Source organism: Salvelinus namaycush, chromosome 12 (genome assembly GCF_016432855.1).
Source record: "Salvelinus namaycush isolate Seneca chromosome 12, SaNama_1.0, whole genome shotgun sequence".
Lineage (NCBI taxonomy): Eukaryota > Metazoa > Chordata > Actinopteri > Salmoniformes > Salmonidae > Salvelinus > Salvelinus namaycush.
The window spans coordinates 9,090,911-9,151,858 of NC_052318.1; the positions used below are offsets into that span (position 1 = coordinate 9,090,911).

The window sequence follows — 60,948 nt, forward strand, 5'->3', positions numbered from 1 at the left end:
TGGCTTCCCTGGTGATTTTAACCACGCACCGCTAATACCAGCAGTACAATTATCACAACACATAGGTTGTAATATGGCTTTTTTTCTGGATTGGCTTCCCTGGTGATTTTAACCACGCACCGCTAATACCAGCAGTACAATTATCACAACACATAGGTTGTAATATGGCTTTTTTTCTGGATTGGCTTCCCTGGTGATTTTAACCACGCACCGCTAATACCAGCAGTACAATTATCACAACACATAGGTTGTAATATGGCTTTTTTTCTGGATTGGCTTCCCTGGTGATTTTAACCACGCACCGCTAATACCAGCAGTACAATTATCACAACACATAGGTTGTAATATGGCTTTTTTTCTGGATTGGCTTCCCTGGTGATTTTAACCACGCACCGCTAATACCAGCAGTACAATTATCACAACACATAGGTTGTAATATGGCTTTTTTTCTGGATTGGCTTCCCTGGTGATTTTAACCACGCACCGCTAATACCAGCAGTACAATTATCACAACACATAGGTTGTAATATGGCTTTTTTTTCTGGATTGGCTTCCCTGGTGATTTTAACCACGCACCGCTAATACCAGCAGTACAATTATCACAACACATAGGTTGTAATATGGCTTTTTTTTCTGGATTGGCTTCCCTGGTGATTTTAACCACGCACCGCTAATACCAGCAGTACAATTATCACAACACATAGGTTGTAATATGGCTTTTTTTCTGGCTTCCCAGAATTTTACCCACGCACCGCTACTGAGAGAGAGGGAAAGAGAAACAAACAACATCTCAATCTGACTGACCTTTAAACAACCAAGTCAGATTTCTTCCCACCTGGTGACCCAGGCAACACGTAAAGTGTTGCTTCAGCACGGTTGAGGATTTGTACTGCAGAGGAGCCTCATCACTGAAATATTTAGCGAGCCAGTTTAAAGTTGAGAGTTGGTCTTTATTCAAGGTGTGTTATACTCATTATCGTTGGGCTTCTCTCTCTCTCTCTCTCTCTCTCTCTCTCTCTCTCTCTCTCTCTCTCTGTCTCTCTCTCTCTCTCTCAATTCAAAGGGGCTTTATTTGCATGAGAAACATCTGTTTACATTGCCAAAGGTAGTGAAATAAACAAAAGTGAGAAGAAAAACATCAACAAAAAACGATTTCTCTCTCTCGACTTCTCAAGGATAATTTGGGGTCAGAAGACCTGGCAGCAATGACCAGCTGGCACAATGGAACTGGAAGTATGACAGGGAGTACTGCCTCCGATAAACAGAGGTCTACAGCATGCTGGCGGGTCTTGGTGGGGCCTGGCGGGCCTGGGACGCCAGGTCCTGCCTGAGAACAGCTGTTACGCCACTGTCAACTCCTATCAGGTACGAGTACTGGGTTTCCTGTTGGAAGGGAAAGACAAAGAGAGCGGGGGAAAACAGCGAATCACTCACAGCTGCCGAACTTCAGTGGGCAAGCATGGGCATCCATGGGGAAGTCCTCCAGGTGCATGGGACACTCTGCCCTTACGGTCAGTCTGGAGAGAGGGAGGGAAAGAGAGAGAGCGATAGGCAGAGAGAGACAGAGAAAGAGAGAGAGAGCAAGAGAGAGACACACACAGAGAGAGAAAGAGAGAGAGAGCGAGAGAGAGCGAGAGAGAGCGAGAGAGAGCGAGAGAGCGAGAGAGCGAGAGAGCGAGAGACAGAGAGAGAGAGAGAGAGAGAGAGAGAGAGAGAGAGAGAGAGAGAGAGAGAGAGAGAGAGAGAGAGAGAGAGAGAGAGAGAAAGAGAGAGAGAGACAGAGACAGAGACAGAGACAGAGAGAGAGAGAGAGAGAGAGAGAGAGAGAGAGAGAGATCGAGAGAGATAGAGAGAGAGAGTCAGAGAGAGAGATAGAGATGAGATACAACAAAAGCCTTTTGTAAATCTAATTGAAGGAATGGAGGGACACTGCTGACGCAGCCTGTTCCTGACAGCACAGTGAAAAGGGGAATGTCAAACGAACCATGACATGTCACCCATTCGTCATCTCTACGACATAAATATTAACTCACACTGTGTCCTTATCTGCTAATAAACATGTAAAAGAATGTTTTATGGCCACCCTCTGTGACCCACAGGTTAGCTCCATTTTGTGGGCCATGGAAATTCACATCTGGAACCATAATTTATGATGATTCAGCTCAAATGAAAACTCACAGCGAGCCTCCACTCTACCACTCTAGTCTACACTACTCGCTCCACTCACTATGGTTCTTGGTGCTCTCCACTGCCACTCCTTTTTAAGGATAAATAATTTGCTGGATACCAACAGTATTTTCTAGAGCATAAATTACAAAAACATTATAATGTACTGGAATCACGATCATCGTGGGACTGATATGATGCTTATTATCTGTAGAGACAACCACGTTCTGCTTCCCAGTGAGGATTTCCACTTTCAGTGTTAAAAATACCTCTTCCTAAATCTAATATGAAGAAAGCAGACTATATCCCAGTTGGGAAAATGGTTCCTCTCACCTCATAGTATAGAGCAGAGTTCCCTCCTCTGTGATTCGTAGGAGTTTGTTGGGCATAGTCATGTTGTGTGCCACAGACTTCTTGCCATTGTGAAAGAATGTGTCAGGGGTCCAGATTTTACTGGCCATCAGGTTGTTCAAACGGAGAACCGCCATTGGCCCTTTAAATTTTAGCCGCTCGTCCTTCCAGCTTTGACGGAAGAACACATCAATGGTGTATTCCTGTAAGAGAGAATGCAAGATCAGCACCTGGAAGAGGTAGGTTGTCCTGCCCTAATCGTCCTATATCTGCCAGACATGTTACAGACCACATGCTGCTGAGTAATGCACACGCCCACTTTTCACCACTTTGCTTCTCTCTCACGTCACTCAGGCTTCCATGTAGCAGCAACGGCCTATTTGTCCTGCTGGTGACTGTCTTGTCTTGTCAAGGAGAAGGCTTCAACAAAGGTAGATCTATCTAACTGGTGGAGTGGCTTCCGTCTCAGTCTTCCAGCTTGTCCTCATGAATGTGTCCTCCATAAACATGAGGAAGAAGCACAGTGCTCTAGATTTTAGCGCACCAAAAAATACAAACACTGGCATGATATATCACTCTAACATGCACTAATCACTATGGCTAAGCATGTCATTGTTTCAGAATGCCTGACAGAGTTAGCTAGCCAGTGAAATTAAAAGGTGCTTCTCAGTTTTCTCCCGACCGTGAGGTAATTAGTTTGAACGGTAACAGAGCAGTGAGTTAATTAGTGTGAACGGTAACAGATCAGTGAGGTAATTCGTTTGAACGGTAACAGATCCGTGAGGTAATTAGTGTGAACGGTAACAGATCCGTGAGGTAATTAGTGTGAACGGTAACAGAGCTGCAAGGTAATGGAAGTGGACTGGGAAAGGGAAGTGGTAGCTACTGTAGCTGTTTCTTCTGACCAGACCATTCCGTTACCTACTGTACAGTAGCGCAGGCCCATATGTTAGAGCATGAACAGTAATAAACTCATATTACATCAAATACAAACGGTTCAAGTGCATAAATATTGAACCTTCATCAAGATCAGAGGCAGAAAGAGAGAGTGAGAGAGATATTCACGCAGAGAGAGAAAGAGAGAGAGAGAGATACAGAGAGAGAAAGAGAGAGAGATACAGAGAGATAAAGAGAGAGAGAGAGAGACAGACAGAGAGACATACAGAGAGAGACATACAGAGATAGAGAGAGACAGAGAGAGACAGAGAGAGAGACAGGCAGAGAGAGACAGAGAGAGACAGAGAGATACAGAGAGAGAGAGACAGAGAGAGAGAGACAGAGAGAGAGAGAGAGAGAGAGAGAGAGATAGAGAGAAAGAGACAGACAGAGAGAGACACATACAGAGAGAGAGAGAGACAGAGAGAGAGACAGACAGAGAGAGAGACAGAGAGAGAAAGAGAGAGATACAGAGAGCGAGAGAGAGACAGAGAGAGACAGAGAGAGAGACAGACAGAGAGAGAGACAGAGAGAGAAAGAGAGAGATACAGAGAGCGAGAGAGAGACAGAGAGAGACAGAGAGAGAGAGAGAGAGAGAGAGAGACAGAGAGAGAGAGAGACAGAGAGAGAGAGAGACAGAGAGAGAGACAGACAGAGAGAGAGACAGAGAGAGAAAGAGAGAGATACAGAGAGCGAGAGAGAGACAGAGAGAGACAGAGAGAGAGAGAGAGAGAGAGAGAGAGAGACAGAGAGAGAGAGAGACAGAGAGAGACAGACAGAGAGAGAGACAGAGAGAGAAAGAGAGAGATACAGAGAGCGAGAGAGAGACAGAGAGAGACAGAGAGAGAGAGAGAGCGAGAGAGAGACAGAGAGAGAGACAGACAGAGAGAGAGACAGAGAGAGAAAGAGAGAGATACAGAGAGCGAGAGAGAGACAGAGAGAGACAGAGAGAGAGAGAGAGCGAGAGAGAGACAGAGAGAGAGAGAGAGAGTTTCACATATGTCACAGGACGTGTTATTTCTGTGTACTTTACACGGATTCAGATTGATACTAGTTTTATATTATTGCTACGATTCATCTACAGTGGTTAAAGAAGGCGTCTCAACCTAGAGATCATTAACAAATCAATCTCACATTAGCCATTGCCATTCAATAAAGAGGACCTATTCAATATTCTACATTATTTTTCAATTGGTAGGTACGCTCACTTTTGCTAAATGAAATTACTTTTGTCTAATTTGAGGAAGACTAGCCTAATCATTCCTCTGTCAGTTATCTCAGTGTGATTATGATATCCATCCAATCACATTATCCAGTCATGATAGACATAGGAAGGGTAATGTCTCTAGCCATGACAACAGCATCTGCTCTCTGTGTTAGCATCCCAAATGGAACTCTATTTCCTATATAGTGCACTTCTTCTGACCAGGACCAAGAGGGTGCCATTAAAATTAGTCAAAAGTAGTGCACTAAGTAGGGAATAGGGTTCCATTTGGAACACGGACCGGGGCTTTGCAATCTAGTCCCAAGCACCTGCTAATACACTGTACATCATGGCCATGTCTTAAGACCAAGGCTATACAAGATCCAAAGTCCTTATACCTACATCAATACCAAGCCTCTCCGCTTGGGTCATGCCATGCAATACAAATTGACATACACGTGTACTTTCATTTAAGACTACAAGCGGCATTTATCTAGGAAATGACTGAGCCAATTGGTCTAATAACATTTCCTTGCTTGTGACATTTCATTTATGTCGAAAAACTAATGGGGGGCTGATCAAATCAATAAACACTTTACCTTTGGAACCACATGAAAATGGGTTAAGGGGAGAACAAGGACACAGAACTGGTGACATTTCAGAGAGGGGAATAACAGAGAGGAAAGACAGGCATACCATGTCATGGTCCGAGACGGGCCCAATACTCGTCACGAAAATGTCAGTCTTGACTTCAGTTACACGCTCTGTTGAACCAAGAAATTAGGAGAGTGAGTGGCGATCAGGGCTCCTCATTAGCTCTAACTAGCTCGTAATCCTGGGGAGCATTTCTAGCCCATTGATCGTTTCATTCCCCAATTCTCACAGAGCCCCCTTCCAAAATGACACCTTACAATCCCGATTTTCACGTCAATAACCATTTCTGAGTTCTCCGTTTCAGTGGCAGGACCTTTACTGACTCAATCTCTTCATGAATTTTCAAATCTCTTGGCTGAGATCAAATTCCACCTGGTCTTTATGTGGCTGATGTATTTACAGTAACTTTGTCTGCTGTATAGAGTTATGTTTCTTGAAGTGAATAACGGAAACATGATTTACATCAGGAATGGTGTCAATCATAATGTTTAATTTCTCTCCATTTGCCACTGAAAATGTACTATTCCCCTGCCTGTTTGACCTTCCACTCAGTCAATTCCATCAGAATCCCCTTCACGTTCCAGTAGGCCTACATATCTCTCCAAAACTCTGTCAAGCTGAGTCGAATATAAATCAGTATACGCAATAACTGTCTGGCACACAGTGCACTTCCATGAAAAGTGACAAAACTACCCAAGGTCTCAATGAGAATATCCTACATACACTATTCCTCAAAAGAACAAGGGGAGTTATTTACCGGGGAGCTTTAATTTCAGTTTGCTTTCGTTTTCAAAAGATACTAGTTCTTGATATCATGCTTCTAAGGAAACAAGCTAACAGTAAATCACCCTCCTGTAGATTCCTCTGATACGAGTGCAAAGGCAGAGAAAACAAGATATGAGCATACTTGTGACGATACGCAAACACATTGCAGATGTATTTGTCATGAAGCAGGACAAAGGACTCCAGTCTGTAGTCAATACGCATGACTGTAAGTCACTTTGGATAAAAGCGTCTGCTAAATGGCGTATATATTATATTATATAATAGTATTTTATATTATATTACTTTAAATGATGTTTTGATGTGCTCTGGACTGCTATCCTCCAAGTAATGGTATTGGAAAACCATCAATATTAAACCAACAGAGTGCTGCAACCTGGTGCCAACAATTCCAAATAACACAACAAATGATTCAGGAAATGACTAGCTGGAAAATACTTGACAGCATCATGCAATAAACATGTTATTGACTAAATCCAAGACACTCATCACCACCCATCTATCTCCAATCACCTCTATTTCCCTAAACTTCAGAATGATGAGTTGGTGAGAAACCATTGTACAGTACTGTACCTCCCAACCCTGGTCTGAGACGATTGTCGTAGCCATCTAGAAGACTGTCTAGGATCCGGGTGAACACTGTCGTGTTGTCTTTCTGCTCGTCCGTCTGGCCATTCTGTCCAGAGCTGACGAAAAGGAAGAGCAATTTTGGAAAGTGAATTCGGTGAATCGATGCAGGAGTGTTGGAGCAAAATCCCAGCTGAGCAACTTCTCTTGATCCTTTAAAATCTACTTCCTCTGATGATACAGAATTGTAATAAAGCCATATGAATGTGAGAAATAGGTTTATTTTATCCACAGGGCATGAAATTGTACACACACAGGACTCATAATGAAATATTTATACCTTAATGTGGTCTTTTAACAGCAAAGGACTCATTGAGTGTGCTCTTTGAGCAACATGAAACAAAATAGTTAATTCAATCTCAGAACACCCACAATCAGTAATTGTGTGAGTGGAGTAAACATCGCCACTCATTAATATCTCAACACAATAATCAACAGCAATACAGATTTCAATATGTTGCAAAATGTGTATTTTAACAAATGGAAGTATAGGTGGAGAGGGAAATGGTCCGATTGGGAAGGGGGGGGGGGTATTTTCTCTCTTTCAAAAATAATCACAGGAAAGCCTTTCTCATAAATAATCACAGGAAAGCCTTTCTCATAAATAATCACAGGAAAGCCTTTCTCATAAATAATTACAGGAAAGCCTTTCTCATAAATAATCACAGGAAAGCCTTTCTCATAAATAATCACAGGAAAGCCTTTCACATAAATAATCACAGGAAAGCCTTTCTCATAAATAATCACAGGAAAGCCTTTCTCATAAATAATCACAGGAAAGCCTTTCTCATAAATAATCACAGGAAAGCCTTTCTCATAAATAATCACAGGAAAGCCTTTCTCATAAATAATCACAGGAAAGCCTTTCTCATAAATAATCACAGGAAAGCCTTTCTCATAAATAATCACAGGAAAGCCTTTCTCATAAAATAATCACAGGAAAGCCTTTCTCATAAATAATAGTTTTCCTCTGAGCAATCATATTCCCTTTTTACAACCAATCGCGGACCACACTGGTTTGATTGCATGCTAAATAAACAGTCCCCAGTGTTTGGAAACGATCTCTGCTCAGAACGCAGCTTCAAGGAGAAGGGGAGGTCATCAAGATAAGTTAGCATGGACTTGCAAAGGGAAGGGAAGGGGGGAATGTGAAATGGCAAGTAGCAGGAGGATAGAACAGAACAGCCGAGAGAACATGCATGCAGGCGGCCGCAAATGAGAGAGAGAGAGAAGGTGGGGGCGGGGGGTTTAAATGTGAGCAGGTAAACGATTCTTCTAAATAAGGACATGCTGCTCACATCACTGCAGGAATGATATAGTTAATATGGCATCAACACACCTCTCATTCCCACATAGGCTATTTGTTAAAAAATGCTTCCTGACAAAAATACTTTTAGGAAATATAAATAAGACAAATAATGAGACAAGCAATTGGAACAAGCGTCTGATATCAAACAATTCCACAGTTATGAATCTCTATTTTGTGTGAAACTTTAAGAAATGGCTAAATCTTCCATGCCATAGCTCAAGAGTCTAGGCCACCAAAACAAAGATCTGAGGAACTGCCTGCAGGGTCATGTGAGGCTGAAAAACTCTAATCTGAGTAACACACACACATACACACACACATGTATTTTCTGCTTGCTGATACAATGAGTGAACACAACATGACGAAGGTTTTGGATTGTCCCCAGATACAGTAGATTAGTTCATTATATCCTCCTCACAAAAAACACAACAGGAAACGTGCAAGGATGCCTCTTTTTTTTTATTTCACCTTTATTTATCAATTAAAAACAAATGATTTTTTACAATGACGGCTTGGCCAGTGACGACTAGGAAGTGCGGTGCAATTATTATTTTTAAAAATTAAACATTGAAATCACAGGACAGTACAGACATCATAACGCAGAAGGACAGGGACATTATGACAAACACAAACATCAATACAGAACACTTACAGCAGCAGGAGAGCTGATATCACAACACATCTGAACAGAAACACATGGCAACAACATAACATTTAGTAAAAACAGTAAGCCAAGCCGAGAGGTAAACGAACAAACAGAGCACACGCAGCACATCATGCTATGCTCACTCCGTCACACTAACACAGACTTACACTTACATACACGCCTCGGAGTTCTTTCAAGTGAGGAATAATTCAAATGCACTTGACATAGAATATATTTGGGAATGGGAGGTGGGGACAGAGGATGGGAGAGGCAGAAGGAGAGAGAGAAGGGGGGGGGGGGGTGCAGATAAGCAGAGAGCAATGGACTGGATGTTTATGAGCTGCTGGGGTCACTTCCTCATAAAACATCATACACCACCCCCATCTACAGGTCCTCTGAACAGCAACAGTACTGCTCACTGCTGCATGCCTTTTATTTTATTTCACATTTATTTAAGTAGGAAAGTTAAATAAATGCTGCTGCCTCCAGCCTCCCTCCCTCCCTGCCTCCCTCCCTGCCTCGCTCCCTGCCTCCCTCCTTGCCTGCCTACCTCCCTCGCCTTCCTGCCTACCTCCCCCTGCCTCCCTCCCTCCTTCCCTCCCTCCCTGCCTACCTCCCTACCTCTCTGCTTCCCTCCCTACCTGCCTCCCTGCCTATTCCCTTAAAATATCACAACACCAATATCAACGTGTGCTCCTGATTATTGCGTTTGTTCAAAAACCCTCCATGGTTTGTTTTTGAGTTCTAGAGGTCAATACAGTCAATCACAAGGCAGTAATTACACTGCAGTTTATGGTGACAGTTGTAAGGTGGAGTAATCAGGGAAGGTGTTTATTGGTTAAATGGGCCATCCTTGAAGCAGTGCGGTTAAGATACATTAAACTGTCTGTTGATTAATATGGAAAATGTCACAGCTCACGGAAAATAAATCCGTAAATGGCAATTTCATTAGACTGATTAGATGTGGATGCAGCTCGGACAGCTCTACTGAATTATTTAGGCTAGCAGAATAGAAAAAAACCAAACTTCATTCATTTAATAGTCAAGCATCTTCATGCTATGTGATTCCACATGATCATATGCACACAAAGTTATCTAAGTATATGCGGCTTCGTTTGCAAATAGTGAATCCTTGATATTTGCATATGTTTGGTTCAATGTCAAACTTCTCAATGTTAATCCTAAAGACTGGATTAGCATTGAGGTGTAAATGCAAATGTCTGTCATTTCAATGGTGGGATTAATAGTGTGGTAATCACATGTCAAAACCTACCATCTCTCATCCCATCTCACTGTGGTACTGAGTGGGTGGTCCGAGCACAGACGCCATCTGTATTCCCAAGTGGGACTTTTTTTTGTTGGACTAACCTCTACTTAAACAATGTGACTTGAAACACACACATCCTTTGAATAAACGACAGAATGTCTGAGACATGCACTTCTCTACTCTGGTTGAACATTCGGTGTTATCCTATGTGGATGCTTAGCATATGGAAACTATAACACAGTATTTGCTATTTTGGGCAAATCTGCCCCAGCTCCTCTTATTATCGCAATTACAGTGTGGAGTCTTGAAGTGATGCCCTAATTACTGCCATCAGAGTCATGCACAACATAAAATATGATCAGTTGGCAAAACATGATCATTACAATCATACCTTCTTCTCCAGGATAATCAGGTGTTTGCTCTCAGACTGCCAGTGAGGGATGGATTCCAACATGACATGATTGCAGATCACAAAATATATTCTAATTCCACACTGTTGGGGACTTAAGAGACTAGCATATTGTCTCCGTAACTAGACCCTAGAACAGAACATAGTGATTCTCTTTTCTGGGCCAAATCTAGCTTGACAGTGAATATTTTGTTTGTGTGGTCGAAGCCCACCTTACCTTTTCCCACAAAGCACGTTGGCCACCAGCAAACAGGCCCACACACATAGCAGTATGGCCGTTCCTGTCCGTCCACCCATGGTTGGAGAGTGGTTTGTCACTGAAGAAGGAAGACAACAACTACACATCAAAAAATAAAACAAAAAATAAAATACCACATCAGAAAAAAAGCAGTACCATTGACAAGACTGGCTCAAGAGACAATCAAACACGACACAAATGAAGAGGTGAGTGATTCTGAAACCAAGAGGTTTCAGAATCATAAGAGACAGGCAAGGTTCTAAGACCAGCCTTTCCCAAGAACAATGTTGTATCTTTCAGTTCATATTAGTATCCAGCTTTAGTACACACAAAAAAACGACTTACATTAAGATGTGGTGATGGGTCGAACCTCAAAACACTAAATATTTCACAAAACAGCCTATACAGGCTATCTTGAACTGAACTTTAACGGAACTGCATCCGTAAACTCATATGTCACAAATCAAACCAAGCGTTCTCGTCACAAGTCAGATGTCTGTTGACACATAAACACACAGCCGTTAAAGCCATCAGATATTATTTAGTGTTTTCAGTTTACTATATATTACACTTTATATAATTACCTGAAAAGAAGGATAGCGAGAGCGCGTCTGAATGAATGTGATACACTGGCGGCGATGTATTGGTTTCTTAAAAAAAGAGCTACATTCCATGAAGAATCGATTTCGGATGATCCGTCGACATACATTACATTACGCATGCATATTGCATAAAGAATCAAACATGTTACCGGTTACATACCGGTATGTCATTTGTTTTCATAGCACTTGTATAGCCTACTTAGTTTATTCATAGCCTGCAATTAAAAGGCGTCTGAAACCGCATATTAAACCAAATCCTCTTAGATTCACGCATTTTCACCTTCGTCCGAAATCATAATGTCATCCCACTTTCAGAGGATGTAAGTGGTAAGATAATGTTATTGCGTTATGAAAATACAATTGTTGGCCAGATGCCCGTTTAACTGAACCATAAAAAAATAAATATATATATATAAAACGATGTTTCCCACGGCAGCAGCAATTAATTACCCACGCAAAGGTATTGTAATCAATAGCTACACCATTATCAAACAAACGACTACAATAACCTGTAAATTAAAGATACATACTGTAGAAGATGCGGCGCCTAATTTCTCCAAATTGAACTGGAATATACCGCAAACGAAGCGTATTAAACGATGTGCAATGTTCTGTTAAAATGTCGTTAGTTGACAAGGATTTGATAAACCAGGGATAATGCAGCTTAATGGGGGAAAAAATCACATACACCACACTTTCTATATTATTCCGTGAAATGTGTCCCCAGTATAAACATCTTGAGTTCAGGGAGGTATTGGCATTTCTCAATGCTCACCTTAAACATTAGTGTGTGGCGAGTAATTAAGCAACTGTATACTGCTACATTCGGAGCGCTGTCCAGGGATGAAACAACTTGGACAAAACCATGTCATACCACAGCAGATGCCAGAAAATCGTCTTCATTTTCAATAGCTAACTCCACATCCTCCACTCCCCGACCGTTGCAACTCATATACCATCTATTTGAACTGGATTCTGCCTCTGTTAGGCTGAACACAACTCACTGCCGTTCGAACTGCAAGTCAAATTCCCCGACTCCCTTCTGCACCGAAAAAGACAAGCAAAATGAAAATTCACTTACAGCGATATGCCAGAGATGTTCGAGGCTGTCGTATTTTCAAACTTTTATGGATATCTTTTCTACACGGATTCGATGAGAACAATCCTCCAAGATCTCAGATCTGACGAAATTTAGCTTGAGTCTCGAGAAGCGGCAGCTGACGATGCTGAGTATGCGCAGGTCTCGCGCACTGTTCAATGGTGTGGGGAGTGAAACTCTTCTCAGTCCCCAACAAATTGACAATCTAACTACAAAATCTACTCTGAATACGGAGACTGCAGCCAAATAAAGCTTTACTTTACCAGGACAATGGTAACATATCACTGTGTAAACCGGATGTGAAATAGGCTGTGACTTCAAGCCAGGGTGATTTTATTTTAGAATGGAAGGTGGTACCAATGTCTCATCTAAAGACCAATCCGCCCATTGTTTATATTCAGCACAATGTAACTTCCACTGCTGTAGACTTAATCTTTTTTTCAGTGGCTGCAAAATCAAATCCTCTTACATTTTCAACCAGCTCCCTTGTCCCCCGCTCCCTTTTTCTTCCTGATTGATGTTTGATGTTTTCCGATAAAAACGGCGTTTTACATTTATAGAATTGGTTATATCAACTAACACGAGATTTCGCTCTGACCAAAACGAAGACCCCCAACCGATTATTAAATTATTATCTCATATCAATGAAGAAACAATGCAAATAAAAATAACACATTCATACACACGAAGACATTCTTCCCAATGTTAAGAAATGCATATTCCCTCACCCGATATATTTGATGAGACAAGCCTCACTGGAAATTAACTTTAGTCACTCACTGTACCCCAAAAGCCCAGGATTCGCATCGAGATAACAAGACCGCCTGTTTACTGTCAAATATTATGCCGCTATCGCCTGCACTCCACGACTGAGCAGACAGAGCTGTGCTGTGCTTCTGCAAAATCTGCCTGATGATACCGAGCGTATATTTTTGTAGTCATCTGCGTATTTCAAGTTAAACTACAAACCAGAAGACATTTTAATCATGATGAGATATGTAATAATGGAACATTTATGTAGCCGGTTTATTGACCTCAAAGCAAAATACACACTGATATTTTGGTTTGTTTGAATACGTTTACAACACGCTATGATGACATCTAGACTACTCGTCCTTCATGTACAAATCATAACTCGTCAATGAGATATTGGCATTGGGTTTTATTTACCAGACTACGGAGACTGTGATTCCTCTCGTTTGAAATGGAACCGGACGTATGTGTTGCTTTATATGTGGTTATGTGCATGTATGAGTTATGGGTATTCAGTAATGTTTCTGTCGCCCCCGTCTCTGTCGCTCTCGCTCTCTGTCTCTCAGTCTCTCTTGTGCTTTACACAGATAGTGAGGTTGCCTAGTCTACATCCATCGACCTTAGTTTGATGCTGCAAGTGCATAACTCGTTATTCAAAACTAAACGCCGAATTCTGACCAGACTTAAAGTTATTGTAACGTAATGTCTAGTTCATTTGTTTGTGTGTGCGTGTGGGAACGCGGGAGGAATATATATATATATGTATCTTACTCTCTCTCTCTCTCCCCCGCGTCCCCACATATATATATATATATATATATATATATATATATATATATATATATATATCTATATAGAGAGAGAGAGAGCGAGAGAGAGAGAGAGAGAGAGAGAGCCTACAGTGCAGTGTATGGCGAACTGTCATTTCAGCACCATGGGCAGTTCAAAACCGGACCGCTTGTCTATTTCCAATGAAAATCACACCCTTCACGGAGTTCGAACAAAAAGACAATGGCCTTTCCTCATTTAGATTTGCTCACCTCCTGCATCCTCTCTCCTCAATCTTCTCTGGCCTGCTTTTGAAAAGTTCAAGGGTAATCGAGGAGAGGCGGCGAGGACAGGGAAAGTAGACGAAAATGTGCTTGCATGAAATGACACTTCTTCTCCAATCGCGCGTCATCAGGCAAATTACGTTTACAGGGTGGAATGCAAAAATAAATGTATAAAGTGATAAAAACAAATGTAGCTAGATGTGCAATACATTTTATAGATAAAAGGATAAATAGCATATCGTTTTTAAATGTTTGCATGCTTTTCACCTTCGAGAAAACAATAGCTGATTCAAAGGGGGTGCGGCAGATTTCAAAACTTTTTAGTGAAGGACTCAGGTAGGATCATAGAGATAGATAGATGACTCATATTTTTATCTGTGCCATTATAGCGTCTGTGACAGCATGGGCAGTCCCACTGACACTATCTCCATTCTGAAGTAGTACATTTTCTTCTTCAGTATTGGCTGATCCCTACAGATATCCGGTTGAACATGACTCCAACAGGTAACAAGGAGGGATCAGCCAATGAAGTTGGAAGTCCCACCCAGTTGACTACATTAAAATGGTACAAGCCCTCAATGGCGCTGGCCAGCCTTTTGGCCACTAGAGGCCTCTATCATTCTCTATGGGTAAAATACGTTTGCGCTTCTTCGTCAAAGGGAGGCTATAGAGGAAGAGACACCCCTCTTTCGTTTGCATACTAAGGAATTGACACAATCCTCCACCACTCGACCACTTATCGGTTTTCGGGCAATGGAGGAGAGGACAGAGGACCGACTTTCGCCCAAACGAGAAAATCCCAATCTCTGAGAGTTGCATGTTGTTTCCTTCAATGAAGGAGGAGCAGTGGTGTAGTGTTGAGATAAAGTAGGACTAAACATCAATGTGATGGATGACTAGCATTTATGTAAGTGCCTTGTTTGATGTGCAGGTTACAGATATATAATCACTGCTTCTGAAGTAAGGTTTTGAATGGAAAGTACATGAGTATAATGATCTACTACACAATAGCCATAGCCAGTTGCCCAGTGAATTATGTCATCTTTCCTTGCTGTTTTATTACATTATCTACATTCCCCACAAGTCTTTTGTACAATATAGGCCACCTAACAGCATTTTCACTATCATTCACTATCCATATATCTTGTGTGTGTGTGTATGTATGTATCTGTGTGTGTTTCTGTGTGTGTGTGTGTGTGTGTGTGTGTGTGTGTGTGTGTGTGTGTGTGTGTGTGTGTGTGTGTGTGTGTGTGTGTCTGTATCGTGTGCGTCTGTATCTATGTGTGTGTGTGTGTGTGTGTGTGTGTGTGTGTGTGTGTGTGTGTGTGTGTGTGTGTGTGTGTGTGTGTGTGTGTGTATATTCATATTAACCGCCTGCTCACATTGTTCCTCTAAAGTGGTCACCATTGTATCGTTGAAAAGCACAAAGACATGCGTATGTCTTCTTTATTAAAGGATGTTGAGGAAAACCTTCATAGCTGTCACGCTGGACGACTATATTTCTATGAAGCTTACACACTGGAAGATTTTGGGACTGTCCCAAATGGCACACTATTCCCTATGGGCCCTGCTTAAAAGTACTGCACTGCATAGGGAATCACTGAGGACAAACTATTTCTCTATGAAGCTACCTGCCAGTACCAACCATGGTGAAACGTGCACTGTCTGCATGAGCATCATTTAAAAAAAAAACTTTATTTAACTAGGCAAGTCAGTTAAGAACAAATTCTTATTTTACAATGACGGCCTACCCCGGCCAAACCTCCCCCTAACCTGGACAATTGTGCACTGCCCTATGAGACTCCCGATCACGGCCGGTTGTGATACAACCCGGGATCGAACCAGGGTCTGTAGTGACGCCTCTAGCACAGAGCCTTAGACCGCTGTGCTACTTGGGAGCCTTAACTGAGTCTGGACTCAATCACTCAGTTTTAGGAAGCAACCAGATTCCCACTGGTGGTGAAGGAAGGGGGTTCTCAGCAATCAGCCACAAGCTGACACTGTCTGTGACTCATCCACAGATCCACAGTGAGGCGGAAAGAAGTTTCAGTGGGGATATTTTCTTTATTAATTAAGTCATTAGGTGTATAACGTTCCATCTTGGTGACTCATGCACTAAATGTATGATCAACAAACTGTGGACACATTCGACTGCAGAGCTATGAAACACATGTGCAAGGTAGGCAAGGGGTCATTCACCAATAGTTACTCAACCATCCACCTTGGGAAACAACAGAGTCCACTTGTCCTCACCTGCCTCAGGAGGATTGTCTGTGGGTCCGTTCTCAAGTGAGTTTACCTGAACGTTTCGTGTCATTCTCATGCCTTCACAACTTATGTTGTTGAACATATTACTCACAGTTACAAATATACAAGTTCTAATGTAGCATCTTGATATCGGTGTGTTCAGCCGAGGGAAAAGAAAACATCTTCACCGCGCAAGCCAGAAATAAATCAGTTTAGCAAAACATATGAATGCATATATAATGCATCATTGATGGATAATGTCTCCTGTCAGCAGTCTTTTTGGAGTGGGTGATTCAGGAAGAGGGCTGCTTGTACTGAATAATAGTATAGGGTTGATTTTATGTTGTGTGCGTAGGGAGTGCAGGCAGACGGCGCAGGGTATCCAGTCTGCAGTTTACATAACACTGATTATAACCCATAGATTTACCAAAGTGCAACAGTTTGGCTCCGGCATTAAAACCTCCACTGGCCATCTGTTCCTTCTCTTGTTTGCTTTCTTTCAAATACTTTCCTTCCATAACAACTTTTATTGGAACAACAATGTGCACCAGTTCAGAACTCAAGGAAAAGTATCACTTATATGCTGTTTTTGTCAAATATACTATGAAAATAAATGAAAACACAGGGAGATTGAATCCAATGCTTTAAGAGTCATGACACTTACTTTGTCTGTTGTGTACCTGGTGTAATTAATTGTGTATGTGCTTTGCATTCTACATATGGTCAATTTGATGTTCCTATAAATATTTACAGCATAGTTATTGACCTTTCTCTCTGTGATGAAGGCCAATCATTTACTGTCATAGATAGATATTTCCGTTACTTAGACATTCCATGAGTCCAATAAAACTCTCTATTTCTCTCTCTCTCTCTCTCTCTCTCTCTCTCTCTCTCTCTCCCTCTCTCCTCCCCCACCCGCTCCCGCTCTCTTCCCGCTCTCAGGTTACATTGTATTCAATAAGAAGGCTTTACAGGTTAGAATATTGACATTAAAGGCACATAAAATCCACTTCCCCTCCTCAGGCTGAAGCAATACAGAAATTGTCAGGGCGACATCATTAACTATGAAAGCTTTATGGAGTAACAGTAACCATAAAATCAATCCCAAAAATAGAGAGGAAAGGGGGAGTAGGAAGAGGAGGAGGAGGAGGAGAGAGAGAGAGGCACATTTCTGTTGTTAGCACTGTAATGAAACACTGAAAAGGTGACATTATCAACGCGAAAGGCTGCGTGATCCAACATTTTAACAGATCAACACTGTGAAAGGAGACTGTCTCTATTTATTGAAGAAGTGCAGGTGTGCTTGTGTGTATATGTGTGTGTGTGTGTGATGAACACAGTGTAACACAGTTATCAGGCCCCTGCTCACATGTCCCAGTCCTACTTAGATCCAATCATATGACTCTCGAGCAGAGAGCTCCTGTTCTGGCTGATCTGCCATCAATACCTGTCTGTCTCAAATTACATCAGTCCCCAGGCACACACCCACACAGGGACTACTTCATGAGGGCCCAGACAGAGAGGTGTGAAAAACATGTCTGTTCATTTATCCAGCCAATTTTACACAACTGTGGGAAGCATTGGAGTCAACATAGTCCAGCATCCCAGTGGAACATTTATAGATTCTAAACATATCTCATACTTTAGCATTCAGAATAATGAACCATAATGTGTGTGAATTCTCTACATTTAAGTGGGTACCTCCAGTGACCACAGGGTGTCTGAAGGACTTGGGTTGCGGTATGTGGAGAGAGCTGTCCTTGGTGCTGAAGTCTGTCAACACTCCTAGGCCACACTGCTTCTCCTCTCCTCCACTCCATCAACCTCTCTATTCTCCTCTCCATCCTCCTCTCCATCAACCTCTCCATCCTCCTCTTCAACAACCCCTTCATCAATCTTTCCATCCTCCTCTCCATCCTCCTCCAGGTGAAAGGGGCCATTGCTTGAGTAAACTGGTGCATTTGAAAGTAACTCTCTCTCTCCATCTCCCATGGCTGCAGAGGAGTTGATGATAGCAGGGTGTCTATCGGCACTTGTTTTTGTTTTCATAAAGTACACTCCCATATAAAGTTCTCAGTAACAGCATGAGAGAGCACAATCAATTCTTAACACTGTTATTTCCTCTGCACAAATAGATTTGAGCAGTAAAAATACTATTATAAATGATCTAAAACAACTAGAGAGCCTGAGTGGAAGACTTTCAGCTCAGTCATTTCAGCTCAGACATTTCAGCTCAGACATTTCAGCTCAGACATTTCAGCTCAGAAAATGGCCTCATAATCAATTAGTGTGGAGGCATAATTTTGGAGAGTGGTCATTTAGGAAATAGTGCACAAAAATATCACTTACCATCCAGACAGACAATCACCGACCACTCCCACCTGGGTGGGTGTCTGGTCAGGTCCACATGCCGCGGGCATCAATCATCATCACCTTACTGACCTTGTGGTGACCGGACTCTACCACCTGGACACGAGCCACAGGGCCTCTCTGCATTTCGTGAAGGCTCTGCCTCACCCTGGGCCCTGCTACGTGGTTCCTACCACAAGCCAACAGAGCTTGTTTAAAATGATGAATGACAGTGAGCCCACATGGTGGAGAGCGAGAGAGAGAGAGAGAGAGGGAGGGTGCGAGTGAGAGAGTTGAGAGGGAGAGAGAGAGAGAGAGAGAGAGAGAGAGAGAGAGAGAGAGAGAGAGAGAGAGAGAGAGAGAGCAACCCTTGTCTCCCTCTCCCTCCTTCCCCCACCTCTACCTCACCCATGTCTCCCTCTCCCGTCCAGTCTGACTGCCTCATAAACAGTGACATGCCCTCTAGTGTGCACTGTACACTGCCTTCACTCAGGGTTGGAGCTGAACACTTGGGACTTCAGCATTGACAGCATGACAAGGCTGCATGCAGTGGCAGATTGGAGACACTGTATGCATCCATATTAGACACAGATGAGCAGACCAGCACCTTCTGGTAATGTGCTGTTTTAATCAGAGCATTGATCTTTTGTTGCCTGGCTACCCAAACTCCTTGCTTCAGCCAGATGCTACACCAAGCCCACAGACGTTAGTTTCTCCTCTGCAATGAGTCTGGATCTGAGTACCTCGCTGACCCTTCACCAAATGCAAACACATTCGAGGCCGTCTAATTGGTCCAGAAACTGATGGGTTGGGCCAGAGCCAGATACACATGGGCTTTGCTACTCTGATTGGTTAGAGACGATCCAATCACTGATGACTTTGTTTTGTACAATGCCCCTCTTACCCCTCATCACCACGAACGACTTCAATGATGGCAGTCTCAGACTATGTAGCGAACAACGAATGTCGCGAACAACTGAGCAGCGGAAGAATCTCTTTGAGTAGCTGATGCTAGAATCTACTAATTTACCGAATTTTCACATTCATAGTTAATCTTTTGTTTTCAGAACATCATGCGTGCCATGATTTCCACCCACTAGCAACAACATCTATACACTGAGTGTACAAAACAATAGCAACACCGTCCTAATATTGAGTTGCTCCCCCTTTTGCCCTCAGAATATTCTCAGTTCGTCGGGGCATGGTCTCTACAAGGTGTTGAAAGCATTCCACAGGAATGCTGGCCTATGTTGACTCAAATACTTCCCACAGTTGTGTCAAGTTAGCTGGATGTCCTTCGGATAGCATGCTATTTTGATACACACGTGAAACTGTTGAGCATAAAAAAAACAGCAGCATTGCAGTTCTTGACACAAACCAGTGCGCCTGGCACCTACTACCATACCCCATTCAAAGGCACTTAGATTTTTTTCTTGCCCATTCACCTTCTGAATGGCACACATACACAATCCATATCTCAGTTGTCTCAAGGATGAAAAATATTGTTTTAACCTGTATCCTCCCCTTCATCTACATTTAACAAGTTACATCAAAAAGGGATCATAGCTTTCACCTGGATTCACCTGGTCAGTCTGTCATGGAAAGAGCAGGTGTTCCTAATGTTTTGTATACACAGTGTACATTTCTGAGACAGGAATGAACAGACATATTTTCACACCTCTCTGTCTGTGCCCCCATGAAGTAGTGGTTGTGTGCCTGGGGACTGATGTAATTTGAGACAGACAGGTATTGATGGCAGATCAGCCAGAACAGGAGCTCTCTGCTCAAGAGTCATATGATTGGATCTAAGTGGGGCGGCAGGTAGCCTAGTGGTTAGAGCTTGGACTAGTAACTGAAAGATTGCTAGATTGAATCCCTGAGCTGACAAGGTAAAAAGCTGTTGTTCTTCCCCTGAACAAGGCAGTTAACACATTGTTCCTAGGCTGTCATTGTAAATAAGAATTTGTTCTTAACTGATTTGCATGGTTAATAAAGGGGGGAGGGGAAAAAGTTGGACTGGGACATGTGAACAGGGGCCTGATAACTGTGTTACACTGTGTTCATCATACACACACACACACTATGTATTGACAAAAACGTCAACCTTGTGACACGCATCTTTTCCTATTGAATGCAATATATCGAGTTTTCCCCTTTTTGGAAAAAACGTGCCTGGATGATGTTTTCCTATGATATCATGTTGCAGTCTTTCTCAAAAGACAGTGGGTGGGCTTGGAGATGTCCTATAATAGCCAAGCAGACTGAAGGGGATTGAATGTATTTTATGTAACAAGGAACAAGGAACAAGGGGTTGCAGGGCTGGATTGACTTTCAGTTTCCTCCCAGTCGGCCCTCTCTGCAACACGGTCATTCCAGTCGGCCCTCTCTGCACCACCGTCATTCCAGGCGGCCCTCTCTGCAACACGGTCATTCCAGTCGGCCCTCTCTGCAACACGGTCATTCCAGTCGGCCCTCTCCGCACCACAGTCATTCCAGTCGGCCCTCTCTGCAACACGGTCATTCCAGTCGGCCCTCTCTGCAACACGGTCATTCCAGTCGGCCCTCTCTGCAACACGGTCATTCCAGTCGGCCCTCTCTGCAACACGGTCATTCCAGTCGGCCCTCTCCGCACCACCGTCATTCCAGTCGGCCCTCTCTGCAACACGGTCATTCCAGTCGGCCCTCTCTGCAACACGGTCATCCCAGTCGGCCCTCTCTGCAACACGGTCATTCCAGTCGGCCCTCTCTGCAACACGGTCATCCCAGTCGGCCCTCTCTGCAACACAGTCATTCCAGTCGGCCCTCTCTGCAACACGGTCATTCCAGTCGGCCCTCTCTGCAACACGGTCATTCCAGTCGGCCCTCTCCGCACCACCGTCATTCCAGTAGGCCCTCTTTGCACCACCGTCATTCCAGTCGGCCCTCTCTGCACCACCGTCATTCCAGTCGGCCCTCTCTGCACCACCGTCATTCCAGTCGGCCCTCTCTGCAACACGGTCATTCCAGTCGGCCCTCTCTGCAACACGGTCATTCCAGTCGGCCCTCTCTGCAACACGGTCATTCCAGTCGGCCCTCTCTGCAACACGGTCATTCCAGTCGGCCCTCTCTGCAACACGGTCATCCCAGTCGGCCCTCTCTGCAACACGGTCATTCCAGTCGGCCCTCTCTGCAACACGGTCATTCCAGTCGGCCCTCTCTGCACCACCGTCATTCCAGTCGGCCCTCTCTGCACCACCGTCATTCCAGTCGGCCCTCTCTGCACCACCGTCATTCCAGGCGGCCCTCTCTGCACCACCGTCATTCCAGGCGGCCCTCTCTGCAACACGGTCATTCCAGTCGGCCCTCTCTGCACCACCATCATTCCAGTCGGCCCTCTCTGCACCACCGTCATTCCAGTCGGCCCTCTCTGCAACACGGTCATTCCAGTCGGCCCTCTCTGCAACACGGTCATTCCAGTCGGCCCTCTCTGCACCACCGTCATTCCAGTCGGCCCTCTCTGCACCACCGTCATTCCAGTCGGCCCTCTCTGCACCACCGTCATTCCAGTCGGCCCTCTCTGCACCACCGTCATTCCAGGCGGCCCTCTCTGCACCACCGTCATTCCAGGCGGCCCTCTCTGCACCACCGTCATTCCAGTCGGCCCTCTCTGCAACACGGTCATTCCAGTCGGCCCTCTCTGCACCACCGTCATTCCAGTCGGCCCTCTCTGCACCACCGTCATTCCAGTCGGCCCTCTCTGCACCACCGTCATTCCAGTCGGCCCTCTCTGCACCACCGTCATTCCAGTCGGCCCTCTCCGCACCACCATCATTCCAGTCGGCCCTCTCTGCACCACCGTCATTCCAGTCGGCCCTCTCTGCACCACCGTCATTCCAGTCGGCCCTCTCTGCACCACCGTCATTCCAGTCGGCCCTCTCTGCACCACCGTCATTCCAGTCGGCCCTCTCTGCACCACCGTCATTCCAGTCGGCCCTCTCTGCAACACGGTCATTCCAGTCGGCCCTCTCTGCAACACGGTCATTCCAGTCGGCCCTCTCTGCAACACGGTCATTCCAGTCGGCCCTCTCTGCACCACCGTCATTCCAGTCGGCCCTCTCTGCAACACGGTCATTCCAGTCGGCCCTCTCTGCACCACCGTCATTCCAGTCGGCCCTCTCTGCACCACCGTCATTCCAGTCGGCCATCTCTGCACCACGGTCATTCCATGCATGCGCTCCACTGAATTTCCTGGGACATCCTGACAGTGAGACAGGGAAGACTTTATGTAAGCACTCCATTATCGTCACTGGACTGCACAGAGCAATCAGTGCCTTTTGCAGCGAGAAATTGCCTATAAAAACATCCATTTGGCATATAGACGCCAAACACTTAGCAGGGATTTTACGCAATGGTGAACCCTGGCACTCTGATGCCGTGGGAGAATGGCGCAGTAGAAAAGGCTAGCGAGGGCATTGCAAGAAGCATCTCTCACACTAATTACACAGCACAGGGTGGGTGTAACAAAAAAAAAAGAAGAAGATTGCTTGAACAAACAGCTGGCATGAGGTGTTGGGATTCCAACTCAAAGTTAGCTGGAACAGATGGAGCAGCTAGTCCACTCGGCTGTGTTTCCATGGTAATGTGGAGTTGACCTGATGTCTAATATCTCTCCTCCCTCTCCCCTCCCTCCCCTTCCAGGTTCTGGCAGGCCTGCTTGGAGGAGTAACTGTGCCCTGCTTCGCATCCAACTTGTACCTTAATAAACCCAAGGGGACGCTCCTGCACTTCACATTAGCATAGGTTCTATCCATGCTGTTCAAGCTGTCATCAATCTTCCACTTAAGATATGCAAACGTGAAGCAACACGAAAAAAACTGAGAGAACATCCAAAATCCAGCAAGACAAACACTCTTCGCTGTGAGGATCTGTGTGCAGCATCATAGTCTTATTTATTGAATGTTTACTGCAATTTACACCTAAAATATACCATCTATCATGTTCCATACTGTTTGGACCTACAGTACATCATTAGCTTGATTCTAGCCTCCTCCGTCAGTTCTTGTTTCATGTTTCACTCGTAGAATGCAGCCATATTAGTCATAATCTGGCCCTTGTGGAGCAGTAAGCTGATTACTTGTAGTTATTGCACAAGTGTTTGCCGTTTCTGTTACCCCCCCACTAACCTCCCAGGCCATCTTTTTTTCTTAGAGAGAGTGAGCTCTCCTTGCTTTTACTTCACTATCAGGTTATTGTGTCAACGGAAAGATGGCGAGAATGAAGCGTAAAGGTTTGAGGCTATACGTGGTGCATCTCAACAAGGTGCAGAACTAGACCATTTTCACTGGGCCATGGATGGCTGAACACTTTAGATGTATGGCAGGAGGTCTTAACATAATGAGTTTCTTCACTAGCTCTCCGTATATATCTACTGTAGGCTATTATGCTAACGGCACTATTTATTTAACTGCAGACTGAAAACATAGCCCTTAAAACAGATGAGGCCTGTTGAATATTTAGCAGCAAATCGGATCTTTATGACGATCAATGAAATGATCAGCTTTTAATGAGCCCTCGCTGCTACAGAAAGCTGGTTGTCTCCAACACTCGTCACGGGCCTCCGGCCAAGATGCCTGGCTTGGCAGTGAGTCAAGTGCGTCAACAATACCCTTTCAGGCATCCTTAATGGTTCCAATCCCTTCAAGCCATACCTCGATTATCTCCGCATGCTAGGGGAGCCTGGGGGGCCAGATGCACTAAGCGCCCCCTCTCTGTCCTTTAACTACAGCATAGGAGAGCGGAGCGTAGCGGCGACGCGCTGCCGTCTGGTTGGATCTCTCTCTGGATCCCAGAAAAGAGAAATGGTTGCCATGGAATCAGAAGTGCTTTTAATCATACGCTGGAAAGCATCTCCTCGCGCCATGTGTTTTACGAGTACCTCACGCATAAAGAGTGCTTCCAAGCGTACTGCTAACGGTCTACACTGGCGTGGCTGTATGGTGCCGGTCCCCACTGGGTATCACTGCGAGCCACGCTTTACCTGGCAGGGCAGGATCCTATGGAGTCCTGGAGCAATGGCGGTCACATGGTAGACCATGGTGACTAATGGGGATTTGATTGGTCCTAAAAATATATAAAAAATCCCGGAAAAAAGTTGGCTAGCTTATATAGTTAGTCACTTGTTGTCCAAGTATTAAGAGCTAGGCAATTAGTCACAACAAGACAATAATAGGGCACGTTAATAACGACATAGTGACGTTAATAGGAGAGCGAATGCCCCATTACCTCACTGAGAGACAACAGACACATCCCAGGGCAGAGTTACCTGACACCTCACCTCTACTCTGATAGGCTAATTCGTCGATTTACAAGCATTTATCTGAGAATACTTCATAGAGCAGGATATACAGTAAAGTACAGTACAGAACAGATACAGTACAGTACACTCTCTATCTGGGCTTTCATGGCTTTCAAATAGGCTAAAACAAACGCATAGACACACAACACAAACACATAGATACACACACACACATACACGCACAAACACACGCACAAACACACGCACACACACACACACACACACACACACACACACACACACACACACACACACACACACACACACACACACACACACACACACACACACACACACACACACGTAGACACACACACTCACACAGACACACATACACAGACACACACACACGCAAACACACCCCAGGTTATTTTTCTCTCACTGGGAGGAATTGTCAATGAGACTAAGGCCAATGTAGGAAATAGGGAAATTCAATGGGTTCACGTGGCTGTGCAGAGGCCATTCATTCTACAGGACCTCTGTCTTTTACATAGGGTATGACTAGAGCTTATCTACTGTAACCTCACTATAAAGTTATCAGGGGTCCATACCTAATCAGACAGAATTGTAACAGAACCCATGGCCTCTTCAATCCCCATCTTAATTCCCCCCTTTCCCCAGCATCGTCACCATGAGGGACTGTGAAGCGATAGAGCCCATGGAAAGAGGTCATTTGTCACTGATTTCAGTGTATTTTTAACCGTGCCTCATGAGAGTTTTAATCAGAGCATGCTGTTCTATAATAAATTAAATCAGGAATTATTTGTCTAATCAAACAGAATGCATGCGCGACTATCATTTTTGATAACTTAGCACGTACAGGAATAATCTTGGTTTGGGGACAAGTTGTTAATATTTATAGAGAGGTTATTACATGTTTGTCTTTAAGGAGACACTGTTATCCAGAGCGACTAACAGGAGCAATTAGGGTTAAGTGCCTTGCTCAATGGCACGTCGGCAGAGTTTTCACCTTTCGACTCTGGGATTTGATCTAGCAACCTTTCGGTTACTGGCCCAATGCTCTTAACCGCTAGGCTACCTGCTGCCCGTTACGCCTGATGATCATAGCAATGCGTAACTCTTAGTGTGTGGACGTTCAGTTTCAACAAAGACACTTCACCAGAAGCTACTGTACCTCCTAAGAAGACATGGAATTGGTGATCCATACATACAGAGGATACAGTGGTAATTCCTTCATATATCGAAATAAACGGAAATATAATTTTTGTCAAAATCTGGAAAATAAAAGGCACCACACATTCTTGTCTTTTTCTTTATTTAGCTCTGTTATTGTGGAAGCACTGCCGGGCTATGTGTAACCGTGTGTGTGACACTTGATGTCCCTGGATGGAGCAGGTTTGCAGTCATGTTTTTCAAGCACCAGCTTGGCATTTCAGGCACGAAAGAGTGCATCTATGCTTAAAATAAAAATATTCATCCTTCTCTTTCTCTCGATTCCTCCGCTGGCTCGTCCTCCCCCTTTCTCTCTGGCTCTGACAGTGTCAGGGAAGTTGATGAATCAGACTGCATGTGACAGTCTGGCATTTGAGTGAATATGATGGGCCTAATATGGTGGCCTCTGACAGGCCTGTGGAAATCCTCAGGAAGCTCAGTGTGACGAAGCCCGAGACACAACAGCATCTCTCCACTGTCTGCCTCCCATCCACACCGCTCATTATGCCTCTGTGCCTGACAGTGTGGGGATTTTTTCTTCTTTCGGGGGTCGGGGGTCAGGGATGATAATGTCTTCTCTCTTGCTCTCTATCCACCTACACCTATCAATCTAGCTCCAGAAAGCACAACAGCACTCGTTACAAGTAGAGTTCACTTACTACAGCAAAGTTCACCTTAAAAAAAACAGAAAGTAGACACAAAAACAACATTACCCCGTCCGCCTGCATATGTAGCGCCTGACAGCAGAGTTGTGTGTGTGTGTGTGTGTACAAGGGATATGGTGAGCCTGTGCGGAGCAAACAAGATGTAGTAGGATACGGGCTGTGCACCAATAGGTGGCACTCTACCCTTTTTGACCAGAGAGGAGGGTAACCCAGGGCTTTGGAGCGCATGGGCGTCCCGTGGTCCAGACCAGAGGACAAGTGAACTTAGCGAATCTCTCTCTCGTACTCACTCACACTCCTCTGCCCGGCAGCTGCTTTCACGATGGTATGACAGAGAGAATAGAAAGAGAGGCGGGATTCTATTGTGGTCCTGTGTGCTTCAGTTGGTAGAGCATCGCCAACTGTCGTGAGTTCCTTTCCCCCTGGCGCCAACCAAACCTAAAATGGATGTACGCATGACTGCAAGTCGCTTTGGATTAAAAAACATCTGCTAAATGGCTTATATTAATACATGTACTGTATATTCTTATAGGGACATCCCCTTCACTACCTACATGAATGGAAAGTGCCTATGCCTGAGATGTACTGTAGCTGGTTTATATTGACCTCCTTTCTCATTCTTCAGTTCTGTTACTTTGTTTCATCCCCTCCAGGATACGGACTTTGAGGTTAGACGTTGGCTCGAAGCCATTGCATCATGTTGTAAGCCCAAGTCTATTGTAAATCTATTCAGAGAACAAATAAAATTGAAGGGAGTTACGTAAAAGGGAATCACAACTCTTTGATGAGTTTCTGTCTTGACCCATCTCTCCTCCTATATGTCATTGTTATTTTGTCAGATAAGAAGGCATGAAGTTGGTGTCATTGTGTGGCGTTGTGTTATTTTTAATTCCTCGAGGAAAAATGTTTCTGGCAGGTCATGGAAAGTCATATATTTTGGAGTAAAGGGCTTACTAAAAAGAGCTGAAGGAACATATTTTGGGTTTGCCATATTACCCATAAACAACTACACAAACATTGCTATCTGATTGCTTGAAAGGGAATACATAATGTTTTGAATTGCGGGTTGTGCATTTTACAAGGAAAGAAACACACATACATCATTTGGATTTATTAAACATGATAATATTTGCACAATCCTGAGGGAAAGTATTTATGTGGAGATTGTTAATAAAACTACAGAACGTCTAAACACCAAAATATTGTTTTCTATGGCAATAAAAAAAACTGAGGCTCCAAGGGAAAAAAACAACAAATGGATTTCAATGTGCAGAATAGAGAATATAATGTGTGTGCACAAAATCATTTGCTAAAATATCATTATATACAAACGCTGCAATACATTTAAGGGCTGGGTTTCCAAAAAGCATCGTATGGCATCTTAATTCCATTGAAACTAAATGAACAAAAGACGATCTTAGTGCTGCGATGTTTATGGGAAACCCAGCCCTGATCAGTACAAATAATTAAGATAATAGCCGTCAAGCAGGGTTCCCAAGAAATAAAAATATAAGTCTATAAATACATTGATCATGAAATATTCACAAATATACACAAATAGCAGTGTTTGCGATAAAACTGTTTCATATTCACACTTTTCTTAGCCTATGAATAAAAAACGAGCAAATAATACTGGTTAGAAATCAATGTAACCCATGTCTTTAGTGAAATATAATGTTGTCATGGTCTTCGACACTCACAACCCCCACAATCCAAACTCCTAAGGAGGACACTAAAGTGTCACAGGTCATGCTAGTGCTGGTCCCCCATAGAGACCAGTGAGTTGAAGATGATCAGGCAGGTTGAGGGAAATCAATAAGGTCATTGATACAGCCCCCCCCTTCTCGTTTCATTCAACTGAATAGCCCTTTCAATAGGGCTATTCAGTCGCTGCTCTACATCAGCCACTTCTTTGCCTCTTTGTTAAGATTCAGCCAGTCTAATGTCAAGGAGTCCCTTCCAGGGCCTTTCAGTGTAGTCACTGCTGAAGTGTCCTGTCTCTCCAGACTCCACATCAAAAGAAGAGGAGGGTTCAATTTAATAATAATATAATATAAGCCAATTAGCAAACGCTTTTATCCAAAGCGACTTACAGTCATGCGTGCATACATTTTATGTATGAGTGGTCTGCCCATTATCCTGGCTTTGCAAGCACCATGCTCTACCAACTGAGCTACAGAGGCAGTCCTTCTACTTTTTCTTAGCAAAAGTTCTCACAATATTGGGAGGGGGACATAAAAAAAACTGGAGGACTATTAATAGACTTTATGAAACAGTGAAAGAGATGCTTGATAGTGTTGTGATGGTGAAGTGTGTTGATAAGCTGCAATATGTTTTGCTGAGGGAGGCAACCAGTGGAACGACACAGTCATGAATAACCAATACACACACACACATATCAATGTTGGATATATTTAGATGGCGCTACCGTGTGGATTTAATGGTTTACTTCTTTATTTTAATTGGAAATGGTGCATAATCATATGTAAATCCAGAAAGTAGCTAATTTATTAATGCATTTTGCATAATTGCTTATGAGGGGATTCAGTTATAAATTAAATGTAAAGCTGCCATTTAATGAATAATTGCCAACCACAAACCACTTTAGCATCCTTCCCAGTCCAATCATGACAGATGCAATTACATAAAAGTAGAAAAAGGGAAAACATGAACACAAACAGCACAGCACTGACAATAAAGAATAAATCCATAGATTGAGAGGCAGGCTGTTGCCAGGGAACTATATTTGTATTATTCGATACGCCAAATATAGCCAAGGAAAGTTAGCAAGGAAAGAAGATTGTGAATGCCTTAAAGTCCAGGGTTTAGTTTGAGGTGGTGGATGCCAACAAATACAGGCCCTGTGATGGCTCTATGACCTGTGTGGAGAGGCCAATGATTTTACTGTCTTCCAAGACAGTGTGTGTGTTTGGTTGTGCAAGTGTGTATGTGTGTGGTTGTGCGAGTGTTTGTGAATGAGTGTGTGTTTTTGTGTGTGTGTGTGTGTGTGTGTCTTGTATTTCTACTGTGTGTGTGTGTCTAACTGTGAATATTAAACTATATGTGAGGAACAATGTTGATTGTAAGCTGCCCGAGGGCAAGCAGTAGCCCAGAGACTGCTAAGCAGCTCCCCAGGACTGCCGCGAAGAAGAAATATCAGCCCATAGAGAGAAGAACGAGATTGAACTTCACTCAACTTTCTAGAGTTTTCTCTGTTAGTTAACACTATTGTTTCCCTTTACTGTGGCAATTGTGATCGAATCAATGCAATATTAGCCACTTTCAATGCAACATACCGAAACCAAATGAACTACACAGACCAGTGCAGCATAACCAAACAGAGCTGCAGTAGGCCTATATGCAAATAAACCATTGCCATAAATGGATCTGTGCCATTTACGTTGAACTGGACTATGTTAACAGCATGAGCAGTCGTGAGTAGATGAGCTTGTTTTGAGATCAAAGCAAGAGCTGCATGTAGCCACGTGCACATTTTGTTCATATCCTTGCTAGTTAGTGAGTTATTATACCAGTTATAGATAATTTGTAGTCAGCAATAGGGGAATGATTGTTTCCTACAAGAGCACAAAGATCATCTTTGAAAAGCGAGTCAGGTAAAGAGCTTTTTTTTGTCTTAAAGGGGCAGTGTTGTATTTTGAGACAGGCTTGAATAAGCTAAGTAGCCAATAGGCAGAGGGTAGCATAATTTATCTGATTCTCTGTAATAATGGTATGAGAATAATAATGCAATTTATTTTGTAAAGTGGATTCTTGCAACAAACAACAGAACAACATTTTCAGTCACCTCCTTGTCTGAAGGTCAAGTGGATAAACAGGTTAATGTCAAGCCTTGCATGTTTTTTCAAAAGTCTCATGGAATGTAGGCCTACATTGAACACCACAAATTGGCTGCTACTGTAGGCTAAACGATAGAACAGCTATTTCCATGTTAAAATGTTATGGGATGTATGTTCTCCATTGTTTTTGATGGTAGGCCACCCTGGTAGGTTTACATTATGATCAAATAGCCACAGTAGCCTATTTGGCCACTCTTAAAATGTTAACTTAAAGTGGGTACAGCCTCAGTGTTCACTTAGTAAACGCGTGCTGGAAATTGCACAGAATTCTCACAATGTTAAATTTTGCGCTCAGCAGACCTGAAATTTGATCAGTGCCTAAACATTTTTGAGGGAATATTGTTGAGGAACCAATAAGAACCCTTTGAAGAAATGTTCCATGAGAGGAGTGAATATAAACCAATGAACCGAAAAATAGAGAAAGATGGCGATGTTGAAATTGGGAGGAGAGAGTCAGTCAGTCAGTCAGCACACATGACTCCCCTCAGGTGTGTTCCAGTACTGTCCAGGGTAGACGGTGCCAAGCCGTGTGTCGTTTTATACAGACAAAGAGCCTCCACTGCCTCCAGACCTGTGGCAGACACTCAGCTACTTCTTGGAAAGACCCACTGATTCAGGCAGCGACAGGGAAAGGGCATTACACATGGAAGAGAAGTACAAATGCACATTGTCTCTTCAGGGGGGAAGACACAGAGGGATGTGCGAGAGAAAAAGAGATTGAATACCTTTCTTAAATAGACTGAGAGACCAAGCTATGAGTGAACATGAGCTCCCAGGTCAAGAGTTGGCAAAGCCCTTCAAATCCTCACACACTGAAATGATGTATGGAGGCAGCATAAAGATAACAATTGTGTGTGTGTGTGTGTGTGTGTGTGTGTGTGTGTGTGTGTGTGTGTGTGTGTGTGTGTGTGTGTGTGTGTGTGTGTGTTTCCATGTGCGTATGTGATCAGTGAGGGGGCTCACTCCTGCAGGTGGCTCACACGCTGTCCCTGTAACAGAAAAACAGGAAAGACAAGAAGAGAATGTGAAAAAAACAGAGAGGTTATAACTACAGTCACATCAAGTGAACAGAGACACTGCTGTGTGTAGAAGAGGGTGTACTGAGGGGGTTGGGAATGTGCGGGGGCAACATGTGACGCATTTTGAAAACAAATAAAGCTCTGCTTTCATCTTGTTAACGCAGGAGGAAGATGGAGTGTGTATTAACATGGCCCAGCAGCCAACCAGCAGTGTGAACTGGCACACAAAAGGGGTTCTAATTTCATTCCCCTCCCAGGGTTGGCATGCAGGGGCCTGCGTATATTTGAATCAATCCCTTGCTCATGGGCTGTCGACAAAGACCTTGCGAAACTAGTCCGCCTCTATAATTTCTTCCCTGGGACACTCTGCCAGCTATTTCACACCTACGCCTCCTCCGTCTATGTGTCAAACCAGGGGATTATTGTGAGCACAGCCTTCCTGAACAGTGTAGTACTGGGTTTATTGTCATCAGGAATATCTGTTCCCTATGGTAGTGTGCATGGACGCTGGTGTGATGTCTTAAATGTAATCATAAACACAACTCTATTGCTCTTTATGGACAACAGTTTTACTGGCCCCCTATATTCTCTGCCTAAAATGCAGTGATTGAATGATCATTACACCAAAGTTATGGCAATGGTCTGTGCTGGAAAATAGGAATTGAGTTAAAAATGACATTTAGTGTTTTGATTTATGAGAGACAAGGAGAGAGCTGTTTTTCAAGTCTGGTACTCCAGTGGGCAATAAAGAGGAGGGGACACATAGCAAGACCCAATCCTATTTATTTATACCAATGTGTCCTGTGGCTCTGCTCCTCTAAAGAGCCTTTCTCCCTGTTCCTCTTCAGAGGGACTTGTCTAACAAACGTGAGGCTACGAGGAGGAATGCACTGATAATGTGATAACTGCATTCAATTAAGTGGCTGGCGTCATCAGAAAAATATATTTATTTCCCATAAATGAAAAAGGGGGCTTTCAAGAGATGCGAATGACATGTGGGTTAGGATGAATGTACAGCTCCCAGAGCCAGAGGTCAGGTTGGTGGGAGGTAGCACATGGAAAACTATACAGTGTAATACGGTTGTATAAACAAGGAAGTTGAAAGCTGACAATGGCTTGCACTTGGAGAATGAACCATACATACTATCCATATATCCTGAGAGCCTCACTTCAATGGCTCCTCCACTGGTTGTTGTTCTATTTTTGATCACAGTGCTTTCGAGCACCTAGGCTTTCACTACGCTGCCCGCTGCGTATGTAGCTAACTGCTTGGTCACTTATAGTCCATATCAATGAATAGCAACAGTCAGCAACAAACCCTACACACTTAGAAAAAAGGTGCTATCTAGAATCTTAAAGGGTTCTTCGGCTGTCCTCATAGGAGAACCCTTTGAAGAACCCTTTTTGGTTGCAGGTAGAACCATTTTGAGTTCCATGTAGAACTCTTTCTACAGGAGATTCTACATGGAACAAAAACGGGTTCTCCTATGGGGACAGCCGAAGAACCCTTTTAGAACCCTTTTTTTCTAAGAGTGTAGTCAGCTCTTATCACTGTCATGTAATCGGCCTGAGGCACCTTATGTTTATATTAAGTGAGAAAACACACACATACAAACCTGGTAGGCTATCAGTAAAGCAAAAGAAGATCCAAGTTAATGGCTGGTGTCGAGCCACTGCTGTTCTAAAGCCCTCTGTGTGTGTGGTGTAACGGTAGCGCTGCACATGCTACGCTACTCCATCTTGTCAAGTGTCAACCTCTCAGAATCCCATGTTTGATGCATTAGGAATAAAACAGATATGCATAACACACCTTTACTCAACACACACTCCACATGTACAATACTGGGGCCATTTCCTCAATCAGAGTGTACAGTAGTCCCACTATTCATAAACGCAAAAGCACATTCATTTCAATCCATTTGCCTTGACATGAGGCAACTGTTGTGTCTTTAAAGCAGCCCTCTACCTTGGCGGCCTGTGGTGTGTAGCATTCAATGATCAATCGGATGCTGTTAGGTGAAAAGAGAGATGAGCGGAAGGTGTCTTAATCCTTCCTACTTAAGTAGAAAAGCAATCTCTGACCCAGGAATCTGTGTTTGACAAAGCACTCTCAGAAGCAATGAGGAAGCTGGATTCTATGCGATGCCAATATCACTCCATACGGAATGTTTACAGTGTTGTGGCTGAAAGCTTCAGGTGTCACATAAGAAGTGGGAGTGCCTGTGTGTATGAGTAACGGCTGTGAGAAACTGCATATATCAATTAGATCTGAACCTGCCACTCTTCCATAATTCATGATCTCCCATTGGCTATTGAACGTCTATGAGGATGAGAACAACCAACTTGATCTCGATCCAACACAAACATACTTTTGTTTTTCTCAGTGCTGGTTCCCCGTGGGAATCGAACCCACAACCCTGGCGTTGCAAGAGCCATGCTTTACCTTGTCATCTCCATGGTGTCCTTAGTGAGATAGACGATCCAGTAGACCAGGTTGAAGGCCCCGAACGACAGAGGGAAGAGGATGCGCGAGTACTTGTCTATGATGCTGGTGCCCGTCAGTAAGTTGTTGGACGGCACGGCTGAGCCTTGCTGGAGGAAGGCCTGGGCATTCACTGGAGGGTTAGGGAACACCTCCGCTGGCCTCTCAAAGTGAGGCGTGGAGTTTAACCTCTTCTTCAGCATACTGCTGGCATCCTGTATAGTACACCAAAACAAAGATCGGTGGAGGGGGTGAGTGAGAGAATCTATAGTAAATCTATGACCAGAACGTCAGTAAGTCATTGGCAATTAAGATGAATAAAATAGGAAATCAGTTGTGTTTAATTTTGATAAAACACAGTTGTAATTGAATCCATTTCCCATAACAACACAGAGTCGTATGTTATATGCACAAAAATCATAAAAGATAGAGTCATTGATTAATTCATCAATAGAACATTATACATTGAGTGTACAAAACATTAGGAACACCTGCTCTTTCCATGACAGACTGACCAGGTTAATCCAGGTGAAAGCTATGATCCCTTATTGATGTTACTTGTTAAATCCACCTCAATCAGTTTAGATGAAGGGGAGGCGACAGGTTAAAGAAGGATTTTTAAGCTTTCAGACAATTGAAACATGGATTGTATATGTGTGCAATTCAGAGAGTGAAAGACAAAATATTTAAGTGCCTTTGAATGAGGTATCGCAGTTGGTGCCAGGCTCACCGGTTTGTGTCAAGAACTGCAACGCTGCTGGGTTTTTCACGTTCAACAGTTTCACGTGTGTATCAAGAATGGTCCACCACCCAAAGGACATCCATCCAACTTGACACAACTGTGGGAAGCATTGGAGTCAAAATGGGCCAGCATCCCGGTGGAATGTTTTTTTATGCCTTGTAGAGTCCATGCCCCGACTAATTGAGGCTGTTCTGAGGGCAATGGGGGGTGCAACTCAATATTAGGAAGGTGTTCTTAATGTTTTGTACACTCAGTGTATATAAGATGCATGGCAAGTTCAGTTCAGCAGAGTGTATGGAGCAGGAATTGAGGCAGGGTTGGAAAGGGTGGAGTGGGAAGCAGGGACTGAGGAAGGATTGGGAGGGATGGTGTGGGTAACAGGGACAAAGGGAGGGTTGGTAGGGGTGGTGTGGGTAGCAGGGACAGAGGGAGGGGTGGTAGGGGTGGTGTGGGTAACAGGGACAGAGTGAGGGGTGGTAGGGGTGGTGTGGGTAGCAGGGACAGAGGGAGGGTTGGTAGGGGTGGTGTGGGTAGCAGGGACAGAGGGAGGGTTGGTAGGGGTGGTGTGGGTAACAGGGACATAGGGAGGGTTGGTAGGGGTGGTGTGGGTAACAGGGACAGAGGGAGGGTTGGTAGGGGTGGTGTGGGTAACAGGGACATAGGGAGGGTTGGTAGGGGTGGTGTGGGTAACAGGGACAGAGGGAGGGTTGGTAGGGGTGGTGTGGGTAACAGGGACATAGGGAGGGTTGGTAGGGGTGGTGTGGGTAACAGGGACAGAGGGAGGGGTGGTAGGGGTGGTGTGGGTAACAGGGACAGAGGGAGGGTTGGTAGGGGTGGTGTGGGTAGCAGGGACAGAGGGAGGGTTGGTAGGGGTGGTGTGGGTAGCAGGGACAGAGGGAGGGTTGGTAGGGGTGGTGTGGGTAGCAGGGACAGAGGGAGGGTTGGTAGGGGTGGTGTGGGTAGCAGGGACAGAGGGAGGGTTGGTAGGGGTGGTTTGGGTAACAGGGACAGAGGGAGGGTTGGTAGGGGTGGTGTGGGTAGCAGGGACAGAGGGAGGGTTGGTAGGGGTGGTGTGGGTAACAGGGACAGAGGGAGGGTTGGTAGGGGTGGTGTGGGTAACAGGGACAGAGGGAGGGTTGGTAGGGGTGGTGTGGGTAGCAAGGACAGAGGGAGGGTTGGTAGGGGTGGTGTGGGTAGCAGGGACAGAGGGAGGGTTGGTAGGGGTGGTGTGGGTAGCAGGGACAGAGGGAGGGTTGGTAGGGGTGGTGTGGGTAGCAGGGACAGAGGGAGGGTTGGTAGGGGTGGTGTGGGTAGCAGGGACAGAGGGAGGGTTGGTAGGGGTGGTGTGGGTAACAGGGACAGAGGGAGGGTTGGTAGGGGTGGTGTGGGTAGCAGGGACAGAGGGAGGGTTGGTAGGGGTGGTGTGGGTAACAGGGACAGAGGGAGGGTTGGTAGGGGTGGTGTGGGTAGCAAGGACAGAGGGAGGGTTGGTAGGGGTGGTGTGGGTAGCAAGGACAGAGGGAGGGTTGGTAGGGGTGGTGTGGGTAGCAGGGACAGAGGGAGGGTTGGTAGGGGTGGTGTGGGTAACAGGGATAGAGGGAGGGTTGGTAGGGGTGGTGTGGGTAGCAGGGACAGAGGGAGGGTTGGTAGGGGTGGTGTGGGTAACAGGGATAGAGGGAGGGTTGGTAGGGGTGGTGTGGGTAGCAGGGACAGAGGGAGGGTTGGTAGGGGTGGTGTGGATAGCAGGGACAGAGTGAGGGGTGGTAGGGGTGGTGTGGGTAACAGGGACAGAGGGAGGGGTGTTAGGGATGGTGTGGGTAACAGGGACAGAGTGAGGGGTGGTAGGGGTGGTGTGGGTAACAGGGACAGAGGGAGGGTTGGTAGGGGTGGTGTGGGTAACAGGGACAGAGTGAGGGGTGGTAGGGGTGGTGTGGGTAGCAGGGACAGAGGGAGGGTTGGTAGGGGTGGTGTGGGTAGCAGGGACAGAGGGAGGGTTGGTAGGGGTGGTGTGTGTAACAGGGACAGAGGGAGGGGTGTTAGGGATGGTGTGGGTAACAGGGACAGAGTGAGGGGTGGTAGGGGTGGTGTGGGTAACAGGGACAGAGGGAGGGTTGGTAGGGGTGGTGTGGGTAACAGGGACAGAGGGAGGGTTGGTAGGGGTGGTGTGGGTAGCAGGGACAGAGGGAGGGTTGGTAGGGGTGGTGTGGATAGCAGGGACAGAGTGAGGGGTGGTAGGGGTGGTGTGGGTAACAGGGACAGAGGGAGGGGTGTTAGGGATGGTGTGGGTAACAGGGACAGAGTGAGGGGTGGTAGGGGTGGTGTGGGTAACAGGGACAGAGGGAGGGTTGGTAGGGGTGGTGTGGGTAACAGGGATAGAGGGAGGGTTGGTAGGGGTGGTGTGGGTAGCAGGGACAGAGGGAGGGTTGGTAGGGGTGGTGTGGATAGCAGGGACAGAGTGAGGGGTGGTAGGGGTGGTGTGGGTAACAGGGACAGAGGGAGGGGTGTTAGGGATGGTGTGGGTAACAGGGACAGAGTGAGGGGTGGTAGGGGTGGTGTGGGTAACAGGGACAGAGGGAGGGTTGGTAGGGGTGGTGTGGGTAACAGGAACAGAGTGAGGGGTGGTAGGGGTGGTGTGAGTAACAGGGACAGAGGGAGGGTTGGTAGGGGTAGTGTGGGTAGCAGGGACAGAGGGAGGGTTGGTAGGGGTGGTGTGGGTAGCAGGGACAAAGGGATGGTTGGTAGGGGTGGTGTGGGTAGCAGGGACAGAGGGAGGGTTGGTAGGGATGGTGTGGGTAGCAGGGACAGAGGGAGGGTTGGTAGGGATGGTGTGGGTAACAGGGACAGAGGGAGGGTTGGTAGGGGTGGTTGGTAGGGGTGGTGTGGGTAGCAGGGACAGAGGGAGGGGTGGTAGGGGTGGTGTGGGTAGCAGGGACAAAAGGAGGGTTGGTAGGGGTGGTTGGTAGGGGTGGTGTGGGTAGCAGGGACAGAGGGAGGGTTGGTAGGGGTGGTGTGGGTAACAGGGACAGAGGGAGGGGTGGTAGGGGTGGTGTGGGTAACAGGGACAGAGGGAGGGTTGGTAGGGGTGGTGTGGGTAGCAGGGACAGAGGGAGGGTTGGTAGGGGTGGTGTGGGTAGCAGGGACAAAGGGATGGTTGGTAGGGGTGGTGTGGGTAGCAGGGACAAAGGGAGGGTTGGTAGGGATGGTGTGGGTAGCAGGGACAGAGGGAGGGTTGGTAGGGATGGTGTGGGTAACAGGGACAGAGGGAGGGTTGGTAGGGGTGGTTGGTAGGGGTGGTGTGGGTAGCAGGGACAGAGGGAGGGGTGGTAGGGGTGGTGTGGGTAGCAGGGACAAAAGGAGGGTTGGTAGGGGTGGTTGGTAGGGGTGGTGTGGGTAGCAGGGACAGAGGGAGGGTTGGGAGGGGTGGTGTGGGTAACAGGGACAGAGGGAGGGGTGGTAGGGGTGGTGTGGGTAACAGGGACAGAGTGATGGTTGGTAGGGGTGGTGTGGGTAGCAGGGACAGAGGGAGGGTTGGTAGGGGTGGTGTGGGTAACAGGGACATAGGGAGGGTTGGTAGGGGTGGTGTGGGTAACAGGGACATAGGGAGGGTTGGTAGGGGTGGTGTGGGTAGCAGGGACAGAGGGAGGGTTGGTAGGGGTGGTGTGGGTAACAGGGACAGAGGGAGGGTTGGTAGGGGTGGTGTGGGTAACAGGGACATAGGGAGGGTTGGTAGGGGTGGTGTGGGTAGCAGGGACAGAGGGAGGGGTGGTAGGGGTGGTGTGGGTAACAGGGACAGAGGGAGGGTTGGTAGGGGTGGTGTGGGTAACAGGGACAGAGTGATGGTTGGTAGGGATGGTGTGGGTAGCAGGGACAGAGGGAGGGTTGGTAGGGGTGGTGTGGGTAACAGGGACATAGGGAGGGTTGGTAGGGGTGGTGTGGGTAGCAGGGACAGAGGGAGGGTTGGTAGGGGTGGTGTGGGTAGCAGGGACAGAGGGAGGGTTGGTAGGGGTGGTGTGGGTAACAGGGAGAGAGGGGTGGTTGGTAGGGGTGGTGTGGGTAGCAGGGACAGAGGGAGGGTTGGTAGGGGTGGTGTGGGAAGCAGGGACAGAGGGAGGGGTGGTAGGGGTGGTGTGGGTAACAGGGACATAGGGAGGGTTGGTAGGGGTGGTGTGGGTAGCAGGGACATAGGGAGGGTTGGTAGGGGTGGTGTGGGTAACAGGGACAGAGGGAGGGTTGGTAGGGGTGGTGTGGGTAGCAGGGACAGAGGGAGGGGTGGTAGGGGTGGTGTGGGTATCAGGGACATAGGGAGGGTTGGTAGGGGTGGTGTGGGTAACAGGGACAGAGTGAGGGGTGGTAGGGGTGGTGTGGGTAACAGGGACAGAGTGAGGGGTGGTAGGGGTGATGTGGGTAGCAGGGACAGAGGGAGGGGTGGTAGGGGTGGTGTGGGTAACAGGGACAGAGGGAGGGGTGGTAGGGGTGGTGTGGGTAACAGGGACAGAGGGAGGGGTGGTAGGGGTGGTGTGGGTAACAGGGACAGAGGGAGGGTTGGTAGGGATGGTGTGGGTAGCAGGGACAAAGGGAGGGTTGGTAGGGGTGGTGTGGGTAGCAGGGACAAAGGGATGGTTGGTAGGGATGGTGTGGGTAGCAGGGACAGAAGGAGGGGTGGTAGGGGTGCTGTGGGTAGCAGGGACAAAGGGATGGTTGGTAGGGATGGTGTGGGTAGCAGGGACAAAGGGATGGTTGGTAGGGGTGGTTGGTAGGGGTGGTGTGGGTAGCAGGGACAAAGGGATGGTTGGTAGGGTGGGTGTGGGTAGCATGGACAAAGGGAGGGTTGGTAGGGGTGGTGTGGGTAGCAGGGACAGAGGGAGGGGTGGTAGGGGTGGTGGGGGTAGCAGGGACAGAGGGAGGGGTGGTAGGGGTGGTGTGGGTAGCAGGGACAGAGGGAGGGTTGGTAGGGGTGGTGTGGGTAGCAGGGACAAAGGGAGGGTTGGTAGGGGTGGTGTGGGTAACAGGGACAGAGGGAGGGTTGGTAGGGGTGGTGTGGGTAACAGGGACAGAAGGAGGGGTGGTAGGGGTGGTGTGGGTAGCAGGGACAAAGGGAGGGTTGGTAGGGATGGTGTGGGTAGCAGGGACAAAGGGAGGGTTGGTAGGGGTGGTGTGGGTAGCAGGGACAGAGGGAGGGGTGGTAGGGGTGGTGTGGGTAACAGGGACAGAGGGAGGGTTGGTAGGGGTGGTGTGGGTAACAGGGACAGAGGGAGGGTTGGTAGGGGTGGTGTGGGTAACAGGGACAGAGGGAGGGGTGGTAGGGGTGGTGTGGGTAGCAGGGACAAAGGGAGGGTTGGTAGGGATGGTGTGGGTAGCAGGGACAGAGGGAGGGTTGGTAGGGGTGGTGTGGGTAACAGGGACAGAGGGAGGGGTGGTAGGGGTGGTGTGGGTAGCAGGGACAAAGGGAGGGGTGGTAGGGGTGGTGTGGGTAGCAGGGACAAAGGGAGGGTTGGTAGGGGTGGTGTGGGTAGCAGGGACAAAGGGAGGGTTGGTAGGGATGGTGTGGGTAACAGGGACAGAGGGAGGGGTGGTAGGGGTGGTGTGGGTAGCAGGGACAGAGTGAGGGGTGGTAGGGGTGGTGTGGGTAACAGGGACAGAGGGAGGGGTGGTAGGGGTGGTGTGGGTAGCAGGGACAGAGTGAGGGGTGGTAGGGGTGGTGTGGGTAACAGGGACAAAGGGATGGTTGGTAGGGGTGGTGTGGGTAACAGGGACAGAGGGAGGGTTGGTAGGGATGGTGTGGGTAGCAGGGACAAAGGGAGGGGTGGTAGGGGTGGTGTGGGTAGCAGGGACAGAGGGAGGGTTGGTAGGGGTGGTGTGGGTAACAGGGACAGAGGGAGGGGTGGTAGGGGTGGTGTGGGTAGCAGGGACAGAGTGAGGGGTGGTAGGGGTGGTGTGGGTAACAGGGACAAAGGGATGGTTGGTAGGGGTGGTGTGGGTAACAGGGACAGAGGGAGGGGTGGTAGGGGTGGTGTGGGTAGCAGGGACAAAGGGAGGGTTGGTAGGGGTGGTGGGGGTAACAGGGACAGAGGGAGGGGTGGTAGGGGTGGTGTGGGTAGCAGGGACAGAGGGAGGGGTGTTAGGGGTGGTGTGGGTAGCAGGGACAGAGGGAGGGGTGGTAGGGGTGGTGTGGGTAGCAGGGACAGAGTGAGGGGTGGTAGGGGTGGTGTGGGTAACAGGGACAAAGGGATGGTTGGTAGGGGTGGTGTGGGTAACAGGGACAGAGGGAGGGGTGGTAGGGGTGGTGTGGGTAGCAGGGACAAAGGGAGGGTTGGTAGGGGTGGTGTGGGTAACAGGGACAGAGGGAGGGGTGGTAGGGGTGGTGTGGGTAGCAGGGACAGAGGGAGGGGTGTTAGGGGTGGTGTGGGTAGCAGGGACAGAGGGAGGGGTGGTAGGGGTGGTGTGGGTAGCAGGGACAGAGGGAGGGTTGGTAGGGGTGGTGTGGGTAGCAGGGACAGAGGGGTGGTTGGTAGGGGTGGTGTGGGTAGCAGGGACAGAGTGAGGGGTGGTAGGGATGGTGTGGGTAGCAGGGACAGAGGGAGGGTTGGTAGGGATGGTGTGGGTAGCAGGGACAAAGGGAGGGGTGGTAGGGGTGGTGTGGGTAGCAGGGACAAAGGGAGGGGTGGTAGGGGTGGTGTGGATAGCAGGGACAGAGGGGTGGTTGGTAGGGGTGGTGTGGGTAGCAGGGACAGAGGGAAGGTTGGTAGGGGTGGTGTGGGTAACAGGGACAGAGGGAGGGGTGGTAGGGGTGGTGTGGGTAACAGGGACAGAGGGAGGGTTGGTAGGGGTGGTGTGGGTAGCAGGGACAGAGGGAAGGTTGGTAGGGGTGGTGTGGGTAACAGGGAGAGAGGGAGGGGTGGTAGGGGTGGTGTGGGTAACAGGGACAGAGGGAGGGTTGGTAGGGGTGGTGTGGGTAGCAGGGACAGAGTGAGGGGTGGTAGGGGTGGTGTGGGTAACAGGGACAGAGGGAGGGTTGGTAGGGGTGGTGTGGGTAACAGGGACAGAGGGAGGGGTGGTAGGGGTGGTGTGGGTAGCAGGGACAGAGGGAGGGTTGGTAGGGGTGGTGTGGGTAGCAGGGACAAAGGGATGGTTGGTAGGGGTGGTGTGGGTAGCAGGGACAGAGGGACGGTTGGTAGGGGTGGTGTGGGTAGCAGGGACAGAGGGAGGGTTGGTAGGGGTGGTGTGGGTAGCAGGGACAAAGGGATGGTTGGTAGGGGTGGTGTGGATAGCAGGGACAGAGGGACGGTTGGTAGGGGTGGTGTGGGTAACAGGGACAGAGGGAGGGTTGGTAGGGGTGGTGTGGGTAACAGGGACAGAGGGAGGGTTGGTAGGGGTGGTGTGGGTAACAGGGACAGAGTGAGGGTTGGTAGGGGTGGTGTGGGTAACAGGGACAGAGGGGTGGTTGGTAGGGGTGGTGTGGGTAACAGGGACAGAGGGAGGGTTGGTAGGGGTGGTGTGGGTAACAGGGACAGAGGGAGGGTTGGTAGGGGTGGTGTGGGTAACAGGGACAGAGGGAGGGGTGGTAGGGGTGGTGTGGGTAGCAGGGACAGAGGGAGGGTTGGTAGGGGTGGTGTGGGTAGCAGGGACAGAGGGAGGGTTGGTAGGGGTGGTGTGGGTAGCAGGGACAGAGGGAGGGGTGGTAGGGGTGGTGTGGGTAGCAGGGACAGAGGGAGGGTTGGTAGGGGTGGTGTGGGTAGCAGGGACAAAAGGAGGGTTGGTAGGGGTGGTGTGGGTAACAGGGACAGAGGGAGGGTTGGTAGGGGTGGTGTGGGTAGCAGGGACAAAGGGAGGGTTGGTAGGGATGGTGTGGGTAGCAGGGACAAAGGGAGGGTTGGTAGGGGTGGTGTGGGTAGCAGGGACAGAGGGAGGGGTGGTAGGGGTGGTGTGGGTAGCAGGGACAGAGGGAGAGGTGGTAGGGGTGGTGTGGGTAGCAGGGACAAAGGGAGGGTTGGTAGGGATGGTGTGGGTAGCAGGGACAAAGGGAGGGTTGGTAGGGATGGTGTGGGTAGCAGGGACAGAGGGAGGGTTGGTAGGGGTGGTGTGGGTAGCAGGGACAGAGGGAGGGGTGGTAGGGGTGGTGTGGGTATCAGGGACATAGGGAGGGTTGGTAGGGGTGGTGTGGGTAACAGGGACAAAGGGAGGGTTGGTAGGGATGGTGTGGGTAGCAGGGACAAAGGGAGGGTTGGTAGGGGTGGTGTGGGTAGCAGGGACAAAGGGAGGGTTGGTAGGGGTGGTGTGGGTAGCAGGGACAAAGGGATGGTTGGTAGGGATGGTGTGGGTAGCAGGGACAGAGGGAGGGGTGGTAGGGGTGGTGTGGGTAGCAGGGACAAAGGGATGGTTGGTAGGGATGGTGTGGGTAGCAGGGACAAAGGGATGGTTGGTAGGGGTGGTTGGTAGGGGTGGTGTGGGTAGCAGGGACAAAGGGATGGTTGGTAGGGTGGGTGTGGGTAGCATGGACAAAGGGAGGGTTGGTAGGGGTGGTTGGTAGGGATGGTGTGGGTAACAGGGACAAAGGGAGGGGTGGTAGGGGTGGTGTGGGTAGCAGGGACAGAGGGAGGGGTGGTAGGGGTGGTGGGGGTAGCAGGGACAGAGGGAGGGGTGGTAGGGGTGGTGTGGGTAGCAGGGACAGAGGGAGGGGTGGTAGGGGTGGTGTGGGTAGCAGGGACAGAGGGAGGGTTGGTAGGGGTGGTGTGGGTAGCAGGGACAAAGGGAGGGTTGGTAGGGGTGGTGTGGGTAACAGGGACAGAGGGAGGGTTGGTAGGGGTGGTGTAGGTAACAGGGACAGAGGGAGGGGTGGTAGGGGTGGTGTGGGTAGCAGGGACAAAGGGAGGGTTGGTAGGGATGGTGTGGGTAGCAGGGACAAAGGGAGGGTTGGTAGGGGTGGTGTGGGTAGCAGGGACAGAGGGAGGGGTGGTAGGGGTGGTGTGGGTAACAGGGACAGAGGGAGGGTTGGTAGGGGTGGTGTGGGTAACAGGGACAGAGGGAGGGTTGGTACTGGTGGTGTGGGTAACAGGGACAGAGGGAGGGGTGGTAGGGGTGGTGTGGGTAGCAGGGACAAAGGGAGGGTTGGTAGGGATGGTGTGGGTAGCAGGGACAGAGGGAGGGTTGGTAGGGGTGGTGTGGGTAACAGGGACAGAGGGAGGGGTGGTAGGGGTGGTGTGGGTAGCAGGGACAAAGGGAGGGGTGGTAGGGGTGGTGTGGGTAGCAGGGACAGAGGGAGGGTTGGTAGGGGTGGTGTGGGTAACAGGGACAGAGGGAGGGGTGGTAGGGGTGGTGTGGGTAGCAGGGACAGAGGGAGGGGTGGTAGGGGTGGTGTGGGTAGCAGGGACAGAGGGAGGGGTGTTAGGGGTGGTGTGGGTAACAGGGACAGAGGGAGGGGTGGTAGGGGTGGTGTGGGTAGCAGGGACAGAGGGAGGGGTGTTAGGGGTGGTGTGGGTAGCAGGGACAGAGGGAGGGGTGTTAGGGGTGGTGTGGGTAACAGGGACAGAGGGAGGGTTGGTAGGGGTGGTGTGGGTAACAGGGACAGAGGGAGGGGTGGTAGGGGTGGTGTGGGTAGCAGGGACAAAGGGAGGGGTGGTAGGGGTGGTGTGGGTAGCAGGGACAGAGGGAGGGGTGGTAGGGGTGGTGTGGGTAGCAGGGACAAAGGGAGGGTTGGTAGGGGTGGTGTGGGTAGCAGGGACAAAGGGAGGGTTGGTAGGGATGGTGTGGGTAACAGGGACAAAGGGAGGGGTGGTAGGGGTGGTGTGGGTAACAGGGACAAAGGGAGGGGTGGTAGGGGTGGTGTGGGTAGCAGGGACAAAGGGAGGGTTGGTAGGGATGGTGTGGGTAACAGGGACAGAGTGAGGGGTGGTAGGGGTGGTGTGGGTAGCAGGGACAGAGGGAGGGGTGGTAGGGGTGGTGTGGGTAGCAGGGACAGAGGGAGGGGTGTTAGGGGTGGTGTGGGTAACAGGGACAGAGGGAGGGTTGGTAGGGGTGGTGTGGGTAACAGGGACAGAGGGAGGGGTGGTAGGGGTGGTGTGGGTAGCAGGGACAAAGGAAGGGGTGGTAGGGGTGGTGTGGGTAGCAGGGACAGAGGGAGGGGTGGTAGGGGTGGTGTGGGTAGCAGGGACAAAGGGAGGGTTGGTAGGGGTGGTGTGGGTAGCAGGGACAAAGGGAGGGTTGGTAGGGATGGTGTGGGTAACAGGGACAAAGAGAGGGTTGGTAGGGGTGGTGTGGGTAGCAGGGACAAAGGGAGGGTTGGTAGGGATGGTGTGGGTAACAGGGACAGAGTGAGGGGTGGTAGGGGTGGTGTGGGTAACAGGGACAGAGGGAGGGTTGGTAGGGGTGGTGTGGGTAACAGGGACAGAGGGAGAGTTGGTAGGGGTGGTGTGGGTAACAGGGACAAAGGGAGGGTTGGTAGGGATGGTTGGTAGGGGTGGTGTGGGTAACAGGGACAGAGGGAGGGTTGGTAGGGGTGGTGTGGGTAGCAGGGACAGAGGGAGGGGTGGTAGGGGTGGTGTGGGTAACAGGGACAGAGGGAGGGGTGGTAGGGGTGGTGTGGGTAGCAGGGACAAAGGGATGGTTGGTAGGGGTGGTTGGTAGGGGTGGTGTGGGTAACAGGGACAGAGGGAGGGTTGGTAGGGGTGGTGTGGGTAGCAGGGACAAAGGGAGGGTTGGTAGGGATGGTGTGGGTAACAGGGACAGAGTGAGGGGTGTTAGGGGTGGTGTGGGTAACAGGGACAGAGGGAGGGTTGGTAGGGGTGGTGTGGGTAACAGGGACAGAGGGAGGGGTGGTAGGGGTGGTGTGGGTAGCAGGGACAAAGGGAGGGGTGGTAGGGGTGGTGTGGGTAGCAGGGACAGAGGGAGGGGTGGTAGGGGTGGTGTGGGTAGCAGGGACAAAGGGAGGGTTGGTAGGGGTGGTGTGGGTAGCAGGGACAAAGGGAGGGTTGGTAGGGATGGTGTGGGTAACAGGGACAAAGGGAGGGGTGGTAGGGGTGGTGTGGGTAACAGGGACAAAGGGAGGGGTGGTAGGGGTGGTGTGGGTAGCAGGGACAAAGGGAGGGTTGGTAGGGATGGTGTGGGTAACAGGGACAGAGTGAGGGGTGGTAGGGGTGGTGTGGGTAGCAGGGACAGAGGGAGGGGTGGTAGGGGTGGTGTGGGTAGCAGGGACAGAGGGAGGGGTGTTAGGGGTGGTGTGGGTAACAGGGACAGAGGGAGGGTTGGTAGGGGTGGTGTGGGTAACAGGGACAGAGGGAGGGGTGGTAGGGGTGGTGTGGGTAGCAGGGACAAAGGGAGGGGTGGTAGGGGTGGTGTGGGTAGCAGGGACAGAGGGAGGGGTGGTAGGGGTGGTGTGGGTAGCAGGGACAAAGGGAGGGTTGGTAGGGGTGGTGTGGGTAGCAGGGACAGAGGGAGGGTTGGTAGGGGTGGTGTGGGTAACAGGGACAGAGGGAGAGTTGGTAGGGGTGGTGTGGGTAACAGGGACAAAGGGAGGGTTGGTAGGGATGGTTGGTAGGGGTGGTGTGGGTAACAGGGACAGAGGGAGGGTTGGTAGGGGTGGTGTGGGTAGCAGGGACAGAGGGAGGGGTGGTAGGGGTGGTGTGGGTAACAGGGACAGAGGGAGGGGTGGTAGGGGTGGTGTGGGTAGCAGGGACAAAGGGATGGTTGGTAGGGGTGGTTGGTAGGGGTGGTGTGGGTAACAGGGACAGAGGGAGGGTTGGTAGGGGTGGTGTGGGTAGCAGGGACAGAGGGAGGGGTGGTAGGGGTGGTGTGGGTAGCAGGGACAGAGGGAGGGTTGGTAGGGGTGGTGTGGGTAGCAGGGACAGAGGGAGGGGTGGTAGGGGTGGTGTGGGTAGCAGGGACAAAGGGATGGTTGGTAGGGGTGGTTGGTAGGGGTGGTGTGGGTAACAGGGACAGAGGGAGGGTTGGTAGGGGTGGTGTGGGTAGCAGCGACAGAGTGAGGGTTGGTAGGGGTGGTGTGGGTAACAGGGACAGAGGGGTGGTTGGTAGGGGTGGAGTGGGGTGGAGCGGGGGCCATAATTTCATTGGCTTCCATCACAGACCAGGTTGGAGCTGAAAATGTCAGCTGCTGAATGCTGTGCGCGTCTGACGGAGGTGAGAAATCACGCAGGGAGCATGTGGCTTTAATACTGCAGCTATTTCTGAAACGACAGCAGGCTCAAATTCTCTGCTGGCTCTCAGAATCAGAGCAGATTCTTATGCAGTGCATATTACATTGTTTTGCATGCTGCCATAATATATCTAGAGATCATAAAATGTCAATACCGGTGCCATTGTTTTGTTTTGGTGAGATTGAACATGCAGGATTAATGGTGTGACATTGTTATAATACACAGGTTATCCTATCAATGTGGCTTGTGTCCTCTCTTTAATCCAATTTGAACAATGGAATTTTAGCATGTTGACATCAGTGTATAATATAAACATTAAGCAAGGAAGAGCTGATAGACTCAATTGACATTTTATCCAGTCAGCAACCAGACAACCACTAAACAATATTTTATACAGTCAACAACCAGTCAACAACCAGTCAACAACATCTTATCCAGTCAACAACCAGTCAACTAGTCATAACCAGTCAACTACTGCTTTTCCAGTCAACAACCAGTCAACAACCAGTCAACAACATCTTATCCAGTCAACAACATCTTATCCAGTCAACAACATCTTATCCAGTCATCAACCAGTCAACTAGTCATAACCAGTCAACTACTGCTTTTCCAGTCAACAACCAGTCAACAACCAGTCAACAACATCTTATCCAGTCATCAACCAGTCAACTAGTCATAACCAGTCAACTACTGCTTTTCCAGTCAACAACCAGTCAACAACATCTTATCCAGTCAACAACCAGTCAACAACATCTTATCCAGTCATCAACCAGTCATAACCAGTCAACTACTGCTTTTCCAGTCAATTACCTGTCATAACCAGTCAACAACATCTTATCCAGTCAACAACCAGTCAACCAGTCATAACGAGTCAACAACATATTATCCAGGTCATTAAGATTTGTCTGCATTTTAAATAGATAGTAATTCAAAATGGTGCAGATGGAGAGATAGAACTCCTCTCAATTGGACTATTTAGTTCATATATTTGGTGCAGCCACCTAATAATAGTATCTTTCCCACAGAAGCACAAAGCATTGGGCTTGCCTGTCCCCTCTAGGCTTCTTGTGAGCCTGTAATGATCTGCCTGGATATTCCCTTAATCTATTCCTTTCACATAATCTGTGCTCACGAAGCCACTGGCTGTCTCTTCTCGCCAAATCTTCTTGTTGTCACAGACTAGGAGTGGGGGGTGAGAGGGACACAGAGATGGGAGGAAAGGGAAGGGGGGAGGAGTGTAAAAAGAGGAAAGAGGGAGGAGGTGGATTACCGAAGAGGACTCTCCGTCGGTCCTCCCGGCCTCTGCTGCCTCCTGGGCTGCCTTAATGGAGGCCGCCTTGCGGAGCTCCCGGTTGGCCTGCAGCGTGGAGAAGTAGTTGACTGCGGCAAACTCAATGAGGGCTGAGAAGACGAAGGCGAAACACACAGCGATGAACCAGTCCATGGCCGTGGCGTAAGAGACTTTGGGCAAAGAGTGGCGGGCGCTGATGCTGAGTGTGGTCATGGTTAGCACTGTGGTAATGCCTGGCATACACAGGGCACATAGAGAAACGTTAGACAGAGATACTGGACATGGCAGCCATTTTGCTGTCTGCATCCCAGAGCCCCAGGGTTGACTGGCTGGGTTTCCAGGGTACCAGCCCATCATCCTGTTGAGTGGTGATTTTCAGGGCATGGAGTGAAGTGAAGTGGAGGGGGTTGGAGGGTCAACCATCCAATGGTTTGCGTTAGAGCTGTTGTGCGAGCAGTGTAATGTGAACACACAAGCTTACATGCAAAGGAATAGTTTAAGGGGAAATAGTTAAGGGTCTATTCAAGCAAGTCATCTGGCCTGAAAATGGTTATTTCTATGAACCCAATAGTTTAAACCTTTTCATACATTTTCAGAGAATTAAATTATTTCTGTTGTAATTCTCATGACTGAGATCTAACATTACTGAACATTGAGCAACATTTATGTCTTTAGTTCATCGGATTAGACTGTCTCGTTAATATGTAACTGAGGATACTGTAACAACTTAATCAATACCAACCTACAAAATGAAGATTAGTATTGCATTACACAAAATCCTCAGAGCCCATTGATCATTTAGATGGTAATTGATGCCATACTTCGCCAGAAGGTGAATTTGTGGGCATGATGTTTAATCTCTAGCCTTCGGCAACAAGTTCACACGTCTAGATATGCACTACTCAACCAATAAACTTGCTCTTCCATTCAGAAATTAATTTGTGTCCAAGTTCAATGCTAAGCACTTTGTATCACTCACTGTCCTTTTAAGATCACTTTATTTGTACACCAGGTCCAACCGAAATGTGACTACTGTGGAACAGTTGTTGAGGACGGTTAAGTACCTTGCTCAAGGGCACGACAGCAGGAAATGGCATCTAGAATTCTATACCAGCAACCCTCCTGTTGCCAGCTCATTTCTTGACAGATGTTTTCTGTCAGACCCGGGATTTGAACTGGCAACCTTCTGGTTACTGGCTTGCCTCTCTAACCGCTAGGATACCTTCTGCCCCCACCTTTGGATGGAGGGTCACCATTGTTTATATACCAAGTTGATGGCCAGTGAAATGGCCAGTGAAATGTTAAAAAGTCCAAATCAATAGTTCACCCATATTTGAAGTGTATTCACTTTATCAACAGTGAATCATACAGTGTAATGGAAGTAGCACAGTGTACACCCAAAATAATCTATTGATCCTGAGAGGCAGCAACCAAAAGGCTTATTTTACTCTCTCACAGTTTAGCCTTAGCATCATTGCGTGCAAACACAAGAGCGGTACAGATGTAGGACCTTAATTTGAGCCAGGTTGCTACAGCAGGAAAATAATCCTGCCACAACAGGAAATGTGAATTATTATGTGGATTATAATTAAATGGACATTTTTATTGGGATTGACACATTTTTCGTGAGAGAAAAATAAGTCAGAGATTTCTAATCCAACTTCAGAAGCCTTTTTAAACCTCAAATACACGACAAATGTTACATTTCCTGCATTGCAGAAAAGTTATCTTTTAACAGCGTGAGCAAATTAAGATCCAACATCTGAAGGGCCTGTGGTAATGAAGTATGTTCCTAACAAGCTTTCCTAAAACAAGTAAAAGTCAGGTCACTTAGGCATGCTATTTGGAAACATCCTAGCATTTGTCTGGATTTGTGCATGCAACTATGCTAATACTAAGCTTTAGTTGAGGAAACTAAGCCATGTTTTTGGTTGCTGACTCTCAAGATCAATAGATTATTTGCTAGTTATCCATCTAAATGAGGTCAACTTTTCTTTTGGGTCAACTTTTACTGTTCCTGTTACATCTTGGACACAAATCCATTTGAATTTCTGACTTCCTTAAAAGCCAAGGAAGGTTAGAGGAGGAGATGAAGTTTGTCATACCATCCACCGTGTTTACTGGTCATGGGATGGCCTGTTTTTAGTGATGATGATGATGATGGTTTCAGAGCAGCACAACTTGCATGGGTTAGAGTTAGACACATGGTGGTCAATGGGATATGGGTTGGAATGAGTTGCCCGGGTAGTGTAGTTTCCTCTCAGGGAGACAATAACGGCTGGGCCGCGAGCAGGCCTGGAATGAGCAGGAGCGGCCAGTAATGATGATGATGAGGAGGGACACAGATGAAATTGACAAAGGCTTACACGGAACAAGTTTACAGGGAAATAGAGCAATAGAAGTCCCAATCCTAGATAATGAAGAGAGTACGTAGAAAAGCTGTCCTGTTCACTGATTATATGAAGCAATTTAGTGTGCTATACAGCTGATATAATGTACATTTCTGAAATACTTTCTACTGGTATAAGGCTCATTGGACTGCCAAGTGACTTCACAGACAGGAATCTCCAGACGTACAAGATTTCACAATTCCACGACCATCTCATCATAACACAGGGAAGAGACTGCAAATATTATTAGACTAGCAAAAGTTTTCATAAACTACTGCACCTGTACAGTATATTTATATAAATCGATAGCGAACCTCAATCTGTACAACCTTTTCCAGAATGGAGATGCTTATTTCAAGTGGATCACTGCAAGTTAAGTTTCGAGGGAGTACAAATGAATTGCCATTGATTGAGAGTGTTAAGGAATGCTATGGTCAGGTTCATCTGAGGCAGGGCTACTACAGAAATTGATTGGCTGCATAACAACAACAATAACAACAATAACAACAACAGGCAATGTAGTTGAGCCTGAATCTGTTACAGTTAGTGTGACAACAGTTATCTAAGCAATGAATAACATTGTGGAGATTCAAAATGCAAACAGACCCATGGATACAAGGTGTGTTACATACAACCACGGTAATACATCTCTCACATGTATTCAAAGTACGTTTTAATCTCTGGGCTCACACTAAAGACCCTTACAAGACATGATTAATTTACAAAAGGGACATGCTCTATTATGGTCCATTAACAAGGTACAGAATTAATTTCACTGAGATCGTTTTCATCAAGCTTAAACAGTTGGAAAGAAAAGGGTCATTGACCACTGGCCTGCTATGCTCTTGTCAATTCGATATTTACACAGTTCATTTGCACAGGGGAACATGTAGATCATTTAAGTGGATGTAATAATGTTTCAATGCATTTAAGTGCTGCTTCAGCTCTGAAAGACAGTTACCAACTCTCCATAAAGCTAGATACAGTCCCAACTCTCCATAAAGCTAGATACAGTCCCAACTCTCCATAAAGCTAGATACAGTTACCAACTCTCCATAAAGCTAGATACAGTCCCAACTCTCCATAAAGCTAGATACAGTCCCAACTCTCCATAAAGCTAGATACAGTTCCAACTCTCCATAAAGCTAGATACAGTCCCAACTCTCCATAAAGCTAGATACAGTCCCAACTGTCCATAAAGCTAGATACAGTCCCAACTCTCCATAAAGCTAGGTACAGTCCCAACTCTCCATAAAGCTAGATACAGTTCCAACTCTCCATAAAGCTAGCTACAGTCCCAACTCTCCATAAAGCTAGATACAGTCCCAACTCTCCATAAAGCTAGATACAGTCCCAACTCCCCATAAAGCTAGATACAGTCCCAACTGTCCATAAAGCTAGATACAGTCCCAACTCTCCATAAAGCTAGATACAGTCCCAACTCTCCATAAAGCTAGATACAGTCCCAACTCTCCATAAAGCTAGATACAGTCCCAACTCTCCATAAAGCTAGATACAGTCCCAACTCTCCATAAAGCTAGATACAGTCCCAACTCTCCATAAAGCTAGATACAGTCCCAACTCCCCATAAAGCTAGATACAGTCCCAACTGTCCATAAAGCTAGCTACAGTACCAACTCTCCATAAAGCTAGATACAGTCCCAACTCTCCATAAAGCTAGATACAGTCCCAACTCTCCATAAAGCTAGATACAGTCCCAACTCTCCATAAAGCTAGATACAGTCCCAACTCTCCATAAAGCTAGCTACAGTCCCAACTCCCCATAAAGCTAGCTACAGTACCAACTCCCCATAAAGCTAGATACAGTCCCAACTCTCCATAAAGCTAGATACAGTCCCAACTCTCCATAAAGCTAGATACAGTCCCAACTCTCCATAAAGCTAGATACAGTCCCAACTCTCCATAAAGCTAGATACAGTCCCAACTCTCCATAAAGCTAGTTACAGTACCAACTCTCCATAAAGCTAGATACAGTCCCAACTCTCCATAAAGCTAGCTACAGTCCCAACTCCCCATAAAGCTAGATACAGTCCCAACTCTCCATAAAGCTAGATACAGTACCAACTCTCCATAAAGCTAGATACAGTCCCAACTCTCCATAAAGCTAGTTACAGTACCAACTCTCCATAAAGCTAGCTACAGTCCCAACTCTCCATAAAGCTAGCTACAGTACCAACGCTCCATAAAGCTAGCTACAGTACCAACGCTCCATAAAGCTAGCTACAGTACCAACTCTCCATAAAGCTAGCTACAATACCAACTCTCCATAAAGTTAGATACAGTACCAACTCTCCATAAAGCTAGCTACAGTACCAACTCTCCATAAAGCTAGCTACAGTCCCAACTCTCCATAAAGCTAGCTACAGTACCAACTCTCCATAAAGCTAGCTACAGTACCAACTCTCCATAAAGCTAGCTACAGTCCCAACTCTCCATAAAGCTAGATACAGTCCCAACTCTCCATAAAGCTAGCTACAGTACCAACTCTCCATAAAGCTAGCTACAGTCCCAACTCTCCATAAAGCTAGCTACAGTCCCAACTCTCCATAAAGCTAGATACAGTCCCAACTCTCCATAAAGCTAGCTACAGTCCCAACTCTCCATAAAACTAGCTACAGTCCCAACTCTCCATAAAGCTAGATACAGTCCCAACTCTCCATAAAGCTAGCTACAGTACCAACTCTCCATAAAGCTAGATACAGTACCAACTCTCCATAAAGCTAGATACAGTACCAACTCTCCATAAAGCTAGCTACAGTCCCAACTCTCTATAAAGCTAGCTACAGTACCAACGCTCCATAAAGCTAGCTACAGTACCAACTCTCCATAAAGCTAGATACAGTCCCAACTCTCCATAAAGCTAGCTACAGTACCAACTCTCCATAAAGCTAGCTACAGTACAAACTCTCCATAAAGCTAGCTACAGTCCCAACTCTCCATCAAGCTAGCTACAGTACCAACTCTCCATAAAGCTAGATACAGTACCAACTCTCCATAAAGCTAGATACAGTACCAACTCTCCATAAAGCTAGATACAGTACCAACTCTCCATAAAACCCCCACAATTGCCAACAACTGTCAAACTCAAGCACTAAATGATCACACACTGGGAAAGAAGGGTATGGGAGAAATCGTGTCAGGAAAAAAAGCAGAGGAGGCGAGAGAAAGAGAGAGAGAGGGAGGAGGATGAGGAGGAGGAGGAAATGAAGGATAAAGACAGGAGAAAAAAATGAAGAGCTTGAGGCATCCGTGTGCTTTTAAAGGCAAAAAGCAAGGTACAAATTAGGCCCACTCAATTAAGTCTGTGAGACTTCAGCTCTGGAGACTTTCAGCTCTTAGAAAGCCAGCCTGCGAAGCTGCACACAACAACAATGCCTAATGTGCTTTAACCCTGATGGAGTGCTTCGACATAGCTCTCTGTCTCTCTCTTTCTCCGTCTGCACACGTCAGTGCATTACCACAACTTATTTAGCTACAGGCTTCTCGCTGTGCCCCATATTACTGTTGTTCTGTGGTTGTGTCACCAGCAAAGCATTAAAATACATTGTATTTACAGAAGCAATTTACAATCTCTTAATCATAGAATTTCTTAAGGCCCCCAAAAAATAAAGTGTAAACTGTGAAGATAAAGCCTGTCATTCATGGGTTTGGGGAAAATCCAATATGTTGAATGCAACAGCCTCATAAAGGACACACCATGCTCACACTAAAAACACTCCAATATCTCCACAGCGTTTTACTCCCGCTACCATGCCAAATGAAAGCAGCAGGATGTGGGAGGTTAATGACTTTCTGCATATGTGCATCTCACATTGGGCCCAACTTGAACGCGTACTAATGATTGGTATCTTTTTCCTCAGTGTGGGCTTGTCAAAATGCTGACAAGCTTCCAAACAGAGCCATAATCTACAAAGGCCAGCAGCCGCTACTACTGCACACAAAAATGTAGCTGAGGAAATTTAAATTGAAAATCAAAAGGATGGCAAATGAAACTTAAGAGCGCTCTGCTCCTGAGGCTAGAGGCTGAAGCAAGTGTAGCATGATGTAATGGGAACAACCGGAACCTGCAACTCCTCAGAACAAGTTCAAGTAAACAACATCCCCCCGCTCTCTGCCCGGTTTGACCGATTTCAGAAAAGGAGTTTTTACTATTAATTCAGATCCAATTGGGAGGGAATAGAGATAAGAGGTAGAAGACAAGAGATACCATGTGACTGTGCTACCTATGTTCTCTAGTACCACTCTACATAATGCAAACCATTACCATGTCCTGCCAAGAAAACACATTCAAATACTGAAGTACAACATCTTCACCAAATGTACATAAAAGGATACAGAATAGATCATGTTATGAGTGATGAAACTGTGTTATCCAAGGTTAGTTTTTTGTTATTTTAAAGAGGCTCTATTGTTGAAAAAAAACAGTTGTTTGTGAACTAACACTTGCACGTGCCCCCCCCCCCCCCCCCCCCCCCCCCGCTGATAGATACTCTATTGAGGAACAATGAACTTACTATGATAGTGCTATGTGGTTATCCAACCTAGCTAAATGACTAAAATGTACAATGTAAATGTAAATATCACTTTAAGGGAACTCCAACTTATATTGGGACTTGTAGGGGTTACTTTGTAACGTAAGCATGGTGGACAAGACAATGGAGTGATGGTGGAGATCAGGAGGAGGCCTACCGAACACAGTTCGTGCAGGAACCGATTCCTTATTGATCCAAAAAGAGACCTGAGCCAGGATCACGGTCATGATACAGGGGATGTATGTCTGAATCAAGAAGAAGCCCATCTTCCTTTGTAGGTGGAAGTGAACAGTCATGACTACATATTCACCTGTCAGAAAACAAATGGAATACTGTCTGTGGGCACAGAGAGTTTCGAACAGACACGTTGGTAAATCAGCATTTCACAGAGCACAAAACTGATTTGTGCTACAGAAAACAGATGAGACAGTGAACTTCTATGCTTATGGTATGCTTATTTCTTTAAGCATTACTAAAGCGTTAAGTGAATTAATCTTTTCTTACCAGTGTTGGATTTTAACCTCTCACTGGACACTGTCTGTCCTATTAGATCGTACTGTAGCAAGCTGGAGGACTCTTCTGGTACTTCCACAGAGAACAGTGGTCCTTTTTTCCATGTGTACACAATTTCACTCATGGGGTAGGCATCTGGACAGCAAAAATAAAGATAATGTAGTCATTCTGTAATCACCAGATAGCCTGGTGGAACCATCTGTCTGACTGAGGTCAATGAAAGACAACTTACAGCTACCAAACTTGAGAGGACAGGCATGGCCGTCCATGGGGAAGTTCATCAGTCTCATGGGACATTCTGCATTTATAGTCAATCTGTAATGGAATGGCAAAGATAATTTTTCACTCTTTACACACCTTATGTTTTATTTGATTTAACTAGGCAAGTCAGTTAAGAACAAATTATTATTTTCAATGACAGCCTAGGAACACTGCCTTATTCAGGGGCTGAACAACAGATTTGTACCTTGTCAGCTCAGGGATTTGAACTTGCAAGCTTTCAGTTACTAGCCCAACGCTCTAACCACTAGGCTACCCTGCCGCCCCAGTAGTAATGGTCACCTGTGATCATCTACAACTGATCACGTACCAGGCCATACCGTCTTTTGAAAACAAAGCAATACTGATAGAGATATGCCTGGGTAAATTGACGCCTGGGTAAGTTGTATCGCACAAATAACTTAACCAGGGCTCTCCAACCCTGTTCCTGGAGAGCTACCGTCCTGTATGTTTCGCTCTAACACCAGTTGTAACTAACCTGATTCAGTTTAACAACCAGCTAATTATTAGAATCAGGTGCACTAGATTAGGTTTAGAGCGAAAACCTACAGGACGGTAGCTCTCCAGGAACTTGGTTGGAGAATGCCGGGCGCTAAACCATAGCCATGACTGTGTTTGTATGATACTCAGATAGATGTCCAGTAGAACACAGACTACTGTCCTACACAGGTCTGTTTTGGACCTGGATGGCTGTGACTCAGTAGTACCTCATGGTGTAGAGGATAGTTCCGTTCTGCATGATGCGGAACAGCTTGTTGGGAGTGGTCATGTTGTGAGAGATGGACCTCTTGCCATTCCGGAAGAATGTGTCTGGTGTCCAGATCTTGCTGACCATGAGGTTGTTGAGACGCAGAATCTCGATGGGGCCCTCGAATTTCAACCTCTCATCAATCCACGTTTGACGGAAAAATACATCCATAGTGTACTCCTACAACATCGCAGTTTGGAAATCAAATCAGCAATAAATTCATATGCTAACGATGACATTGCTGTACAGTACAGTACATAGCCTACAGTACGTCAGTGACCTCATTTACGTGAATGAAATATCAATAATAAGTAGGATTATGATATGAAATAGTTTAGAGTCTTCCCTACATGTTGTTTTTGATCTGTTGAAGTACTGTGTAGGTCCATATTTCTCAACTTCTCCATTAAGACAAACTGACTGTATTTCATTACAGGTTCCAAGAATTATCCACATTTGAACCCAACAGTATTGATTTACTTTGTTTTCTTGAATTTCTTGATGTGTATGCAATCCAGCTTTTAGCTGCCATATATAATGAAATAAAACTCAATGGATAATGGCTTTTTCAATCCAGGAATACTTTTAACTCAAATGGACGTCTTTACAGCTCTGGTCTTATCTATACTGCCTATGGGATGGCTACTAGTGGATCACATGGTACCAGAAGTGGGTTTTAGATGCTGTGAAATATAATATAGTGTGTAATGGAAATCAGACGCTCAGCCGGCTCGGGACCCTCACTGACAGGGATTGTCAACCAGATTAAAATCCCTAAGCTGCACTAATGACATCCTGCCCAGAATAATGAAGGCTGGTAGGAATATGACTTGAGGCTGTGGACGGACATGCTAGGACTGGGAGCACCAAGCAATTATACTGTCCTGTCTGCACTAACACAAGTATGTGTTATTGAATTATAAATAAATGCCAACAGTCTGGAGTTTTGAGTTATATAAGTGGACTGGATAAAGTAGTAATGAGGCCACATACCATCTCAACATCTGACACTGGACCAAAGCTTGTGACAAAGATGTCTGTTTTGACCTCAGTAACTGGACCTACAAAGATAAATGTTGTTTTGACATAAGACATAAATAAACACAACTCTTCACTATAAAAAAAATGGAAGCTTGTGAGATATTGACAGGATAAAAACGATGTTATTGTTAATTATATCACTTTTCTAGTTTACAGTTACTTGACCTGTAGTTGTTGGCTATTACAAGTCAGCACAATAACATCCATTAGTAGGATTGGAATTTAGCAATGTGTGAGAAAGAAATCCTGTGGTCAGTGTGTTATATTAATTGCCTGGACCCTCGATGTCACAAATTCGACAGTTATATTAATGACACTAAAAGCAGCTTCCAACGATGGGACAGTGACCAAGAATTATGCTCTATCTGGAACATAGGCGCCTCACTACTGTGTAAAGGAAAACTTGATTAACTACGTGAGTAGACTTGAATTTCACACATTATCAAACAACCTGTTAGAAGTATTAAATATGTATTACTGTACCTCCAAATCCAGGTCGCAGTCTGTTGTCATATCCATCTAGTAATCTATCCAATACACGCGTGATGTTATCCAAATAGATATTCTCAGTTTGCGTTGATTTCACATGATTTCCCCAAACATTGCTCACACTGTAGACAAAGTGCATATTCATTATCTGGTGGCTTATTCTACTCAATACAACTTGTTACTGCATCAAAGTTGCATAGTGTACATTTATCAACATTCTAGCACTCGTAAAGTCGGGGGGAAATTAGTTCACTTGTACTCACCAGGACAGAAAAAAACAATTGAAAACGAAAGCCATGCCTCGTAAACACTCCACAGCCACAAAGCCGTGGTCAACTGTTATAATTTCCATATTCCATCATTTAAAATCATACAAAACGCTGATCAAACGGCTTAGTCTGAAAACGAGAAGGCTTTTGCGCCAGTCCTGCTCGACTTCCCCAGTGCGGCTGCGCCTCATCTGACTCGCTCAGTTGAAAAACTAAAGAGTTTTAAGAGACTGAAGAAGAGCAGGCACGGAGGACATTGACAATAATCGAATAAGGCATTATGGGAGATAAGAACGAAGAAATCCACTGATAGTTTTGGCAGGGAATTAGTTTGGACCCGTTTGGAGATTTGGAAAAGGCTCAACTATCCTCCTGGAAGAGTGCACCAGAGATGGTTTCAATTTCTGGGGTGGAGAGCATTTTACAGATCATAATTCCTAATAAAGTTGAGGAGATAACAGCATCACTCCATTATTGCATGTTGTTCTTGGTCATGTCCAACTTAGCTGTTTCCATTACCTGTGACAGACAGTCTGTTTACACGTGCTGTCCTTCACATCTCCTGCACATCAGCATGTGGGTTAACAAATAGAAAATAGATAAAACAGATACACCTTGGATGGTGTATGTGATTGTGCTGTTGGTGGTGGTGGTGTTGGCAAGGCAGAAGTGGGAGGGGGTTTGCTGGCTTGCTCCAAGCTTTCACTGACCTGGAGTGACATTGTAAAAGTCCGTTCATTCTCGATTTGGCACAAATGTGACTTTTACCACAAAAGTATTGCTTGTGTTATACCACTAAGATATAATCACAGTTGTATGGACAGATATTTTCTGATGAGTACAGTAACTGTAGGTCTCATTCTAAATGAGAAATAAAGCACTATTTAATACAGCACAAAGGGAAATGTGAGAGCAAAGTGATTTGTGCAGTTAAATATTATATGCTGTTTAGTTCAGGTAAGTTCTCTGCCACAAGATCTACTCTGATATTTGGTTAAAGCGTTTGATTGATCTTATCTTCTATGTTGTTCATCTGTACAGAACATGGCACACTATATTTTATTGTTAAACTTGACTTATCCATTAAGGGTATGACATTCCACATATGTATAATTTATCTAAAGCATGTTTTCTTTAAAAGCCTAAAAAGAGATATACATGAGTTATGCAATGAAATCCCACTATCCTGGTCTCATTGTACTCAATATGTAACTTATATAATGTTGTTGATGCACTTTGAACGGTGTACACCCACCTCCTTCAAGACGTGGTGCAGTGTGTAATGCTGTGTCTATGTGGACGTTGGGGAAATGTATTAAACCGCGGCAGTCAAGAGAATAGGCATGATAAGATATGTGTTTGTATGTATGACAATGATATAGTTGTTTTATTTATAGTAAGAGGCCTGGAGACTTATATTATCTCCCTTAGCTAATGCCTTGGTTTTAGTTCTGCGGGCTAACACAGTGTTGGGGGTGCAGGCAATCTGAGTTTGACCCCAGTCACTTACAGCAGCACACTAATCATAGTAAGAGCTAGGGCCTGAGTCCTGTATGTAGAGAGTTGGGTCAATGTGGTTTCTTCATTATGATGCATTTACATGACACTACAACATTCTATGGCAGCCATGTTAACTCCCCATTAACATTACATGGGTAACATTTAAACAATGCTATGTAACTGAATGTCTAGAATCAAAGCAATATTCACAATTCCAAAAATAAGCCTAATTCTCTAAATATATGACATGGGTCACATGGTCAGCTAAATCTCCTGGCCCTGATAATACTAGAAGCAGCACTGATAGTGGTAGAGGCCATAGTGATAGTAACATAAGCAAGGGCAGCGGTTGAATCAACATTATATTAAACATTACTGCATAATATGATTCACTTAGCATTAATGGAAGCCATTCTCTGAGCCAAGGTGCCTCTTAGGAAGGGAGCTTATTTCAGATTTCATTGGTGTGAATCTGCTTCTCATGCTATGTAATGCCACCATTGAAATGACACAGGCCCATAATCAACATCCATGACAATAAAGTTTAAGTACCATGAAATGGGCACAGCATTATTAATTAAGGAGCGTGGGGACCATGGTCAATACATGAGAGGCTTCAACCACAGATCATTAAGGAGAGTGAGGACCATGGTCAATACAGCAGAGCTTTCAACCACAGATCATTAAGGAGAGTGAGGACCATGTTCAATACAGCAGAGCTTTCAACCACAGATCATTAAGGAGAGTGAGGACCATGGTCAATAC

General features: G+C 46.7%; 2 protein-coding genes across 2 annotated transcripts in view; both read right to left on the reverse strand.

Moving 5' to 3' along the window:
- The window catches only part of LOC120056762 (gamma-aminobutyric acid receptor subunit alpha-1-like), a 25,603-nt gene extending 14,954 nt beyond the window's left edge, over positions 1-10,649 (reverse strand). The window contains exons 1-5 of the mRNA XM_039004970.1: positions 10,570-10,649; positions 6,668-6,780; positions 5,354-5,421; positions 2,500-2,720; positions 1,435-1,517 (exon numbers count right to left, since the gene is read on the reverse strand). Of these exons, the coding sequence (XP_038860898.1) occupies positions 1,435-1,517; positions 2,500-2,720; positions 5,354-5,421; positions 6,668-6,780; positions 10,570-10,649 (565 nt within the window). The remainder of the gene's footprint in view (positions 1-1,434; positions 1,518-2,499; positions 2,721-5,353; positions 5,422-6,667; positions 6,781-10,569) is intronic.
- Positions 10,650-31,697: 21,048 nt separating this feature from the next.
- On the reverse strand, positions 31,698-58,553 carry LOC120056763 (gamma-aminobutyric acid receptor subunit alpha-6-like). Its single transcript, XM_039004971.1, has 9 exons — positions 58,409-58,553; positions 57,878-57,945; positions 56,844-57,064; positions 56,090-56,172; positions 55,849-55,992; positions 55,502-55,654; positions 48,381-48,634; positions 34,184-34,437; positions 31,698-31,710 (listed from the first exon to the last, which is right to left on the reverse strand). The coding sequence occupies exons 1-9, from the start codon at positions 58,551-58,553 to the stop codon at positions 31,698-31,700; spliced, it is 1,335 nt and encodes a 444-aa protein (XP_038860899.1).
- Between the last annotated feature and the right edge of the window lie 2,395 nt (positions 58,554-60,948).

Bases quoted from the DNA above. Each gene is read 5' to 3' on its own strand.
- LOC120056763 (XM_039004971.1), bottom strand. From the start codon at position 58,553: ATGCACTTTGTCTACAGTGTGAGCAATGTTTGGGGAAATCATGTGAAA. The intron at 55,993-56,089 runs GTAAGTTGTCTT...TTTGCTGTCCAG, and splicing joins TCCTCTCAAGTTTGGTAGCT to ATGCCTACCCCATGAGTGAA. The intron at 55,655-55,848 runs GTAAGAAAAGAT...GTTTTCTGACAG, and splicing joins GAGGTTAAAATCCAACACTG to GTGAATATGTAGTCATGACT.